Raw genomic sequence first — 72,089 nt, 5'->3', positions numbered from 1 at the left:
AGAAATATATAAACATTTACAAATAAATATATATATATATTTACATACACTTATAACATAAAACCTAATAAATAAAACATTTAGGTGCCGATTCTGATCCGGGTCAGAAGGGCACCGAACGTGATCCGGCTGGAAAAACTACGAGTCGTATGCGTGTTTTCCGGCCGACTCGTACAGCTGTACGAGCGAGCAAGTACGATGCGAGCTACATGAAATTCACCGACCGAGTCGTTTCCTGGTCCGAACCACTCCGTACGTCTCGGTCGTAATCTAACCGTGGCGTGCAATGGATGCAATTCACAACCGAGCCAGTACGATGCATGCGTCGGACAGCCTGTGCGAGCCGGAGCATCCGGCTCGCAAATTGTCCGGGTGGTTGCCTTTGGGGGTCCGCGTGAGACCCCTGTCACCTGCAGCCCTACGACTCGGACACAGGGGGAGACCCATGGGTCTCCCCAGCACAGGCATTTATGGTGCAGATGGCACCAACGCGTACCCACTGTAGGGGGTGCACTTGTCCTCGACGTACCCATTCAGTCAATGGGAGCCCATGTACGTGTCGTACGATCGGCTCCCATTGACTTCTATGGGAGTCCGACCTAACCGAGTCCGGCAGCATACAGCCGCATCGTACTCGCTCGGTCGGACTGTAGGACTCCAGCTCAGTTGGAGGGCTTTCCGACCCTATCGGAATCGGCCCCTATATATTATGTAGGAAAGTGTTGGATAGCGGTGGGGGTAAAAACTACTATTTCTCACTCCAGTGGGTGCAACAGTAGGGAAAGTGTTGAATAGCGGAGGGGGTAAGACTTACTATTCCCACTCCAGTGAGCGCAACTGTAGGGAAAGGGTTAGATAGGTGAGGGTTAAAAATTACTATTCCCACTCCATTGAGTGCAACCGTAGGGAAAGTGTTGGATAGCGGAGGGGTAAAAAATACTTTTCCCACTCCAGTTTGTGCAACACTATGCAAAGTGTTGGATAGCAGAGGGGTAAAAATTAATATTTCCACTGGAGTCAGTTCAAAATTAAAAACAAACAAATTAACAACAACACAAAACATTATAAAATACAAAAATAAAACATACATAAACGTTTTAAATATTACAAAATATAGAAACAGATTAGAATGTTAAAAAGATCAAACAAATACCTAGAAAGATTATTAAAAAAAGGAAAAATAATTTAAAAACAAAAAACTATTTTTTAATAGGAATTTTCAATAAACAAAAACATTATTTATTACATAAATGCAATATGTTTTTATTTCCTACCCTATAACATAATTGACAACAGAATTAATTTTTAAATGTACCTCCATAATTAACATAATTAATTATAAATTAAACAAATATATATATTTTTTAAACAAATAAAAATTAATTTACTTCCCAAACGTTACCCCTATAAAAACAAAACACACACACAAAATAACAATAAACACTTACCATAAATATTTATCAATTGATAAATTAATATTAATAATCAACGTATTATTAATTAAACATAAATTACTTTCCACCCTCTACCCCCATAAACACCACAACCCACACATAAAAATCAAAACACAATTTCCATAACTAATTTTACATTAATAAATTATTATCAATTAACAACAACTTATTTATTAATTTAAAGAATTTACTTCCCACTCTTTACAACTATAAACCCTACAACTTACATCACAAATGATTTACACAATTAACATATTATAATTGTAATTAATTAGCATTAATTAACAAACAATTATTAATTCATTATAAATAAATTACTTCTCGCCCTATTCTCCTATAAACCCCACCACCCACTCCTAAAGAAATGACATAATGAACATAATTAATTACAGATTACTTCATTAATAATAATTAACAACAAATTAATCAAGATCTAATAATAATATAACTTCCACAATTAACACTATAAAATATAAATCAAATAAATATTAATAAATGAAAAATATTCATACATTTATTATAAATAAATTACTTCCCACCCTATTCCACTATAAACCCACAATCTGCTCCTAAAAAAATGACACAATTAATATAATTGCCAATTAACTAATTAAAAATAATTAATAACTAATTAATACATAATTTATGATACATTTATTCCCACAATGAACACTTTAAAATCTAAATTAAATAATATTAATACATAAAAAATCATAAACCCACATCCTGCTACAGAACCTAAAACGCAAAATTTAATTAAGATAAAATTATTAACTACTAAAAATGTATATTAAAAAATAAAACAAATTCCTACACAAAAAATAGATCACATACTTTGAAAATACATAACACTTATTAAAACATCGATATTTTAAATAACCATATTTTTGCAAATGCTATTAACAACTTCGAGATTTCCAAAAATTATATTTCTTACCTGCAAGTTGATACTCTTGACCATAATACTCTTTCTGTCGATATATTTGTATCACAATATTTAAAACTCGATATTTGTGTATGTCGACATTTTAAACTCGATATTCTGTCTGTGCACCAGCCTAAGTGCCAGGGTATAGTGGTCCACGGTTTCAAAAGCCGTACTTAGATCTAAAAGCAGGATTTCAAAAGCCGTACTTAGATCTAAAAGCAGGATTTCAGTTGACACCCTGATCTACTATCCCTTTACAATCCTCGATGATCATCAAAAGGGCTGATTCTGTGCTGTGTTGTTGTCAGAATCCCATCTGAGTCTTATGCAGGAAGTTATTCTCTTCCAGAAACTGTGAGCGGATGTGATTGACGTGTTTCTCCAGTAACTTTCCCAAGATGGGTAGCAACTAGATAGGGTGAAATTTCCCCAATACTGCTGGATCCAGGGGGATTCTTCGACAAGGGCCTCAAAATTGCCTGCTTCCACTTCTTTGGGACTATCCTGGTTTCGAGGGATAAAGTGAGGAGCTCTACTGTGATGGAGAGAACAGAGTCAACGCCCTTAAGTAAAACGTGGGGGTGTGCTGGATCTTGGGTGGAGCCTGATCTAATTTTGCCCAAGAGGAGCATAATATTTTTCTTATACAGGGCTGTAAAATGATCGAAAACAGGTGTGGCTGCCAACCCTGTGTGTTCAGCTACTTGACTCAGGTCTGACCCGGGTGAGTTACCCTTCCGTGATTTGTATCTACCAGGGGTGTTCCTTTGAAGTGAGTTATTGATATTGTCTATTTTGTTTTTAAAAAATGCAGTTAACTGGTTACATCTCTACTTAGGGGATTGAAGTGGGGAGTTACCCTGCTCCATTGTCGTGAGACATTGTGACGATCTTGAATTGTTCCCAGGGGGAGTTGGCTGCCGTATTGATTCTTTCCTTAAAGTGCTTGGCCTGGGCTTGTTTAATTTATTTATGATAGTGTCAAATGACACTCTTGTACTGGATTTTTTGTGTGGGCATAAGACTTCCTCCAATTCCTTTCAAGTTTTTTACAGTCCATTTTCAGGGAGGCTAGGATGACTATTAAATCAGAGGGCTCTTTTGGTATTACGTTGAGACCTTGGTCTGGGTTTCTGAATACATTGGTCAGACGCATGTTTGAGCCAATGTTCTCAAAGAGTGTGTGCTTCATCTGGATTATCTGTTAAGATAGGAGTGGAGGACTCTAGGGCCTTGACCCATCTTGAAGGAGTGAGCTTGGCACAGCTCCTGCCTGGATTCAGGGTAGAGTTAGAGGACACTCGTACAAAAGGGATAAAATAATGGTCTGACATGGAACTGATAGGTGTATTCACCTGTATCTTTGGGTCATATGAAAAAACGGTATTGAGAATATGTCCTTTCTCATGGGTGGCGGAGCTCACTGTTGGATGAGTTGCATAGCTTCTAGATTTTGTAGAAGTCTCTTGTTAGATGGATTATTTGGTTTGTTTATATGTATCTTAAAATCGGCGAGCGTGGTGATGAATCCTTTTTGCACAATTAGGCTGGCTAGGGAGTCAGGGAGAACGTCTATAAACCATTAAAGAGAGTTTATATTACAATTAATATAAGACCAAACTTGATATCCCTACTTGGCCCCAATAAAAAGTTGTCACTTATTAAATGTAATAAGCTAACGCAGTGTTATCCAAAAAGGAGTTTTTCACTATCAGGACATGTAAAACTTAAATGTGCATGTCCAACTTTTTCAATACACTACACTTTGCCCTATGGACTGTTTAGTGCCTACCTCAGGGGTGATATTTGTATTTAAAAGGAAGATTGAGGCCTGGCAAAACGGTTATTTTCCCAAGTGAAAGTGGTGGGTCAAAACTGCACACTGGATCTGAGATATGTTAAAAAGGCTGCTTAAGTGGGTGGCACAAAGAGTGCTGCAGGCCCACCAGTAGGATTTGATTTACAGGCCCTGGGTACATGTAGTACCACTTTACTAGGGACTTACTGGGAAATGAAAATAGCAATTGGGTTTAAGTCAATTTTACCATGTTTAGAGGACTGAGCACAAGCAATATAAAACTGGCTAGCAGTGGTAAAGTGCACAGAGTCCTAAGGCAACAAAAATGAAATCAGCAAAACAGGAGCTGTGAAGGCAAAAGGTTTGGGGGGCCACTAGCCAAGGGCATCAGGTCTAACACTTTGCAAGCCAAAGACTCCCAGTGGTCTTCTCCAGCCTAAATGAAATCTGATGCTTCCATTTTCTCTCTCCTTCCCTCTGTGACATGACACAGTCCATTGAACTACAGTGGTGAGAATACTCCTCATTACCCCCATTTAAGACCTCTCCAAATTAAGCAGATGTCCCCTATTATACGAAAGGCTCCAGGCATGCCACCATAATTGGCTGATTGTCAAGACAGCTATATACTGAGATCAGGAATTGTGAACTGGTGCCAAATCATCAGAATGAATGCATGGCAGTATTTGAGAAATGTGTTTAGTCCCTGCTCATGCCTGTTAGGCTAGTGTGTAATTACTAGAATGCTTTTGTTTTGCACATGATCACTTGTTGTTTGGGAATGGTGAAAATGTTTTGAATAAGTGCATTCCTTCTGGTATTAGCAGGTATTCAAATATAATCAAGCATGTGATGTAATCCTAACATCATTTATCCTATAATCTTCTTTTCTGTAAGGCCTTTTTCAATATTTGTTTTATTCTACACCCTTTCAGAAAAAGAGTCCTTCAATGTAGTTGCTTAGGTTTCACCTTTGCCGACCTTAAAATTATGTTATTTCTCTGACAATTATAACATTTGCATTTCTCTTTTTTGTAAGCAATGAATAAAACAAATGTATTATTTCTCTAATTCCATCTGGCTCTAATATCATTTGAAAAGAGTGTAATTCATGCCATAAACGTGCTAGGATATAGCTCAGTAAAGTTCTACCTAAAGGTATTCCATGTTTCATGTCTGTGTAGCTGTAGAAAGCTTTATTTATCTGTGGCTGAGCTACAGAGAGAGGTGGAGAGAAAGTAGTGAGGATAGGTCATGTCTGTAGAAGACCACTGCAGCAGACAATATTTCATGTACAGAAGCGCGGGCAGTACAGTAAGCCACCTTGCTATGCTGCATGAAAGTGATAGAGCAGGAATGTGCCGTATTTACCAATATGCAGTGCATTCCTGTCTGTCCTTCTGCTGGTGCACAATGTGCTGCCTAACGCTAACTCAGGCACTCATGTGCCGGGGTGCAAGGATGCAAGGTGCAAGGGTGCCTGTGTCGCAGACAGAATAGTTTTTGTGGAGGAAGGGGCACCTACCTGCACAAAAACAATAGTCTGAGGCATTTTCGTCTTTCTATGAGTACTGCAGCACACCTAGAAAGAGGACAAAATAAGGACAAGAAAAGGAGAAATAAAGATATTTCACCTCATTATGTCTCACCTATCATTTGTACACATTCCCAGTAATGGTAAATCTGGGAATGCACCAAATACATGGGTGGATGTATGGGAACACCCATGGCACCCATGGAACGCCTCCCTGGGGAAGAGTAACTCAACTCAGCGATTTGTGCTGTGTTGCGTTATTCTACATTTATAAAGCCACACAGGGCCACACAAGGTGGCCTTGCGTGGCTTGATAAATCTGATTTAGTAGCTACGTCACCATTGTGCCCCTTTGTATGGCGCAAGGGCGATGTAACTCATTGAAAAATCAGCACCTTACTATAAAATATAATTTTACTGATAGGGAGTAGTGAACATCAGGGACGTTTTTAACAGAGGAGCTCTGAATGACATCAAATAGACAACAAAAGTAAAGCTCTTGTTGCTTATGATATTACTTACAACACCATCTTTAATTTTAGGTTACACATGTTCATCTCCCACTGCTGTCATCAACTGGAGGAGTAAGAGCCAAGGGGGAGCAATGATAAATATGGCTTCATCTGTGGCTGCCCTGTAAAAAACAAAAAAGGTGGTGTCTTCCAACCACCCCTACCTCCCTCTGGCCATCTCTTTCCTTCACCACCCGCATTTTAAAAACATTAACTGAAATCCTGTCACCCCCCCAGAACACCTTTCGGCTTACCCTTCAACCCCTCCCCAAAACAGCATACCTGATATGCTGTCACCCATGCACACTACACCCTGCATTTACCTTCCAATCCCCCACCTAAATTAAAAAAAGTTGGTATCCTGCCCCTGCCCATACCACCCACTCCCCAGTCGCCTGCCAAATGTTACTAAAATAATACCTGGACTTCTGCCACCCACTCTCAACACACTGCATTTACCTGCCACCCAAATCTGATTCAGAGCCCTGTGTCCTACATTTACCACTTTACATGGTGCAAAAGTGATGCACGGCTCCCATAAATAATAAATTGCGATCAGCAATATTTATTTTATTAAGAGGTGACTGACTTTTTGTGTTTACCTGCATTCGGTCTTTACATTGACAAGTATGCTTTGTGACATTATGTAAACTTGTAATTCAGCGTTATCACTCTTTGGGGCCTATGCATCAACAATGCCATTTGCGATTCCTTATTAGCGAAAAATAAGGAATCGCTAATAAGGAATAGCAAAAGGCTATGCATGTAGGAATCGCTATTCAAATAGCGATTCCTTAATATTCCTTATTACCGAATCGGTATTTTACCGACTGGATTTTGGGTTGATGCATGAGGCTGTTGGTGTTTTTAACTTGTCACGTTTAAAAAACATTTTTTAATGATTTTAATAAATTGTCATATGATAATTTCACTACCATTTGTGTGTTGGCATACTGCTTTTACATTAGGAACTGTGTCGGATTGATAGATTTGCTTTTTGAGTGAATACGATTTTCAATATTGGTGGTTCAAAGGGCATATTGTTTTTTACTTCTTGACAACATCTGAAGCCAAGAGTTGAAGGACGCTGGTCAAAAAAGCCAATGGTTAAAAGGTGCGGTACAAAAGGCTACACTATGTTTACTTTAATCATTGCGTCTGTTTAACAATTGTGCTGTCAAAACGCACATATAACAAGCATTGGCAAAGCCAATAGGTCTCACCTTAGAGAACTTTTGACGTTGTCAGGTTCTCTTGGAAGTGCTGTACAGCAGTGGTTCCTAACCTGGGGTTCAGGGAGGGTCCACAAAGCCTACTGTTTAGAAAATAAAATAATATTAGCAGACTGATAAAGTGTGAGTGTGTGTATATATATACATATATATATACATTAGGGTCCACAGTTGTCCACAAACAAGCGCACTCCACGCTGGGAAAATTACAGCCTAGCACTTCAAGGCGGCAAGTTTCTTTCTTCAATCACACAGCCCAACGCGTTTCGGAATACATTTCCTTGGTCACGGGCCAGCAGCGATAGTAACAAGGTTTCACGAAACTGCCAGCACTGCTTGAATCTCTTTAATAACACTCAGGTGAGTATGACATCAACAAGCGGTGCATGCTGGTATTCACAGTCCCAAAATCCATTTTACTTAAATTGCTGCTGTAAATATTAAATAATTAATTGTCATTACCCTTGATAAGGTTGAAATGAAAAAATGCTCTCTTGAAATGAAAGTATCGGCTCCCAGTGTTCCGCCTGGCCTCGACATCACGAAGCCGCAGACCCGCCTTACATAACAGGCAGTGGTGCGCTAAAACGGCTGGACGGCCGTATTTATTAGGGTCCACAGTTGTCCACAAACAAGCGCACTCCACGCTGGGAAAATTACAGCCTAGCACTTCAAGGCGGCAAGTTTCTTTCTATAATCACACAGCCCAACGCGTTTCGGAATACATTTCCTTGGTCACGGGCCAGCAGCGATAGTAACAAGGTTTCACGAAACTGCCAGCACTGCTTGAATCTCTTTAATAACACTCAGGTGAGTATGACATCAACAAGCGGTGCATGCTGGTATTCACAGTCCCAAAATCCATTTTACTTAAATTGCTGCTGTAAATATTAAATAATTAATTGTCATTACCCTTGATAAGGTTGAAATGAAAAAATGCTCTCTTGAAATGAAAGTATCGGCTCCCAGTGTTCCGCCTGGCCTCGACATCACAAAGCCGCAGACCCGCCTTACATAACAGGCAGTGGTGCGCTAAAACGGCTGGACGGCCGTATTTATTAGGGTCCACAGTTGTCCACAAACAAGCGCACTCCACGCTGGGAAAATTACAGCCTAGCACTTCAAGGCGGCAAGTTTCTTTCTTCAATCACACAGCCCAACGTGTTTCGGAATACATTTCCTTGGTCACGGGCCAGCAGCGATAGTAACAAGGTTTCACGAAACTGCCAGCACTGCTTGAATCTCTTTAATAACACTCAGGTGAGTATGACATCAACAAGCGGTGCATGCTGGTATTCACAGTCCCAAAATCCATTTTACTTAAATTGCTGCTGTAAATATTAAATAATTAATTGTCATTACCCTTGATAAGGTTGAAATGAAAAAATGCTCTCTTGAAATGAAAGTATCGGCTCCCAGTGTTCCGCCTGGCCTCGACATCACGAAGCCGCAGACCCGCCTTACATAACAGGCAGTGGTGCGCTAAAACGGCTGGACGGCCGTATTTATTAGGGTCCACAGTTGTCCACAAACAAGCGCACTCCACGCTGGGAAAATTACAGCCTAGCACTTCAAGGCGGCAAGTTTCTTTCTTCAATCACACAGCCCAACGCGTTTCGGAATGCATTTCCTTGGTCACGGGCCAGCAGCGATAGTAACAAGGTTTCACGAAACTGCCAGCACTGCTTGAATCTCTTTAATAACACTCAGGTGAGTATGACATCAACAAGCGGTGCATGCTGGTATTCACAGTCCCAAAATCCATTTTACTTAAATTGCTGCTGTAAATATTAAATAATTAATTGTCATTACCCTTGATAAGGTTGAAATGAAAAAATGCTCTCTTGAAATGAAAGTATCGGCTCCCAGTGTTCCGCCTGGCCTCGACATCACAAATCCGCAGACCCGCCTTACATAACAGGCAGTGGTGCGCTAAAACGGCTGGACGGCCGTATTTATTAGGGTCCACAGTTGTCCACAAACAAGCGCACTCCACGCTGGGAAAATTACAGCCTAGCACTTCAAGGCGGCAAGTTTCTTTCTTCAATCACACAGCCCAACGCGTTTCGGAATACATTTCCTTGGTCACGGGCCAGCAGCGATAGTAACAAGGTTTCACGAAACTGCCAGCACTGCTTGAATCTCTTTAATAACACTCAGGTGAGTATGACATCAACAAGCGGTGCATGCTGGTATTCACAGTCCCAAAATCCATTTTACTTAAATTGCTGCTGTAAATATTAAATAATTAATTGTCATTACCCTTGATAAGGTTGAAATGAAAAAATGCTCTCTTGAAATGAAAGTATCGGCTCCCAGTGTTCCGCCTGGCCTCGACATCACGAAGCCGCAGACCCGCCTTACATAACAGGCAGTGGTGCGCTAAAACGGCTGGACGGCCGTATTTATTAGGGTCCACAGTTGTCCACAAACAAGCGCACTCCACGCTGGGAAAATTACAGCCTAGCACTTCAAGGCGGCAAGTTTCTTTCTTCAATCACACAGCCCAACGCGTTTCGGAATACATTTCCTTGGTCACGGGCCAGCAGCGATAGTAACAAGGTTTCACGAAACTGCCAGCACTGCTTGAATCTCTTTAATAACACTCAGGTGAGTATAACATCAACAAGCGGTGCATGCTGGTATTCACAGTCCCAAAATCCATTTTATTTAAATTGCTGCTGTAAATATTAAATAATTAATTGTCATTACCCTTGATAAGGTTGAAATGAAAAAATGCTCTCTTGAAATGAAAGTATCGGCTCCCAGTGTTCCGCCTGGCCTCGACATCACGAAGCCGCAGACCCGCCTTACATAACAGGCAGTGGTGCGCTAAAACGGCTGGACGGCCGTATTTATTAGGGTCCACAGTTGTCCACAAACAAGCGCACTCCACGCTGGGAAAATTACAGCCTAGCACTTCAAGGCGGCAAGTTTCTTTCTTCAATCACACAGCCCAACGCGTTTCGGAATACATTTCCTTGGTCACGGGCCAGCAGCGATAGTAACAAGGTTTCACGAAACTGCCAGCACTGCTTGAATCTCTTTAATAACACTCAGGTGAGTATGACATCAACAAGCGGTGCATGCTGGTATTCACAGTCCCAAAATCCATTTTACTTAAATTGCTGCTGTAAATATTAAATAATTAATTGTCATTACCCTTGATAAGGTTGAAATGAAAAAATGCTCTCTTGAAATGAAAGTATCGGCTCCCAGTGTTCCGCCTGGCCTCGACATCACGAAGCCGCAGACCCGCCTTACATAACAGGCAGTGGTGCGCTAAAACGGCTGGACGGCCGTATTTATTAGGGTCCACAGTTGTCCACAAACAAGCGCACTCCACGCTGGGAAAATTACAGCCTAGCACTTCAAGGCGGCAAGTTTCTTTCTTCAATCACACAGCCCAACGCGTTTCGGAATACATTTCCTTGGTCACGGGCCAGCAGCGATAGTAACAAGGTTTCACGAAACTGCCAGCACTGCTTGAATCTCTTTAATAACACTCAGGTGAGTATGACATCAACAAGCGGTGCATGCTGGTATTCACAGTCCCAAAATCCATTTTACTTAAATTGCTGCTGTAAATATTAAATAACTAATTGTCATTACCCTTGATAAGGTTGAAATGAAAAAATGCTCTCTTGAAATGAAAGTATCGGCTCCCAGTGTTCCGCCTGGCCTCGACATCACGAAGCCGCAGACCCGCCTTACATAACAGGCAGTGGTGCGCTAAAACGGCTGGACGGCCGTATTTATTAGGGTCCACAGTTGTCCACAAACAAGCGCACTCCACGCTGGGAAAATTACAGCCTAGCACTTCAAGGCGGCAAGTTTCTTTCTTCAATCACACAGCCCAACGCGTTTCGGAATACATTTCCTTGGTCACGGGCCAGCAGCGATAGTAACAAGGTTTCACGAAACTGCCAGCACTGCTTGAATCTCTTTAATAACACTCAGGTGAGTATAACATCAACAAGCGGTGCATGCTGGTATTCACAGTCCCAAAATCCATTTTATTTAAATTGCTGCTGTAAATATTAAATAATTAATTGTCATTACCCTTGATAAGGTTGAAATGAAAAAATGCTCTCTTGAAATGAAAGTATCGGCTCCCAGTGTTCCGCCTGGCCTCGACATCACGAAGCCGCAGACCCGCCTTACATAACAGGCAGTGGTGCGCTAAAACGGCTGGACGGCCGTATTTATTAGGGTCCACAGTTGTCCACAAACAAGCGCACTCCACGCTGGGAAAATTACAGCCTAGCACTTCAAGGTGGCAAGTTTCTTTCTTCAATCACACAGCCCAACGCGTTTCGGAATACATTTCCTTGGTCACGGGCCAGCAGCGATAGTAACAAGGTTTCACGAAACTGCCAGCACTGCTTGAATCTCTTTAATAACACTCAGGTGAGTATGACATCAACAAGCGGTGCATGCTGGTATTCACAGTCCCAAAATCCATTTTACTTAAATTGCTGCTGTAAATATTAAATAATTAATTGTCAGTACCCTTGATAAGGTTGAAATGAAAAAATGCTCTCTTGAAATGAAAGTATCGGCTCCCAGTGTTCCGCCTGGCCTCGACATCACGAAGCCGCAGACCCGCCTTACATAACAGGCAGTGGTGCGCTAAAACGGCTGGACGGCCGTATTTATTAGGGTCCACAGTTGTCCACAAACAAGCGCACTCCACGCTGGGAAAATTACAGCCTAGCACTTCAAGGCGGCAAGTTTCTTTCTTCAATCACACAGCCCAACGCGTTTCGGAATACATTTCCTTGGTCAAGGGCCAGCAGCGATAGTAACAAGGTTTCACGAAACTGCCAGCACTGCTTGAATCTCTTTAATAACACTCAGGTGAGTATGACATCAACAAGCGGTGCATGCTGGTATTCACAGTCCCAAAATCCATTTTACTTAAATTGCTGCTGTAAATATTAAATAATTAATTGTCATTACCCTTGATAAGGTTGAAATGAAAAAATGCTCTCTTGAAATGAAAGTATCGGCTCCCAGTGTTCCGCCTGGCCTCGACATCACGAAGCCGCAGACCCGCCTTACATAACAGGCAGTGGTGCGCTAAAACGGCTGGACGGCCGTATTTATTAGGGTCCACAGTTGTCCACAAACAAGCGCACTCCACGCTGGGAAAATTACAGCCTAGCACTTCAAGGCGGCAAGTTTCTTTCTTCAATCACACAGCCCAACGCGTTTCGGAATACATTTCCTTGGTCACGGGCCAGCAGCGATAGTAACAAGGTTTCACGAAACTGCCAGCACTGCTTGAATCTCTTTAATAACACTCAGGTGAGTATGACATCAACAAGCGGTGCATGCTGGTATTCACAGTCCCAAAATCCATTTTACTTAAATTGCTGCTGTAAATATTAAATAATTAATTGTCATTACCCTTGATAAGGTTGAAATGAAAAAATGCTCTCTTGAAATGAAAGTATCGGCTCCCAGTGTTCCGCCTGGCCTCGACATCACGAAGCCGCAGACCCGCCTTACATAACAGGCAGTGGTGCGCTAACACGGCTGGACGGCCGTATTTATTAGGGTCCACAGTTGTCCACAAACAAGCGCACTCCACGCTGGGAAAATTACAGCCTAGCACTTCAAGGCGGCAAGTTTCTTTCTTCAATCACACAGCCCAACGCGTTTCGGAATACATTTCCTTGGTCACGGGCCAGCAGCGATAGTAACAAGGTTTCACGAAACTGCCAGCACTGCTTGAATCTCTTTAATAACACTCAGGTGAGTATGACATCAACAAGCGGTGCATGCTGGTATTCACAGTCCCAAAATCCATTTTACTTAAATTGCTGCTGTAAATATTAAATAATTAATTGTCATTACCCTTGATAAGGTTGAAATGAAAAAATGCTCTCTTGAAATGAAAGTATCGGCTCCCAGTGTTCCGCCTGGCCTCGACATCACGAAGCCGCAGACCCGCCTTACATAGCAGGCAGTGGTGCGCTAAAACGGCTGGACGGCCGTATTTATTAGGGTCCACAGTTGTCCACAAACAAGCGCACTCCACGCTGGGAAAATTACAGACTAGCACTTCAAGGCGGCAAGTTTCTTTCTTCAATCACACAGCCCAACGCGTTTCGGAATACATTTCCTTGGTCACGGGCCAGCAGCGATAGTAACAAGGTTTCACGAAACTGCCAGCACTGCTTGAATCTCTTTAATAACACTCAGGTGAGTATGACATCAACAAGCGGTGCATGCTGGTATTCACAGTCCCAAAATCCATTTTACTTAAATTGCTGCTGTAAATATTAAATAATTAATTGTCATTACCCTTGATAAGGTTGAAATGAAAAAATGCTCTCTTGAAATGAAAGTATCGGCTCCCAGTGTTCCGCCTGGCCTCGACATCACGAAGCCGCAGACCCGACTTACATAACAGGCAGTGGTGCGCTAAAACGGCTGGACGGCCGTATTTATTAGGGTCCACAGTTGTCCACAAACAAGCGCACTCCACGCTGGGAAAATTACAGCCTAGCACTTCAAGGCGGCAAGTTTCTTTCTTCAATCACACAGCCCAACGCGTTTCGGAATACATTTCCTTGGTCACGGGCCAGCAGCGATAGTAACAAGGTTTCACGAAACTGCCAGCACTGCTTGAATCTCTTTAATAACACTCAGGTGAGTATGACATCAACAAGCGGTGCATGCTGGTATTCACAGTCCCAAAATCCATTTTACTTAAATTGCTGCTGTAAATATTAAATAATTAATTGTCATTACCCTTGATAAGGTTGAAATGAAAAAATGCTCTCTTGAAATGAAAGTATCGGCTCCCAGTGTTCCGCCTGGCCTCGACATCACGAAGCCGCAGACCCGCCTTACATAGCAGGCAGTGGTGCGCTAAAACGGCTGGACGGCCGTATTTATTAGGGTCCACAGTTGTCCACAAACAAGCGCACTCCACGCTGGGAAAATTACAGCCTAGCACTTCAAGGCGGCAAGTTTCTTTCTTCAATCACACAGCCCAACGCGTTTCGGAATACATTTCCTTGGTCACGGGCCAGCAGCGATAGTAACAAGGTTTCACGAAACTGCCAGCACTGCTTGAATCTCTTTAATAACACTCAGGTGAGTATGACATCAACAAGCGGTGCATGCTGGTATTCACAGTCCCAAAATCCATTTTACTTAAATTGCTGCTGTAAATATTAAATAATTAATTGTCATTACCCTTGATAAGGTTGAAATGAAAAAATGCTCTCTTGAAATGAAAGTATCGGCTCCCAGTGTTCCGCCTGGCCTCGACATCACGAAGCCGCAGACCCGCCTTACATAACAGGCAGTGGTGCGCTAAACCGGCTGGACGGCCGTATTTATTAGGGTCCACAGTTGTCCACAAACAAGCGCACTCCACGCTGGGAAAATTACAGCCTAGCACTTCAAGGCGGCAAGTTTCTTTCTTCAATCACACAGCCCAACGCATTTCGGAATGCATTTCCTTGGTAACGGGCCAGCAGCGATAGTAACAAGGTTTCACGAAACTGCCAGCACTGCTTGAATCTCTTTAATAACACTCAGGTGAGTATGACATCAACAAGCGGTGCATGCTGGTATTCACAGTCCCAAAATCCATTTTACTTAAATTGCTGCTGTAAATATTAAATAATTAATTGTCATTACCCTTGATAAGGTTGAAATGAAAAAATGCTCTCTTGAAATGAAAGTATCGGCTCCCAGTGTTCCGCCTGGCCTCGACATCACGAAGCCGCAGACCCGCCTTACATAACAGGCAGTGGTGCGCTAAAACGGCTGGACGGCCGTATTTATTAGGGTCCACAGTTGTCCACAAACAAGCGCACTCCACGCTGGGAAAATTACAGCCTAGCACTTCAAGGCGGCAAGTTTCTTTCTTCAATCACACAGCCCAACGCGTTTCGGAATACATTTCCTTGGTCACGGGCCAGCAGCGATAGTAACAAGGTTTCACGAAACTGCCAGCACTGCTTGAATCTCTTTAATAACACTCAGGTGAGTATGACATCAACAAGCGGTGCATGCTGGTATTCACAGTCCCAAAATCCATTTTACTTAAATTGCTGCTGTAAATATTAAATAATTAATTGTCATTACCCTTGATAAGGTTGAAATGAAAAAATGCTCTCTTGAAATGAAAGTATCGGCTCCCAGTGTTCCGCCTGGCCTCGACATCACGAAGCCGCAGACCCGCCTTACATAACAGGCAGTGGTGCGCTAACACGGCTGGACGGCCGTATTTATTAGGGTCCACAGTTGTCCACAAACAAGCGCACTCCACGCTGGGAAAATTACAGCCTAGCACTTCAAGGCGGCAAGTTTCTTTCTTCAATCACACAGCCCAACGCGTTTCGGAATACATTTCCTTGGTCACGGGCCAGCAGCGATAGTAACAAGGTTTCACGAAACTGCCAGCACTGCTTGAATCTCTTTAATAACACTCAGGTGAGTATGACATCAACAAGCGGTGCATGCTGGTATTCACAGTCCCAAAATCCATTTTACTTAAATTGCTGCTGTAAATATTAAATAATTAATTGTCATTACCCTTGATAAGGTTGAAATGAAAAAATGCTCTCTTGAAATGAAAGTATCGGCTCCCAGTGTTCCGCCTGGCCTCGACATCACGAAGCCGCAGACCCGCCTTACATAGCAGGCAGTGGTGCGCTAAAACGGCTGGACGGCCGTATTTATTAGGGTCCACAGTTGTCCACAAACAAGCGCACTCCACGCTGGGAAAATTACAGACTAGCACTTCAAGGCGGCAAGTTTCTTTCTTCAATCACACAGCCCAACGCGTTTCGGAATACATTTCCTTGGTCACGGGCCAGCAGCGATAGTAACAAGGTTTCACGAAACTGCCAGCACTGCTTGAATCTCTTTAATAACACTCAGGTGAGTATGACATCAACAAGCGGTGCATGCTGGTATTCACAGTCCCAAAATCCATTTTACTTAAATTGCTGCTGTAAATATTAAATAATTAATTGTCATTACCCTTGATAAGGTTGAAATGAAAAAATGCTCTCTTGAAATGAAAGTATCGGCTCCCAGTGTTCCGCCTGGCCTCGACATCACGAAGCCGCAGACCCGACTTACATAACAGGCAGTGGTGCGCTAAAACGGCTGGACGGCCGTATTTATTAGGGTCCACAGTTGTCCACAAACAAGCGCACTCCACGCTGGGAAAATTACAGCCTAGCACTTCAAGGCGGCAAGTTTCTTTCTTCAATCACACAGCCCAACGCGTTTCGGAATACATTTCCTTGGTCACGGGCCAGCAGCGATAGTAACAAGGTTTCACGAAACTGCCAGCACTGCTTGAATCTCTTTAATAACACTCAGGTGAGTATGACATCAACAAGCGGTGCATGCTGGTATTCACAGTCCCAAAATCCATTTTACTTAAATTGCTGCTGTAAATATTAAATAATTAATTGTCATTACCCTTGATAAGGTTGAAATGAAAAAATGCTCTCTTGAAATGAAAGTATCGGCTCCCAGTGTTCCGCCTGGCCTCGACATCACGAAGCCGCAGACCCGCCTTACATAGCAGGCAGTGGTGCGCTAAAACGGCTGGACGGCCGTATTTATTAGGGTCCACAGTTGTCCACAAACAAGCGCACTCCACGCTGGGAAAATTACAGCCTAGCACTTCAAGGCGGCAAGTTTCTTTCTTCAATCACACAGCCCAACGCGTTTCGGAATACATTTCCTTGGTCACGGGCCAGCAGCGATAGTAACAAGGTTTCACGAAACTGCCAGCACTGCTTGAATCTCTTTAATAACACTCAGGTGAGTATGACATCAACAAGCGGTGCATGCTGGTATTCACAGTCCCAAAATCCATTTTACTTAAATTGCTGCTGTAAATATTAAATAATTAATTGTCATTACCCTTGATAAGGTTGAAATGAAAAAATGCTCTCTTGAAATGAAAGTATCGGCTCCCAGTGTTCCGCCTGGCCTCGACATCACGAAGCCGCAGACCCGCCTTACATAACAGGCAGTGGTGCGCTAAACCGGCTGGACGGCCGTATTTATTAGGGTCCACAGTTGTCCACAAACAAGCGCACTCCACGCTGGGAAAATTACAGCCTAGCACTTCAAGGCGGCAAGTTTCTTTCTTCAATCACACAGCCCAACGCATTTCGGAATGCATTTCCTTGGTAACGGGCCAGCAGCGATAGTAACAAGGTTTCACGAAACTGCCAGCACTGCTTGAATCTCTTTAATAACACTCAGGTGAGTATGACATCAACAAGCGGTGCATGCTGGTATTCACAGTCCCAAAATCCATTTTACTTAAATTGCTGCTGTAAATATTAAATAATTAATTGTCATTACCCTTGATAAGGTTGAAATGAAAAAATGCTCTCTTGAAATGAAAGTATCGGCTCCCAGTGTTCCGCCTGGCCTCGACATCACGAAGCCGCAGACCCGCCTTACATAACAGGCAGTGGTGCGCTAAAACGGCTGGACGGCCGTATTTATTAGGGTCCACAGTTGTCCACAAACAAGCGCACTCCACGCTGGGAAAATTACAGCCTAGCACTTCAAGGCGGCAAGTTTCTTTCTTCAATCACACAGCCCAACGCGTTTCGGAATACATTTCCTTGGTCACGGGCCAGCAGCGATAGTAACAAGGTTTCACGAAACTGCCAGCACTGCTTGAATCTCTTTAATAACACTCAGGTGAGTATGACATCAACAAGCGGTGCATGCTGGTATTCACAGTCCCAAAATCCATTTTACTTAAATTGCTGCTGTAAATATTAAATAATTAATTGTCATTACCCTTGATAAGGTTGAAATGAAAAAATGCTCTCTTGAAATGAAAGTATCGGCTCCCAGTGTTCCGCCTGGCCTCGACATCACGAAGCCGCAGACCCGCCTTACATAGCAGGCAGTGGTGCGCTAAAACGGCTGGACGGCCGTATTTATTAGGGTCCACAGTTGTCCACAAACAAGCGCACTCCACGCTGGGAAAATTACAGCCTAGCACTTCAAGGCGGCAAGTTTCTTTCTTCAATCACACAGCCCAACGCGTTTCGGAATACATTTCCTTGGTCACGGGCCAGCAGCGATAGTAACAAGGTTTCACGAAACTGCCAGCACTGCTTGAATCTCTTTAATAACACTCAGGTGAGTATGACATCAAGAAGCGGTGCATGCTGGTATTCACAGTCCCAAAATCCATTTTACTTAAATTGCTGCTGTAAATATTAAATAATTAATTGTCATTACCCTTGATAAGGTTGAAATGAAAAAATGCTCTCTTGAAATGAAAGTATCGGCTCCCAGTGTTCCGCCTGGCCTCGACATCACGAAGCCGCAGACCCGCCTTACATAACAGGCAGTGGTGCGCTAAACCGGCTGGACGGCCGTATTTATTAGGGTCCACAGTTGTCCACAAACAAGCGCACTCCACGCTGGGAAAATTACAGCCTAGCACTTCAAGGCGGCAAGTTTCTTTCTTCAATCACACAGCCCAACGCATTTCGGAATGCATTTCCTTGGTAACGGGCCAGCAGCGATAGTAACAAGGTTTCACGAAACTGCCAGCACTGCTTGAATCTCTTTAATAACACTCAGGTGAGTATGACATCAACAAGCGGTGCATGCTGGTATTCACAGTCCCAAAATCCATTTTACTTAAATTACTGCTGTAAATATTAAATAATTAATTGTCATTACCCTTGATAAGGTTGAAATGAAAAAATGCTCTCTTGAAATGAAAGTATCGGCTCCCAGTGTTCCGCCTGGCCTCGACATCACGAAGCCGCAGACCCGCCTTACATAACAGGCAGTGGTGCGCTAAAACGGCTGGACGGCCGTATTTATTAGGGTCCACAGTTGTCCACAAACAAGCGCACTCCACGCTGGGAAAATTACAGCCTAGCACTTCAAGGCGGCAAGTTTCTTTCTTCAATCACACAGCCCAACGCGTTTCGGAATACATTTCCTTGGTCACGGGCCAGCAGCGATAGTAACAAGGTTTCACGAAACTGCCAGCACTGCTTGAATCTCTTTAATAACACTCAGGTGAGTATAACATCAACAAGCGGTGCATGCTGGTATTCACAGTCCCAAAATCCATGTTACTTAAATTGCTGCTGTAAATATTAAATAATTAATTGTCATTACCCTTGATAAGGTTGAAATGAAAAAATGCTCTCTTGAAATGAAAGTATCGGCTCCCAGTGTTCCGCCTGGCCTCGACATCACGAAGCCGCAGACCCGCCTTACATAACAGGCAGTGGTGCGCTAAAACGGCTGGACGGCCGTATTTATTAGGGTCCACAGTTGTTCACAAACAAGCGCACTCCACGCTGGGAAAATTACAGCCTAGCACTTCAAGGCGGCAAGTTTCTTTCTTCAATCACACAGCCCAACGCGTTTCGGAATACATTTCCTTGGTCACAGGCCAGCAGCGATAGTAACAAGGTTTCACGAAACTGCCAGCACTGCTTGAATCTCTTTAATAACACTCAGGTGAGTATGACATAAACAAGCGGTGCATGCTGGTATTCACAGTCCCAAAATCCATTTTACTTAAATTGCTGCTGTAAATATTAAATAATTAATTGTCATTACCCTTGATAAGGTTGAAATGAAAAAATGCTCTCTTGAAATGAAAGTATCGGCTCCCAGTGTTCCGCCTGGCCTCGACATCACGAAGCCGCAGACCCGCCTTACATAACAGGCAGTGGTGCGCTAAAACGGCTGGACGGCCGTATTTATTAGGGTCCACAGTTGTCCACAAACAAGCGCCCTCCACGCTGGGAAAATTACAGCCTAGCACTTCAAGGCGGCAGGTTTCTTTCTTCAATCACACAGCCCAACGCGTTTCGGAATACATTTCCTTGGTCACGGGCCAGCAGCGATAGTAACAAGGTTTCACGAAACTGCCAGCACTGCTTGAATCTCTTTAATAACACTCAGGTGAGTATGACATCAACAAGCGGTGCATGCTGGTATTCACAGTCCCAAAATCCATTTTACTTAAATTGCTGCTGTAAATATTAAATAATTAATTGTCATTACCCTTGATAAGGTTGAAATGAAAAAATGCTCTCTTGAAATGAAAGTATCGGCTCCCAGTGTTCCGCCTGGCCTCGACATCACGAAGCCGCAGACCCGCCTTACATAACAGGCAGTGGTGCGCTAAAATGGCTGGACGGCCGTATTTATTAGGGTCCACAGTTGTCCACAAACAAGCGCACTCCACGCTGGGAAAATTACAGCCTAGCACTTCAAGGCGGCAAGTTTCTTTCTTCAATCACACAGCCCAACGCGTTTCGGAATACATTTCCTTGGTCACGGGCCAGCAGCGATAGTAACAAGGTTTCACGAAACTGCCAGCACTGCTTGAATCTCTTTAATAACACTCAGGTGAGTATGACATCAACAAGCGGTGCATGCTGGTATTCACAGTCCCAAAATCCATTTTACTTAAATTGCTGCTGTAAATATTAAATAATTAATTGTCATTACCCTTGATAAGGTTGAAATGAAAAAATGCTCTCTTGAAATGAAAGTATCGGCTCCCAGTGTTCCGCCTATCCCCGACATCACGAAGCCGCAGACCCGCCTTACATAACAGGCAGTGGTGCGCTAAAACGGCTGGACGGCCGTATTTATTAGGGTCCACAGTTGTCCACAAACAAGCGCACTCCACGCTGGGAAAATTACAGCCTAGCACTTCAAGGCGGCAAGTTTCTTTCTTCAATCACACAGCCCAACGCGTTTCGGAATACATTTCCTTGGTCACGGGCCAGCAGCGATAGTAACAAGGTTTCACGAAACTGCCAGCACTGCTTGAATCTCTTTAATAACACTCAGGTGAGTATGACATCAACAAGCGGTGCATGCTGGTATTCACAGTCCCAAAATCCATTTTACTTAAATTGCTGCTGTAAATATTAAATAATTAATTGTCATTACCCTTGATAAGGTTGAAATGAAAAAATGCTCTCTTGAAATGAAAGTATCGGCTCCCAGTGTTCCGCCTGGCCTCGACATCACGAAGCCGCAGACCCGCCTTACATAACAGGCAGTGGTGCGCTAAAACGGCTGGACGGCCGTATTTATTAGGGTCCACAGTTGTCCACAAACAAGCGCACTCCACTCTGGGAAAATTACAGCCTAGCACTTCAAGGCGGCAAGTTTCTTTCTTCAATCACACAGCCCAACGCGTTTCGGAATACATTTCCTTGGTCACGGGCCAGCAGAGATAGTAACAAGGTTTCACGAAACTGCCAGCACTGCTTGAATCTCTTTAATAACACTCAGGTGAGTATGACATCAACAAGCGGTGCATGCTGGTATTCACAGTCCCAAAATCCATTTTACTTAAATTGCTGCTGTAAATATTAAATAATTAATTGTCATTACCCTTGATAAGGTTGAAATGAAAAAATGCTCTCTTGAAATGAAAGTATCGGCTCCCAGTGTTCCGCCTGGCCTCGACATCACGAAGCCGCAGACCCGCCTTACATAACAGGCAGTGGTGCGCTAAAATGGCTGGACGGACGTATTTATTAGGGTCCACAGTTGTCCACAAACAAGCGCACTCCACGCTGGGAAAATTACAGCCTAGCACTTCAAGGCGGCAAGTTTCTTTCTTCAATCACACAGCCCAACGCGTTTCGGAATACATTTCCTTGGTCACGGGCCAGCAGCGATAGTAACAAGGTTTCACGAAACTGCCAGCACTGCTTGAATCTCTTTAATAACACTCAGGTGAGTATGACATCAACAAGCGGTGCATGCTGGTATTCACAGTCCCAAAATCCATTTTACTTAAATTGCTGCTGTAAATATTAAATAATTAATTGTCATTACCCTTGATAAGGTTGAAATGAAAAAATGCTCTCTTGAAATGAAAGTATCGGCTACCAGTGTTCCGCCTATCCCCGACATCACGAAGCCGCAGACCCGCCTTACATAACAGGCAGTGGTGCGCTAAAACGGCTGGACGGCCGTATTTATTAGGGTCCACAGTTGTCCACAAACAAGCGCACTCCACGCTGGGAAAATTACAGCCTAGCACTTCAAGGCGGCAAGTTTCTTTCTTCAATCACACAGCCCAAAGCGTTTCGGAATACATTTCCTTGGTCACGGGCCAGCAGCGATAGTAACAAGGTTTCACGAAACTGCCAGCACTGCTTGAATCTCTTTAATAACACTCAGGTGAGTATGACATCAACAAGCGGTGCATACTGGTATTCACAGTCCCAAAATCCATTTTAATTAAATTGCTGCTGTAAATATTAAATAATTAATTGTCATTACCCTTGATAAGGTTGAAATGAAAAAATGCTCTCTTGAAATGAAAGTATCGGCTCCCAGTGTTCCGCCTGGCCTCGACATCACGAAGCCGCAGACCCGCCTTACATAACAGGCAGTGGTGCGCTAAAACGGCTGGACGGCCGTATTTATTAGGGTCCACAGTTGTCCACAAACAAGCGCACTCCACTCTGGGAAAATTACAGCCTAGCACTTCAAGGCGGCAAGTTTCTTTCTTCAATCACACAGCCCAACGCGTTTCGGAATACATTTCCTTGGTCACGGGCCAGCAGAGATAGTAACAAGGTTTCACGAAACTGCCAGCACTGCTTGAATCTCTTTAATAACACTCAGGTGAGTATGACATCAACAAGCGGTGCATGCTGGTATTCACAGTCCCAAAATCCATTTTACTTAAATTGCTGCTGTAAATATTAAATAATTAATTGTCATTACCCTTGATAAGGTTGAAATGAAAAAATGCTCTCTTGAAATGAAAGTATCGGCTCCCAGTGTTCCGCCTATCCTCGACATCACGAAGCCGCAGACCCGCCTTACATAACAGGCAGTGGTGGGCTAAAACGGCTGGACGGCCGTATTTATTAGGGTCCACAGTTGTCCACAAACAAGCGCACTCCACGCTGGGAAAATTACAGCCTAGCACTTCAAGGCGGCAAGTTTCTTTCTTCAATCACACAGCCCAACGCGTTTCGGAATACATTTCCTTGGTCACGGGCCAGCAGCGATAGTAACAAGGTTTCACGAAACTGCCAGCACTGCTTGAATCTCTTTAATAACACTCAGGTGAGTATGACATCAACAAGCGGTGCATGCTGGTATTCACAGTCCCAAAATCCATTTTACTTAAATTGCTGCTGTAAATATTAAATAATTAATTGTCATTACCCTTGATAAGGTTGAAATGAAAAAATGCTCTCTTGAAATGAAAGTATCGGCTCCCAGTGTTCCGCCTGGCCTCGACATCACGAAGCCGCAGACCCGCCTTACATAACAGGCAGTGGTGCGCTAAACCGGCTGGACGGCCGTATTTATTAGGGTCCACAGTTGTCCACAAACAAGCGCACTCCACGCTGGAAAAATTACAGCCTAGCACTTCAAGGCGGCAAGTTTCTTTCTTCAATCACACAGCCCAACGCGTTTCGGAATACATTTCCTTGGTCACGGGCCAGCAGCGATAGTAACAAGGTTTCACGAAACTGCCAGCACTGCTTGAATCTCTTTAATAACACTCAGGTGAGTATGACATCAACAAGCGGTGCATGCTGGTATTCACAGTCCCAAAATCCATTTTACTTAAATTGCTGCTGTAAATATTAAATAATTAATTGTCATTACCCTTGATAAGTTGAAATGAAAAAATGCTCTCTTGAAATGAAAGTATCGGCTCCCAGTGTTCCGCCTGGCCTCGACATCACGAAGCCGCAGACCCGCCTTACATAACAGGCAGTGGTGCGCTAAAACGGCTGGACGGCCGTATTTATTAGGGTCCACAGTTGTCCACAAACAAGCGCACTCCACGCTGGGAAAATTACAGCCTAGCACTTCAAGGCGGCAAGTTTCTTTCTTCAATCACACAGCCCAACGCGTTTCGGAAGACATTTCCTTGGTCACGGGCCAGCAGCGATAGTAACAAGGTTTCACGAAACTGCCAGCACTGCTTGAATCTCTTTAATAACACTCAGGTGAGTATGACATCAACAAGCGGTGCATGCTGGTATTCACAGTCCCAAAATCCATTTTACTTAAATTGCTGCTGTAAATATTAAATAATTAATTGTCATTACCCTTGATAAGGTTGAAATGAAAAAATGCTCTCTTGAAATGAAAGTATCGGCTCCCAGTGTTCCGCCTGGCCTCGACATCACGAAGCCGCAGACCCGCCTTACATAACAGGCAGTGGTGCGCTAAAACGGCTGGACGGACGTATTTATTAGGGTCCACAGTTGTCCACAAACAAGCGCACTCCACGCTGGGAAAATTACAGCCTAGCACTTCAAGGCGGCAAGTTTCTTTCTTCAATCACACAGCCCAACGCGTTTCGGAATACATTTCCTTGGTCACGGGCCAGCAGCGATAGTAACAAGGTTTCACGAAACTGCCAGCACTGCTTGAATCTCTTTAATAACACTCAGGTGAGTATGACATCAACAAGCGGTGCATGCTGGTATTCACAGTCCCAAAATCAATTTTACTTAAATTGCTGCTGTAAATATTAAATAATTAATTGTCATTACCCTTGATAAGGTTGAAATGAAAAAATGCTCTCTTGAAATGAAAGTATCGGCTCCCAGTGTTCCGCCTGGCCTCGACATCACGAAGCCGCAGACCCGCCTTACATAACAGGCAGTGGTGCGCTAAAACGGCTGGACGGCCGTATTTATTAGGGTCCACAGTTGTCCACAAACAAGCGCACTCCACGCTGGGAAAATTACAGCCTAGCACTTCAAGGCGGCAAGTTCCTTCCTTCAATCACACAGCCCAACGCGTTTCGGAATACATTTCCTTGGTCACGGGCCAGCAGCGATAGTAACAAGGTTTCACGAAACTGCCAGCACTGTTTGAATCTCTTTAATAACACTCAGGTGAGTATAACATCAACAAGCGGTGCATGCTGGTATTCACAGTCCCAAAATCCATTTTACTTAAATTGCTGCTGTAAATATTAAATAATTAATTGTCATTACCCCTGATAAGGTTGAAATGAAAAAATGCTCTCTTGAAATGAAAGTATCGGCTCCCAGTGTTCCGCCTGGCCTCGACATCACGAAGCCGCAGACCCGCCTTACATAACAGGCAGTGGTGCGCTAAAACGGCTGGACGGCCGTATTTATTAGGGTCCACAGTTGTCCACAAACAAGCGCACTCCACGCTGGGAAAATTACAGCCTAGCACTTCAAGGCGGCAAGTTTCTTTCTTCAATCACACAGCCCAAAGCGTTTCGGAATACATTTCCTTGGTCACGGGCCAGCAGCGATAGTAACAAGGTTTCACGAAACTGCCAGCACTGCTTGAATCTCTTTAATAACACTCAGGTGAGTATGACATCAACAAGCGGTGCATGCTGGTATTCACAGTCCCAAAATCCATTTTACTTAAATTGCTGCTGTAAATATTAAATAATTAATTGTCATTACCCTTGATAAGGTTGAAATGAAAAAATGCTCTCTTGAAATGAAAGTATCGGCTCCCAGTGTTCCGCCTGGCCTCGACATCACGAAGCCGCAGACCCGCCTTACATAACAGGCAGTGGTGCGCTAAAACGGCTGGACGGCCGTATTTATTAGGGTCCACAGTTGTCCACAAACAAGCGCACTCCACTCTGGGAAAATTACAGCCTAGCACTTCAAGGCGGCAAGTTTCTTTCTTCAATCACACAGCCCAACGCGTTTCGGAATACATTTCCTTGGTCACGGGCCAGCAGAGATAGTAACAAGGTTTCACGAAACTGCCAGCACTGCTTGAATCTCTTTAATAACACTCAGGTGAGTATGACATCAACAAGCGGTGCATGCTGGTATTCACAGTCCCAAAATCCATTTTACTTAAATTGCTGCTGTAAATATTAAATAATTAATTGTCATTACCCTTGATAAGGTTGAAATGAAAAAATGCTCTCTTGAAATGAAAGTATCGGCTCCCAGTGTTCCGCCTATCCTCGACATCACGAAGCCGCAGACCCGCCTTACATAACAGGCAGTGGTGGGCTAAAACGGCTGGACGGCCGTATTTATTAGGGTCCACAGTTGTCCACAAACAAGCGCACTCCACGCTGGGAAAATTACAGCCTAGCACTTCAAGGCGGCAAGTTTCTTTCTTCAATCACACAGCCCAACGCGTTTCGGAATACATTTCCTTGGTCACGGGCCAGCAGCGATAGTAACAAGGTTTCACGAAACTGCCAGCACTGCTTGAATCTCTTTAATAACACTCAGGTGAGTATGACATCAACAAGCGGTGCATGCTGGTATTCACAGTCCCAAAATCCATTTTACTTAAATTGCTGCTGTAAATATTAAATAATTAATTGTCATTACCCTTGATAAGGTTGAAATGAAAAAATGCTCTCTTGAAATGAAAGTATCGGCTCCCAGTGTTCCGCCTGGCCTCGACATCACGAAGCCGCAGACCCGACTTACATAACAGGCAGTGGTGCGCTAAAACGGCTGGACGGCCGTATTTATTAGGGTCCACAGTTGTCCACAAACAAGCGCACTCCACGCTGGAAAAATTACAGCCTAGCACTTCAAGGCGGCAAGTTTCTTTCTTCAATCACACAGCCCAACGCGTTTCGGAATACATTTCCTTGGTCACGGGCCAGCAGAGATAGTAACAAGGTTTCACGAAACTGCCAGCACTGCTTGAATCTCTTTAATAACACTCAGGTGAGTATGACATCAACAAGCGGTGCATGCTGGTATTCACAGTCCCAAAATCCATTTTACTTAAATTGCTGCTGTAAATATTAAATAATTAATTGTCATTACCCTTGATAAGGTTGAAATGAAAAAATGCTCTCTTGAAATGAAAGTATCGGCTCCCAGTGTTCCGCCTATCCTCGACATCACGAAGCCGCAGACCCGCCTTACATAACAGGCAGTGGTGGGCTAAAACGGCTGGACGGCCGTATTTATTAGGGTCCACAGTTGTCCACAAACAAGCGCACTCCACGCTGGGAAAATTACAGCCTAGCACTTCAAGGCGGCAAGTTTCTTTCTTCAATCACACAGCCCAACGCGTTTCGGAATACATTTCCTTGGTCACGGGCCAGCAGCGATAGTAACAAGGTTTCACGAAACTGCCAGCACTGCTTGAATCTCTTTAATAACACTCAGGTGAGTATGACATCAACAAGCGGTGCATGCTGGTATTCACAGTCCCAAAATCCATTTTACTTAAATTGCTGCTGTAAATATTAAATAATTAATTGTCATTACCCTTGATAAGGTTGAAATGAAAAAATGCTCTCTTGAAATGAAAGTATCGGCTCCCAGTGTTCCGCCTGGCCTCGACATCACGAAGCCGCAGACCCGCCTTACATAACAGGCAGTGGTGCGCTAAACCGGCTGGACGGCCGTATTTATTAGGGTCCACAGTTGTCCACAAACAAGCGCACTCCACGCTGGAAAAATTACAGCCTAGCACTTCAAGGCGGCAAGTTTCTTTCTTCAATCACACAGCCCAACGCGTTTCGGAATACATTTCCTTGGTCACGGGCCAGCAGCGATAGTAACAAGGTTTCACGAAACTGCCAGCACTGCTTGAATCTCTTTAATAACACTCAGGTGAGTATGACATCAACAAGCGGTGCATGCTGGTATTCACAGTCCCAAAATCCATTTTACTTAAATTGCTGCTGTAAATATTAAATAATTAATTGTCATTACCCTTGATAAGGTTGAAATGAAAAAATGCTCTCTTGAAATGAAAGTATCGGCTCCCAGTGTTCCGCCTGGCCTCGACATCACGAAGCCGCAGACCCGCCTTACATAACAGGCAGTGGTGCGCTAAAACGGCTGGACGGCCGTATTTATTAGGGTCCACAGTTGTCCACAAACAAGCGCACTCCACGCTGGGAAAATTACAGCCTAGCACTTCAAGGCGGCAAGTTTCTTTCTTCAATCACACAGCCCAACGCGTTTCGGAAGACATTTCCTTGGTCACGGGCCAGCAGCGATAGTAACAAGGTTTCACGAAACTGCCAGCACTGCTTGAATCTCTTTAATAACACTCAGGTGAGTATGACATCAACAAGCGGTGCATGCTGGTATTCACAGTCCCAAAATCCATTTTACTTAAATTGCTGCTGTAAATATTAAATAATTAATTGTCATTACCCTTGATAAGGTTGAAATGAAAAAATGCTCTCTTGAAATGAAAGTATCGGCTCCCAGTGTTCCGCCTGGCCTCGACATCACGAAGCCGCAGACCCGCCTTACATAACAGGCAGTGGTGCGCTAAAACGGCTGGACGGACGTATTTATTAGGGTCCACAGTTGTCCACAAACAAGCGCACTCCACGCTGGGAAAATTACAGCCTAGCACTTCAAGGCGGCAAGTTTCTTTCTTCAATCACACAGCCCAACGCGTTTCGGAATACATTTCCTTGGTCACGGGCCAGCAGCGATAGTAACAAGGTTTCACGAAACTGCCAGCACTGCTTGAATCTCTTTAATAACACTCAGGTGAGTATGACATCAACAAGCGGTGCATGCTGGTATTCACAGTCCCAAAATCAATTTTACTTAAATTGCTGCTGTAAATATTAAATAATTAATTGTCATTACCCTTGATAAGGTTGAAATGAAAAAATGCTCTCTTGAAATGAAAGTATCGGCTCCCAGTGTTCCGCCTGGCCTCGACATCACGAAGCCGCAGACCCGCCTTACATAACAGGCAGTGGTGCGCTAAAACGGCTGGACGGCCGTATTTATTAGGGTCCACAGTTGTCCACAAACAAGCGCACTCCACGCTGGGAAAATTACAGCCTAGCACTTCAAGGCGGCAAGTTCCTTCCTTCAATCACACAGCCCAACGCGTTTCGGAATACATTTCCTTGGTCACGGGCCAGCAGCGATAGTAACAAGGTTTCACGAAACTGCCAGCACTGCTTGAATCTCTTTAATAACACTCAGGTGAGTATAACATCAACAAGCGGTGCATGCTGGTATTCACAGTCCCAAAATCCATTTTACTTAAATTGCTGCTGTAAATATTAAATAATTAATTGTCATTACCCCTGATAAGGTTGAAATGAAAAAATGCTCTCTTGAAATGAAAGTATCGGCTCCCAGTGTTCCGCCTGGCCTCGACATCACGAAGCCGCAGACCCGCCTTACATAACAGGCAGTGGTGCGCTAAAACGGCTGGACGGCCGTATTTATTAGGGTCCACAGTTGTCCACAAACAAGCGCACTCCACGCTGGGAAAATTACAGCCTAGCACTTCAAGGCGGCAAGTTTCTTTCTTCAATCACACAGCCCAACGCGTTTCGGAATACATTTCCTTGGTCACGGGCCAGCAGCGATAGTAACAAGGTTTCACGAAACTGCCAGCACTGCTTGAATCTCTTTAATAACACTCAGGTGAGTATGACATCAACAAGCGGTGCATGCTGGTATTCACAGTCCCAAAATCCATTTTACTTAAATTGCTGCTGTAAATATTAAATAATTAATTGTCATTACCCTTGATAAGGTTGAAATGAAAAAATGCTCTCTTGAAATGAAAGTATCGGCTCCCAGTGTTCCGCCTGGCCTCGACATCACGAAGCCGCAGACCCGCCTTACATAACAGGCAGTGGTGCGCTAAAACGGCTTGACGGCCGTATTTATTAGGGTCCACAGTTGTCCACAAACAAGCGCACTCCACTCTGGGAAAATTACAGCCTAGCACTTCAAGGCGGCAAGTTTCTTTCTTCAATCACACAGCCCAACGCGTTTCGGAATACATTTCCTTGGTCACGGGCCAGCAGAGATAGTAACAAGGTTTCACGAAACTGCCAGCACTGCTTGAATCTCTTTAATAACACTCAGGTGAGTATGACATCAACAAGCGGTGCATGCTGGTATTCACAGTCCCAAAATCCATTTTACTTAAATTGCTGCTGTAAATATTAAATAATTAATTGTCATTACCCTTGATAAGGTTGAAATGAAAAAATGCTCTCTTGAAATGAAAGTATCGGCTCCCAGTGTTCCGCCTGGCCTCGACATCACGAAGCCGCAGACCCGCCTTACATAACAGGCAGTGGTGCGCTAAAACGGCTGGACGGCCGTATTTATTAGGGTCCACAGTTGTCCACAAACAAGCGCACTCCACGCTGGGAAAATTACAGCCTAGCACTTCAAGGCGGCAAGATTCTTTCTTCAATCACACAGCCCAACGCGTTTCGGAATACATTTCCTTGGTCACGGGCCAGCAGCGATAGTAACAAGGTTTCACGAAACTGCCAGCACTGCTTGAATCTCTTTAATAACACTCAGGTGAGTATGACATCAACAAGCGGTGCATGCTGGTATTCACAGTCCCAAAATCCATTTTACTTAAATTGCTGCTGTAAATATTAAATAATTAATTGTCATTACCCTTGATAAGGTTGAAATGAAAAAATGCTCTCTTGAAATGAGAGTATCGGCTCCCAGTGTTCCGCCTATCCTCGACATCACGAAGCCGCAGACCCGCCTTACATAACAGGCAGTGGTGCGCTAAAACGGCTGGACGGCCGTATTTATTAGGGTCCACAGTTGTCCACAAACAAGCGCACTCCACGCTGGGAAAATTACAGCCTAGCACTTCAAGGCGGCAAGTTTCTTTCTGCAATCACACAGCACAACGCGTTTCGGAATACATTTCCTTGGTCACGGGCCAGCAGCGATAGTAACAAGGTTTCACGAAACTGCCAGCACTGCTTGAATCTCTTTAATAACACTCAGGTGAGTATGACATCAACAAGCGGTGCATGCTGGTATTCACAGTCCCAAAATCCATTTTACTTAAATTGCTGCTGTAAATATTAAATAATTAATTGTCATTACCCTTGATAAGGTTGAAATGAAAAAATGCTCTCTTGAAATGAAAGTATCGGCTCCCAGTGTTCCGCCTGGCCTCGACATCACGAAGCCGGTGACCCGCCTTACATAACAGGCAGTGGTGCGCTAAAACGGCTGGACGGCCGTATTTATTAGGGTCCACAGTTGTCCACAAACAAGCGCACTCCACGCTGGGAAAATTACAGCCTAGCACTTCAAGGCGGCAAGTTTCTTTCTTCAATCACACAGCCCAACGCGTTTCGGAATACATTTCCTTGGTCACGGGCCAGCAGCGATAGTAACAAGGTTTCACGAAACTGCCAGCACTGCTTGAATCTCTTTAATAACACTCAGGTGAGTATGACATCAACAAGCGGTGCATGCTGGTATTCACAGTCCCAAAATCCATTTTACTTAAATTGCTGCTGTAAATATTAAATCATTCATTGTCATTACCCTTGATAAGTGCTGGCAGGTTCGTGAAACCTTGTTACTATCGCTGCTGGCCCGTGACCAAGGAAATGTATTCCGAAACGCGTTGGGCTGTGTGATTGAAGAAAGAAACTTGCCGCCTTGAAGTGCTAGGCTGTAATTTTCCCAGCGTGGAGTGCGCTTGTTTGTGGACAACTGTGGACCCTAATAAATACGGCCGTCCAGCCGGTTTAGCGCACCACTGCCTGTTATGTAAGGCGGGTCTGCGGCTTCGTGATGTCGAGGCCAGGCGGAACACTGGGAGCCGATACTTTCATTTCAAGAGAGCATTTTTTCATTTCAACCTTATCAAGGGTAATGACAATTAATTATTTAATATTTACAGCAGCAATTTAAGTAAAATGGATTTTGGGACTGTGAATACCAGCATGCACCGCTTGTTGATGTCATACTCACCTGAGTGTTATTAAAGAGATTCAAGCAGTGCTGGCAGTTTCGTGAAACCTTGTTACTATCGCTGCTGGCCCGTGACCAAGGAAATGTATTCCGAAACGCGTTGGGCTGTGTGATTGAAGAAAGAAACTTGCCGCCTTGAAGTGCTAGGCTGTAATTTTCCAAGCGTGGAGTGCGCTTGTTTGTGGACAACTGTGGACCCTAATAAATACGGCCGTCCAGCCGGTTTAGCGCACCACTGCCTGTTATGTAAGGCGGGTCTGCGGCTTCGTGATGTCGAGGCCAGACGGAACACTGGGAGCCGATACTTTCATTTCAAGAGAGCATTTTTTCATTTCAACCTTATCAAGGGTAATGACAATTAATTATTTAATATTTACAGCAGCAATTTAAGTAAAATGGATTTTGGGACTGTGGATACCAGCATGCACCGCTTGTTGATGTCATACTCACCAGAGTTTTATTAAAGAGATTCAAGCAGTGCTGGCAGTTTCGTGAAACCTTGTTACTATCGCTGCTGGCCCGTGACCAAGGAAATGTATTCCGAAACGCGTTGGGCTGTGTGATTGACGAAAGAAACTTGCCGCCTTGAAGTGCTAGGCTGTAATTTTCTCAGCGTGGAGTGCGCTTGTTTGTGGACAACTGTGGACCCTAATAAATACGGCCGTCCAGCCGGTTTAGCGCACCACTGCCTGTTATGTAAGGCGGGTCTGCGGCTTCGTGATGTCGAGGCCAGGCGGAACACTGGGAGCCGATACTTTCATTTCAAGAGAGCATTTTTTCATTTCAACCTTATCAAGGGTAATGACAATTAATTATTTAATATTTACAGCAGCAATTTAAGTAAAATGGATTTTGGGACTGTGAATACCAGCATGCACCGCTTGTTGATGTCATACTCACCTGAGTGTTATTAAAGAGATTCAAGCAGTGCTGGGAGTTTCGTGAAACCTTGTTACTATCGCTGCTGGCCCGTGACCAAGGAAATGCATTCCGAACCGCGTTGGGCTGTGTGATTGAAGAAAGAAACTTGCCGCCTTAAAGTGCCAGGCTGTAATTTTCCCAGCGTGGAGTGCGCTTGTTTGTGGACAACTGTGGACCCTAATAAATACGGCCGTCCAGCCGGTTTAGCGCACCACTGCCTGTTATGTAAGGCGGGTCTGCGGCTTCGTGATGTCGAGGCCAGGCGGAACACTGGGAGCCGATACTTTCATTTCAAGAGAGCATTTTTTCATTTCAACCTTATCAAGGGTAATGACAATTAATTATTTAATATTTACAGCAGCAATTTAAGTAAAATGGATTTTGGGACTGTGAATACCAGCATGCACCGCTTGTTGATGTCATACTCACCTGAGTGTTATTAAAGAGATTCAAGCAGTGCTGGCAGTTCGTGAAACCTTGTTACTATCGCTGCTGGCCCGTGACCAAGGAAATGTATTCCGAAACGCGTTGGGCTGTGTGATTGAAGAAAGAAACTTGCCGCCTTGAAGTGCTAGGCTGTAATTTTCCCAGCGTGGAGTGCGCTTGTTTGTGGACAACTGTGGACCCTAATAAATACGGCCGTCCAGCCGGTTTAGCGGACCACTGCCTGTTATGTAAGGCGGGTCTGCGGCTTCGTGATGTCGAGGCCAGGCGGAACACTGGGAGCCGATACTTTCATTTCAAGAGAGCATTTTTTCATTTCAACCTTATCAAGGGTAATGACAATTAATTATTTAATATTTACAGCAGCAATTTAAGTAAAATGGATTTTGGGACTGTGAATACCAGCATGCACCGCTTGTTGATGTCATACTCACCTGAGTGTTATTAAAGAGATTCAAGCAGTGCTGGCAGTTTCGTGAAACCTTGTTACTATCGCTGCTGGCCCGTGACCAAGGAAATGTATTCCGAAACGCGTTGGGCTGTGTGATTGAAGAAAGAAACTTGCCGCCTTGAAGTGCTAGGCTGTAATTTTCCCAGCATGGAGTGCGCTTGTTTGTGGACAACTGTGGACCCTAATAAATACGGCCGTCCAGCCGGTTTAGCGCACCACTGCCTGTTATGTAAGGCGGGTCTGCTGCTTCGTGATGTCGAGGCCAGGCGGAACACTGGGAGCCGATACTTTCATTTCAAGAGAGCATTTTTTCATTTCAACCTTATCAAGGGTAATGACAATTAATTATTTAAGATTTACAGCAGCAATTTAAGTAAAATGGATTTTGGGACTGTGAATACCAGCATGCACCGCTTGTTGATGTCATACTCACCTGAGTGTTATTAAAGAGATTCAAGCAGTGCTGGCAGTTTCGTGAAACCTTGTTACTATCGCTGCTGGCCCGTGACCAAGGAAATGTATTCCGAAACGCGTTGGGCTGTGTGATTGAAGAAAGAAACTTGCCGCCTTGAAGTGCTAGGCTGTAATTTTCCCAGCATGGAGTGCGCTTGTTTGTGGACAACTGTGGACCCTAATAAATACGGCCGTCCAGCCGTTTTAGCGCACCACTGCCTGTTATGTAAGGCGGGTCTGCGGCTTCGTGATGTCGAGGCCAGGCGGAACACTGGGAGCCGATACTTTCATTTCAAGAGAGCATTTTTTCATTTCAACCTTATCAAGGGTAATGACAATTAATTATTTAATATTTACAGCAGCAATTTAAGTAAAATGGATTTTGGGACTGTGAATACCAGCATGCACCGCTTGTTGATGTCATACTCACCTGAGTGTTATTAAAGAGATTCAAGCAGTGCTGGCAGGTTCGTGAAACCTTGTTACTATCGCTGCTGGCCCGTGACCAAGGAAATGTATTCCGAAACGCGTTGGGCTGTGTGATTGAAGAAAGAAACTTGCCGCCTTGAAGTGCTAGGCTGTAATTTTCCCAGCGTGGAGTGCGCTTGTTTGTGGACAACTGTGGACCCTAATAAATACGGCCGTCCAGCCGGTTTAGCGCACCACTGCCTGTTATGTAAGGCGGGTCTGCGGCTTCGTGATGTCGAGGCCAGGCGGAACACTGGGAGCCGATACTTTCATTTCAAGAGAGCATTTTTTCATTTCAACCTTATCAAGGGTAATGACAATTAATTATTTAATATTTACAGCAGCAATTTAAGTAAAATGGATTTTGGGACTGTGAATACCAGCATGCACCGCTTGTTGATGTCATACTCACCTGAGTGTTATTAAAGAGATTCAAGCAGTGCTGGCAGTTTCGTGAAACCTTGTTACTATCGCTGCTGGCCCGTGACCAAGGAAATGTATTCCGAAACGCGTTGGGCTGTGTGATTGAAGAAAGAAACTTGCCGCCTTGAAGTGCTAGGCTGTAATTTTCCAAGCGTGGAGTGCGCTTGTTTGTGGACAACTGTGGACCCTAATAAATACGGCCGTCCAGCCGTTTTAGCGCACCACTGCCTGTTATGTAAGGCGGGTCTGCGGCTTCGTGATGTCGAGGCCAGACGGAACACTGGGAGCCGATACTTTCATTTCAAGAGAGCATTTTTTCATTTCAACCTTATCAAGGGTAATGACAATTAATTATTTAATATTTACAGCAGCAATTTAAGTAAAATGGATTTTGGGACTGTGGATACCAGCATGCACCGCTTGTTGATGTCATACTCACCAGAGTTTTATTAAAGAGATTCAAGCAGTGCTGGCAGTTTCGTGAAACCTTGTTACTATCGCTGCTGGCCCGTGACCAAGGAAATGTATTCCGAAACGTGTTGGGCTGTGTGATTGAAGAAAGAAACTTGCCGCCTTGAAGTGCTAGGCTGTAATTTTCCCAGCGTGGAGTGCGCTTGTTTGTGGACAACTGTGGACCCTAATAAATACGGCCGTCCAGCCGGTTTAGCGCACCACTGCCTGTTATGTAAGGCGGGTCTGCGGCTTCGTGATGTCGAGGCCAGGCGGAACACTGGGAGCCGATACTTTCATTTCAAGAGAGCATTTTTTCATTTCAACCTTATCAAGGGTAATGACAATTAATTATTTAATATTTACAGCAGCAATTTAAGTAAAATGGATTTTGGGACTGTGAATACCAGCATGCACCGCTTGTTGATGTCATACTCACCTGAGTGTTATTAAAGAGATTCAAGCAGTGCTGGCAGTTTCGTGAAACCTTGTTACTATCGCTGCTGGCCCGTGACCAAGGAAATGTATTCCGAAACGCGTTGGGCTGTGTGATTGAAGAAAGAAACTTGCCGCCTTGAAGTGCTAGGCTGTAATTTTCCCAGCGTGGAGTGCGCTTGTTTGTGGACAACTGTGGACCCTAATAAATACGGCCGTCCAGCCGGTTTAGCGCACCACTGCCTGTTATGTAAGGCGGGTCTGCGGCTTCGTGATGTCGAGGCCAGGCGGAACACTGGGAGCCGATACTTTCATTTCAAGAGAGCATTTTTTCATTTCAACCTTATCAAGGGTAATGACAATTAATTATTTAATATTTACAGCAGCAATTTAAGTAAAATGGATTTTGGGACTGTGAATACCAGCATGCACCGCTTGTTGATGTCATACTCACCTGAGTGTTATTAAAGAGATTCAAGCAGTGCTGGCAGTTTCGTGAAACCTTGTTACTATCGCTGCTGGCCCGTGACCAAGGAAATGTATTCCGAAACGCGTTGGGCTGTGTGATTGAAGAAAGAAACTTGCCGCCTTGAAGTGCTAGGCTGTAATTTTCCCAGCGTGGAGTGCGCTTGTTTGTGGGCAACTCTGGACCCTAATAAATACGGCCGTCCAGCCGGTTTAGCGCACCACTGCCTGTTATGTAAGGCGGGTCTGCGGCTTCGTGATGTCGAGGCCAGGCGGAACACTGGGAGCCGATACTTTCATTTCAAGAGAGCATTTTTTCATTTCAACCTTATCAAGGGTAATGACAATTAATTATTTAATATTTACAGCAGCAATTTAAGTAAAATGGATTTTGGGACTGTGGATACCAGCATGCACCGCTTGTTGATGTCATACTCACCTGAGTGTTATTAAAGAGATTCAAGCAGTGCTGGCAGTTTCGTGAAACCTTGTTACTATCGCTGCTGGCCCGTGACCAAGGAAATGTATTCCGAAACGCGTTGGGCTGTGTGATTGAAGAAAGAAACTTGCCGCCTTGAAGTGCTAGGCTGTAATTTTCCCAGCGTGGAGTGCGCTTGTTTGTGGACAACTGTGGACCCTAATAAATACGGCTGTCCAGCCGGTTTAGCGCACCACTGCCTGTTATGTAAGGCGGGTCTGCGGCTTCGTGATGTCGAGGCCAGGCGGAACACTGGGAGCCGATACTTTCATTTCAAGAGAGCATTTTTTCATTTCAACCTTATCAAGGGTAATGACAATTAATTATTTAATATTTACAGCAGCAATTTAAGTAAAATGGATTTTGGGACTGTGAATACCAGCATGCACCGCTTGTTGATGTCATACTCACCTGAGTGTTATTAAAGAGATTCAAGCAGTGCTGGCAGTTACGTGAAACCTTGTTACTATCGCTGCTGGCCCGTGACCAAGGAAATGCATTCCGAAACGCGTTGGGCTGTGTGATTGAAGAAAGAAACTTGCCGCCTTGAAGTGCTAGGCTGTAATTTTCCCAGCGTGGAGTGCGCTTGTTTGTGGACAACTGTGGACCCTAATAAATACGGCCGTCCAGCCGGTTTAGCGCACCACTGCCTGTTATGTAAGGCGGGTCTGCGGCTTCGTGATGTCGAGGCCAGGCGGAACACTGGGAGCCGATACTTTCATTTCAAGAGAGCATTTTTTCATTTCAACCTTATCAAGGGTAATGACAATTAATTATTTAATATTTACAGCAGCAATTTAAGTAAAATGGATTTTGGGACTGTGAATACCAGCATGCACCGCTCGTTGATGTCATACTCACCTGAGTGTTATTAAAGAGATTCAAGCAGTGCTGGCAGTTTCGTGAAACCTTGTTACTATCGCTGCTGGCCCGTGACCAAGGAAATGTATTCCGAAACGCGTTGGGCTGTGTGATTGAAGAAAGAAACTTGCCGCCTTGAAGTGCTAGGCTGTAATTTTCCCAGCGCGGAGTGCGCTTGTTTGTGGACAACTGTGGACCCAAATAAATACGGCCGTCCAGCCGGTTTAGCGCACCACTGCCTGTTATGTAAGGCGGGTCTGCGGCTTCGTGATGTCGAGGCCAGGCGGAACACTGGGAGCCGATACTTTCATTTCAAGAGAGCATTATTTCATTTCAACCTTATCAAGGGTAATGACAATTAATTATTTAATATTTACAGCAGCAATTTAAGTAAAATGGATTTTGGGACTGTGAATACCAGCATGCACCGCTTGTTGATGTCATACTCACCTGAGTGTTATTAAAGAGATTCAAGCAGTGCTGGCAGTTTCGTGAAACCTTGTTACTATCGCTGCTGGCCCGTGACCAAGGAAATGTATCCTGAAACGCGTTGGGCTGTGTGATTGAAGAAAGAAACTTGCCGCCTTGAAGTGCTAGGCTGTAATTTTCCCAGCGTGGAGTGCGCTTGTTTGTGGACAACTGTGGACCCTAATAAATACGGCCGTCCAGCCGGTTTAGCGCACCACTGCCTGTTATGTAAGGCGGGTCTGCGGCTTCGTGATGTCGAGGCCAGGCGGAACACTGGGAGCCGATACTTTCATTTCAAGAGAGCATTTTTTCATTTCAACCTTATCAAGGGTAATGACAATTAATTATTTAATATTTACAGCAGCAATTTAAGTAAAATTGATTTTGGGACTGTGAATACCAGCATGCACCGCTTGTTGATGTCATACTCAGCTGAGTGTTATTAAAGAGATTCAAGCAGTGCTGGCAGTTTCGTGAAACCTTGTTACTATCGCTGCTGGCCCGTGACCAAGGAAATGTATTCCGAAACGCGTTGGGCTGTGTGATTGAAGAAAGAAACTTGCCGCCTTGAAGTGCTAGGCTGTAATTTTCCCAGCGTGGAGTGCGCTTGTTTGTGGACAACTGTGGACCCTAATAAATACGGCCGTCCAGCCGGTTTAGCGCACCACTGCCTGTTATGTAAGGCGGGTCTGCGGCTTCGTGATGTCGAGGCCAGGCGGAACACTGGGAGCCGATACTTTCATTTCAAGAGAGCATTTTTTCATTTCAACCTTATCAAGGGTAATAACAATTAATTATTTAATATTTACAGCAGCAATTTAAGTAAAATGGATTTTGGGACTGTGAATACCAGCATGCACCGCTTGTTGATGTCATACTCACCTGAGTGTTATTAAAGAGATTCAAGCAGTGCTGGCAGTTTCGTGAAACCTTGTTACTATCGCTGCTGGCCCGTGACCAAGGAAATGTATTCCGAAACGCGTTGGGCTGTGTGATTGAAGAAAGAAACTTGCCGCCTTGAAGTGCTAGGCTGTAATTTTCCCAGCATGGAGTGCGCTTGTTTGTGGACAACTGTGGACCCTAATAAATACGGCCGTCCAGCCGGTTTTGCGCACCACTGCCTGTTATGTAAGGCGGGTCTGCGGCTTCGTGATGTCGAGGCCAGGCGGAACACTGGGAGCCGATACTTTCATTTCAAGAGAGCATTTTTTCATTTCAACCTTATCAAGGGTAATGACAATTAATTATTTAAGATTTACAGCAGCAATTTAAGTAAAATGGATTTTGGGACTGTGAATACCAGCATGCACCGCTTGTTGATGTCATACTCACCTGAGTGTTATTAAAGAGATTCAAGCAGTGCTGGCAGTTTCGTGAAACCTTGTTACTATCGCTGCTGGCCCGTGACCAAGGAAATGTAGTCCGAAACGCGTTGGGCTGTGTGATTGAAGAAAGAAACTTGCCGCCTTGAAGTGCTAGGCTGTAATTTTCCCAGCATGGAGTGCGCTTGTTTGTGGACAACTGTGGACCCTAATAAATACGGCCGTCCAGCCGTTTTAGCGCACCACTGCCTGTTATGTAAGGCGGGTCTGCGGCTTCGTGATGTCGAGGCCAGGCGGAACACTGGGAGCCGATACTTTCATTTCAAGAGAGCATTTTTTCATTTCAACCTTATCAAGGGTAATGACAATTAATTATTTAATATTTACAGCAGCAATTTAAGTAAAATGGATTTTGGGACTGTGAATACCAGCATGCACCGCTTGTTGATGTCATACTCACCTGAGTGTTATTAAAGAGATTCAAGCAGTGCTGGCAGGTTCGTGAAACCTTGTTACTATCGCTGCTGGCCCGTGACCAAGGAAATGTATTCCGAAACGCGTTGGGCTGTGTGATTGAAGAAAGAAACTTGCCGCCTTGAAGTGCTAGGCTGTAATTTTCCCAGCGTGGAGTGCGCTTGTTTGTGGACAACTGTGGACCCTAATAAATACGGCCGTCCAGCCGGTTTAGCGCACCACTGCCTGTTATGTAAGGCGGGTCTGCGGCTTCGTGATGTCGAGGCCAGGCGGAACACTGGGAGCCGATACTTTCATTTCAAGAGAGCATTTTTTCATTTCAACCTTATCAAGGGTAATGACAATTAATTATTTAATATTTACAGCAGCAATTTAAGTAAAATGGATTTTGGGACTGTGAATACCAGCATGCACCGCTTGTTGATGTCATACTCACCTGAGTGTTATTAAAGAGATTCAAGCAGTGCTGGCAGTTTCGTGAAACCTTGTTACTATCGCTGCTGGCCCGTGACCAAGGAAATGTATTCCGAAACGCGTTGGGCTGTGTGATTGAAGAAAGAAACTTGCCGCCTTGAAGTGCTAGGCTGTAATTTTCCAAGCGTGGAGTGCGCTTGTTTGTGGACAACTGTGGACCCTAATAAATACGGCCGTCCAGCCGTTTTAGCGCACCACTGCCTGTTATGTAAGGCGGGTCTGCGGCTTCGTGATGTCGAGGCCAGACGGAACACTGGGAGCCGATACTTTCATTTCAAGAGAGCATTTTTTCATTTCAACCTTATCAAGGGTAATGACAATTAATTATTTAATATTTACAGCAGCAATTTAAGTAAAATGGATTTTGGGACTGTGGATACCAGCATGCACCGCTTGTTGATGTCATACTCACCAGAGTTTTATTAAAGAGATTCAAGCAGTGCTGGCAGTTTCGTGAAACCTTGTTACTATCGCTGCTGGCCCGTGACCAAGGAAATGTATTCCGAAACGTGTTGGGCTGTGTGATTGAAGAAAGAAACTTGCCGCCTTGAAGTGCTAGGCTGTAATTTTCCCAGCGTGGAGTGCGCTTGTTTGTGGACAACTGTGGACCCTAATAAATACGGCCGTCCAGCCGGTTTAGCGCACCACTGCCTGTTATGTAAGGCGGGTCTGCGGCTTCGTGATGTCGAGGCCAGGCGGAACACTGGGAGCCGATACTTTCATTTCAAGAGAGCATTTTTTCATTTCAACCTTATCAAGGGTAATGACAATTAATTATTTAATATTTACAGCAGCAATTTAAGTAAAATGGATTTTGGGACTGTGAATACCAGCATGCACCGCTTGTTGATGTCATACTCACCTGAGTGTTATTAAAGAGATTCAAGCAGTGCTGGCAGTTTCGTGAAACCTTGTTACTATCGCTGCTGGCCCGTGACCAAGGAAATGTATTCCGAAACGCGTTGGGCTGTGTGATTGAAGAAAGAAACTTGCCGCCTTGAAGTGCTAGGCTGTAATTTTCCCAGCGTGGAGTGCGCTTGTTTGTGGACAACTGTGGACCCTAATAAATACGGCCGTCCAGCCGGTTTAGCGCACCACTGCCTGTTATGTAAGGCGGGTCTGCGGCTTCGTGATGTCGAGGCCAGGCGGAACACTGGGAGCCGATACTTTCATTTCAAGAGAGCATTTTTTCATTTCAACCTTATCAAGGGTAATGACAATTAATTATTTAATATTTACAGCAGCAATTTAAGTAAAATGGATTTTGGGACTGTGAATACCAGCATGCACCGCTTGTTGATGTCATACTCACCTGAGTGTTATTAAAGAGATTCAAGCAGTGCTGGCAGTTTCGTGAAACCTTGTTACTATCGCTGCTGGCCCGTGACCAAGGAAATGTATTCCGAAACGCGTTGGGCTGTGTGATTGAAGAAAGAAACTTGCCGCCTTGAAGTGCTAGGCTGTAATTTTCCCAGCGTGGAGTGCGCTTGTTTGTGGGCAACTCTGGACCCTAATAAATACGGCCGTCCAGCCGGTTTAGCGCACCACTGCCTGTTATGTAAGGCGGGTCTGCGGCTTCGTGATGTCGAGGCCAGGCGGAACACTGGGAGCCGATACTTTCATTTCAAGAGAGCATTTTTTCATTTCAACCTTATCAAGGGTAATGACAATTAATTATTTAATATTTACAGCAGCAATTTAAGTAAAATGGATTTTGGGACTGTGAATACCAGCATGCACCGCTTGTTGATGTCATACTCACCTGAGTGTTATTAAAGAGATTCAAGCAGTGCTGGCAGTTTCGTGAAACCTTGTTACTATCGCTGCTGGCCCGTGACCAAGGAAATGCATTCCGAAACGCGTTGGGCTGTGTGATTGAAGAAAGAAACTTGCCGCCTTGAAGTGCTAGGCTGTAATTTTCCCAGCGTGGAGTGCGCTTGTTTGTGGACAACTGTGGACCCTAATAAATACGGCCGTCCAGCCGGTTTAGCGCACCACTGCCTGTTATGTAAGGCGGGTCTGCGGCTTCGTGATGTCGAGGCCAGGCGGAACACTGGGAGCCGATACTTTCATTTCAAGAGAGCATTTTTTCATTTCAACCTTATCAAGGGTAATGACAATTAATTATTTAATATTTACAGCAGCAATTTAAGTAAAATGGATTTTGGGACTGTGAATACCAGCATGCACCGCTCGTTGATGTCATACTCACCTGAGTGTTATTAAAGAGATTCAAGCAGTGCTGGCAGTTTCGTGAAACCTTGTTACTATCGCTGCTGGCCCGTGACCAAGGAAATGTATTCCGAAACGCGTTGGGCTGTGTGATTGAAGAAAGAAACTTGCCGCCTTGAAGTGCTAGGCTGTAATTTTCCCAGCGTGGAGTGCGCTTGTTTGTGGACAACTGTGGACCCAAATAAATACGGCCGTCCAGCCGGTTTAGCGCACCACTGCCTGTTATGTAAGGCGGGTCTGCGGCTTCGTGATGTCGAGGCCAGGCGGAACACTGGGAGCCGATACTTTCATTTCAAGAGAGCATTATTTCATTTCAACCTTATCAAGGGTAATGACAATTAATTATTTAATATTTACAGCAGCAATTTAAGTAAAATGGATTTTGGGACTGTGAATACCAGCATGCACCGCTTGTTGATGTCATACTCACCTGAGTGTTATTAAAGAGATTCAAGCAGTGCTGGCAGTTTCGTGAAACCTTGTTACTATCGCTGCTGGCCCGTGACCAAGGAAATGTATCCTGAAACGCGTTGGGCTGTGTGATTGAAGAAAGAAACTTGCCGCCTTGAAGTGCTAGGCTGTAATTTTCCCAGCGTGGAGTGCGCTTGTTTGTGGACAACTGTGGACCCTAATAAATACGGCCGTCCAGCCGGTTTAGCGCACCACTGCCTGTTATGTAAGGCGGGTCTGCGGCTTCGTGATGTCGAGGCCAGGCGGAACACTGGGAGCCGATACTTTCATTTCAAGAGAGCATTTTTTCATTTCAACCTTATCAAGGGTAATGACAATTAATTATTTAATATTTACAGCAGCAATTTAAGTAAAATTGATTTTGGGACTGTGAATACCAGCATGCACCGCTTGTTGATGTCATACTCACCTGAGTGTTATTAAAGAGATTCAAGCAGTGCTGGCAGTTTCGTGAAACCTTGTTACTATCGCTGCTGGCCCGTGACCAAGGAAATGTATTCCGAAACGCGTTGGGCTGTGTGATTGAAGAAAGAAACTTGCCGCCTTGAAGTGCTAGGCTGTAATTTTCCCAGCGTGGAGTGCGCTTGTTTGTGGACAACTGTGGACCCTAATAAATACGGCCGTCCAGCCGGTTTAGCGCACCACTGCCTGTTATGTAAGGCGGGTCTGCGGCTTCGTGATGTCGAGGCCAGGCGGAACACTGGGAGCCGATACTTTCATTTCAAGAGAGCATTTTTTCATTTCAACCTTATCAAGGGTAATGACAATTAATTATTTAATATTTACAACAGCAATTTAAGTAAAATGGATTTTGGGACTGTGAATACCAGCATGCACCGCTTGTTGATGTCATAGGGGCATATGTATCAACCGATTTTGTATTCGCAAATGCTGCGAATCGCAAAAAAACAGCGTTTGCGAATACAAAATCGCAAAAGGAGATGTATGAGGCATTTCAGCCTCGCAATCTTAAGGAATCGCTAAATTTGCGATTTCTTAAGTTTGCGTAAGCATTTAAGAAATCGCAAATTGCGATTTCTTAAATGCAATGTAACACGCACCCAAGTTGTGCGATTTCTGCTTAAGAAATCGCAAATTACCACCAACTTCAAGTTGGTGGTAAATTGCGATTTCTTTTAAATATGCACTTTTTTGCGTATTTCAAAGTGCCATGTGGTGCACATATATGCCCTTAGGGCATGTATGTGCGCTATATGTGCACAGATGCTGATGTCAGGGGTGCATCAGGGTGTCATCATGACACCCTTGCACCTTTGAAATTATTCTCAATTTGCGATTAGCAAATAGCGAATCGCAAATTGAGAAGGAGTTCCCATTCATTGCTATGGGCCTCCTGGCCCATAGGAATGAATGGGAAGGTATTCCTTAATTGCGATTTCGCAATTTGCTAATCGCAATTAAGGAATTTTAAGAAATCGCAAGAGTTTTGCAATTTTTTAAATACATCCCGTTTTGCAATTCTCAAATAGCGATTCTCAAAAAATCGCTATTTGAGAATCGCAAATGGAGATGTTGATACATATGCCCCATACTCACCTGAGTGTTATTAAAGAGATTCAAGCAGTGCTGGCAGTTTCGTGAAACCTTGTTACTATCGCTGCTGGCCCGTGACCAAGGAAATGTATTCCGAAACGCGTTGGGCTGTGTGATTGAAGAAAGAAACTTGCCGCCTTGAAGTGCTAGGCTGTAATTTTCCCAGCGTGGAGTGCGCTTGTTTGTGGACAACTGTGGACCCTAATAAATACGGCCGTCCAGCCGGTTTAGCGCACCACTGCCTGTTATGTAAGGCGGGTCTGCGGCTTCGTGATGTCGAGGCCAGGCGGAACACTGGGAGCCGATACTTTCATTTCAAGAGAGCATTTTTTCATTTCAACCTTATCAAGGGTAATGACAATTAATTATTTAATATTTACAGCAGCAATTTAAGTAAAATGGATTTTGGGACTGTGAATACCAGCATGCACCGCTTGTTGATGTCATACTCACCTGAGTGTTATTAAAGAGATTCAAGCAGTGCTGGCAGTTTCGTGAAACCTTGTTACTATCGCTGCTGGCCCGTGACCAAGGAAATGTATTCCGAAACGCGTTGGGCTGTGTGATTGAAGAAAGAAACTTGCCGCCTTGAAGTGCTAGGCTGTAATTTTCCCAGCGTGGAGTGCGCTTGTTTGTGGACAACTGTGGACCCTAATAAATACGGCCGTCCAGCCGGTTTAGCGCACCACTGCCTGTTATGTAAGGCGGGTCTGCGGCTTCGTGATGTCGAGGCCAGGCGGAACACTGGGAGCCGATACTTTCATTTCAAGAGAGCATTTTTTCATTTCAACCTTATCAAGGGTAATGACAATTAATTATTTAATATTTACAGCAGCAATTTAAGTAAAATGGATTTTGGGACTGTGAATACCAGCATGCACCGCTTGTTGATGTCATACTCACCTGAGTGTTATTAAAGAGATTCAAGCAGTGCTGGCAGTTACGTGAAACCTTGTTACTATCGCTGCTGGCCCGTGACCAAGGAAATGCATTCCGAAACGCGTTGGGCTGTGTGATTGAAGAAAGAAACTTGCCGCCTTGAAGTGCTAGGCTGTAATTTTCCCAGCGTGGAGTGCGCTTGTTTGTGGACAACTGTGGACCCTAATAAATACGGCCGTCCAGCCGGTTTAGCGCACCACTGCCTGTTATGTAAGGCGGGTCTGCGGCTTCGTGATGTCGAGGCCAGGCGGAACACTGGGAGCCGATACTTTCATTTCAAGAGAGCATTTTTTCATTTCAACCTTATCAAGGGTAATGACAATTAATTATTTAATATTTACAGCAGCAATTTAAGTAAAATGGATTTTGGGACTGTGAATACCAGCATGCACCGCTCGTTGATGTCATACTCACCTGAGTGTTATTAAAGAGATTCAAGCAGTGCTGGCAGTTTTGTGAAACCTTGTTACTATCGCTGCTGGCCCGTGACCAAGGAAATGTATTCCGAAACGCGTTGGGCTGTGTGATTGAAGAAAGAAACTTGCCGCCTTGAAGTGCTAGGCTGTAATTTTCCCAGCGTGGAGTGCGCTTGTTTGTGGACAACTGTGGACCCTAATAAATACGGCCGTCCAGCCGGTTTAGCGCACCACTGCCTGTTATGTAAGGCGGGTCTGCGGCTTCGTGATGTCGAGGCCAGGCGGAACACTGGGAGCCGATACTTTCATTTCAAGAGAGCATTTTTTCATTTCAACCTTATCAAGGGTAATGACAATTAATTATTTAATATTTACAGCAGCAATTTAAGTAAAATGGATTTTGGGACTGTGAATACCAGCATGCACCGCTTGTTGATGTCATACTCACCTGAGTGTTATTAAAGAGATTCAAGCAGTGCTGGCAGTTTCGTGAAACCTTGTTACTATCGCTGCTGGCCCGTGACCAAGGAAATGCATTCCGAAACGCGTTGGGCTGTGCGATTGAAGAAAGAAACTTGCCGCCTTGAAGTGCTAGGCTGTAATTTTCCCAGCGTGGAGTGCGCTTGTTTGTGGACAACTGTGGACCCTAATAAATACGGCCGTCAAGCCGTTTTAGCGCACCACTGCCTGTTATGTAAGGCGGGTCTGCGGCTTCGTGATGTCGAGGCCAGGCGGAACACTGGGAGCCGATACTTTCATTTCAAGAGAGCATTTTTTTATTTCAACCTTATCAAGGGTAATGACAATTAATTATTTAATATTTACAGCAGCAATTTAAGTAAAATGGATTTTGGGACTGTGAATACCAGCATGCACCGCTTGTTGATGTCATACTCACCTGAGTGTTATTAAAGAGATTCAAGCAGTGCTGGCAGTTTCGTGAAACCTTGTTACTATCGCTGCTGGCCCGTGACCAAGGAAATGTATTCCGAAACGCGTTGGGCTGTGTGATTGAAGAAAGAAACTTGCCGCCTTGAAGTGCTAGGCTGTAATTTTCCCAGCGTGGAGTGCGCTTGTTTGTGGGCAACTGTGGACCCTAATAAATACGGCCGTCCAGCCGGTTTAGCGCACCACTGCCTGTTATGTAAGGCGGGTCTGCGGCTTCGTGATGTCGAGGCCAGGCGGAACACTGGGAGCCGATACTTTCATTTCAAGAGAGCATTTTTTCATTTCAACCTTATCAAGGGTAATGACAATTAATTATTTAATATTTACAGCAGCAATTTAAGTAAAATGGATTTTGGGACTGTGAATACCAGCATGCACCGCTTGTTGATGTCATACTCACCTGAGTGTTATTAAAGAGATTCAAGCAGTGCTGGCAGTTTCGTGAAACCTTGTTACTATCGCTGCTGGCCCGTGACCAAGGAAATGCATTCCGAAACGCGTTGGGCTGTGCGATTGAAGAAAGAAACTTGCCGCCTTGAAGTGCTAGGCTGTAATTTTCCCAGCGTGGAGTGCGCTTGTTTGTGGACAACTGTGGACCCTAATAAATACGGCCGTCAAGCCGTTTTAGCGCACCACTGCCTGTTATGTAAGGCGGGTCTGCGGCTTCGTGATGTCGAGGCCAGGCGGAACACTGGGAGCCGATACTTTCATTTCAAGAGAGCATTTTTTTATTTCAACCTTATCAAGGGTAATGACAATTAATTATTTAATATTTACAGCAGCAATTTAAGTAAAATGGATTTTGGGACTGTGAATACCAGCATGCACCGCTTGTTGATGTCATACTCACCTGAGTGTTATTAAAGAGATTCAAGCAGTGCTGGCAGTTTCGTGAAACCTTGTTACTATCGCTGCTGGCCCGTGACCAAGGAAATGTATTCCGAAACGCGTTGGGCTGTGTGATTGAAGAAAGAAACTTGCCGCCTTGAAGTGCTAGGCTGTAATTTTCCCAGCGTGGAGTGCGCTTGTTTGTGGACAACTGTGGACCCTAATATATATATACATATATACATATATTATCTACTGGCGGTCGCCAGTAGATAGTTATAGTTAGGACCGAGTTTCCATAGGAAATCTGAAAATTCTATTTTGAATAACTTTGGCGCCCGTTGACGAATCCTCGCAAAATTTTTAAAACTAATGGGGCGCTCCGCTCAGCTCCTACCCTGAAAGTCTCGGGGTGATTCGTCAAGCGGGGGCCGAGAAAAAGGGGGGTCCCTAAACGCATTTTCCCCATGCATTTTTCCATAGGGACTTTAGTCGCAGCTACAGCCCGAACGGCTGAACAGAATTACTTGAAATTTGGCAGAGAGGTAGCCCTCAGGTCAGGGATGTGCCTTTTGAAGGTCTCGTGTAAATCTGTTCAGTATTTCCTGAGAAAATAGCATTTAAATCAATATATATATCTATGGGCGCGCTCCGAGCGCGTACCGTAAGCTTACCGTACGCGCACGGTGCCGTGCGCGAGCGCGATTCTGATTGGTTGGTAGATCTCAGTAAACATTCGAATCGGTCGAAACCAGGAAGTGTCGGCCGCCATTTTGTCTCTCGCAGTCTGAGGGGGTGAAAAACAAAGGTGGATAACGTGAAAAGGGGGCAGGGTGGACAGTTCCTGACCCCCTAGCCTTTGTCAGGGGGTCCCAGAAGGACCCTCAAGGGCAAAAAATTAATTTTATTTATTTTTTTTAAAAATCGCCGAATGCGCGCAGCGTACGCGCACGGCGTAAACGGAGAAATTCCGCGAGGAAAATTCCGCGAACTTCGCGTAATTACGCGTACCGTATGCGCACGGCAAAAAAAATGTTTCAAAAAGGAAAGCTTAAAAAAAAATAAAAAAAATTGTGAGGTGAGGTTGGCTCTTAAAAGAGCCGTTGGGTTAATACAGGGATGGAGGAAAGAAAGAATGGGAATATTATGAGCGTCTACAAACGTGCTGGTCTATCTTATTGTTAATAAGGGAAACACTGGTCTCCCCAAAAACAATAAGACCACAACAAGTTGTACACCTCATTGCAACCCTCCCAAATCGAGGGTTAACGTCCAGAGGAGCAGAAGAAGGTGATGCTCCCACCTCAGAGGAAGGGCTCAGCTGAGCTGCCGATGATGTACTCGGCTGAGCTTCTGAGGTTGGGCTCTGGTGACTTACTGAAGAGTTTTCTCCAGTATGTCGAGCAAAGGTCCTGGGATGTTTATCCCTAAGATGTCTCATCATAGAGTGATTTCCAAAGGAATACTTCTTCCTTGGATTTCCTCTAGATAAAACACGGTCACAAAGTGTGCAAGTGACCAATGGAGCATTGACCTTTTTCTCCCCCTCTGGAAAAGTAAAATACTCCCATACAAAATATTTCTTTTGTTTCCTCCTTCTCTGGATGATGGTGGTGCTGCTAGCCTCACTCTCAGAAGAGGTCTGCTGTTCTGCCATTGTATCTCAATGTCAATTCAGCTCCTTCTCCTAGGGGATCTCAAGCAGTAATGAGGGGAATGGGTGTGGTGTGGGAAGTTTCTGGAACTGAAAGTAGTTTCAACCAATGAAAAGTGTTCTTTGTGGATCACATGACCTACCGTGCGCGCTCCGTAAGCTTACGGTACGCGCTCGTAAACAAGTACGCATGCGCAAACATGACGCTTACGGAGCGCGTACGTAAGACGCACTCGCGTATGCGCATTACACGCCCCTGCGTAACCGCGACGTTGCTTCCGCGTGTACGCGTACGTCACGTACGTATCACGTAAGCGCGCTGTACTTATGACGTGCGGAGCGCGTAGCGTCAGCTTACCGTACGCGCATTGTATCACGTAAGCGCACCGTACTTATGACGTACGGAGCGCGTAGCACGGAAAAAAATGCATAAAAAAAAAAATTAGTTAGCCCATCGCAGGATAGAGGTGGAAGATTCATTTTCATATATTTGCATACTTTCTGATGGGAAATTTGTATAGAAAGATATGGTTTTGAACAGAGTCCAAAAATAATCCACTTGTTTGAATATGACCGTCCTATTGTTGTAATCCTTGATGTTTCAGGGAAAATGATGATTTTTTTAAAAATAACCCTCACCCACCAAAGTGACCCATGGTGGCATGCTTCATCATCGGGTTCTTCCCGCCCTGCTGCGGGACGGGGCGTTCTAAAACCGACGGAGACGTGGGAGCACTTTGTTGGGTGTAAGACTATGAGGGAAGGGAGTGGGAGGGTCAAGAAAAATAGTAACGTTAAAAAGTACCTGGCTATCTGGAGTGAACTATTTATTAAGTTTTCTAGCTGGTACTAGTAAAAAAGGGGTGTGTGAGACTTACACTAAAAGGGGTGCTTGTCTCCTGGTCAACATGTTTCAAGCCTTCCTCTGAGGCTTTTCATCAGGTCCAACAGATATGATCCTGTATACCACTCCTATCATTACTAGATGGTCTCTATATGTGTTATAGTTATGAAACTGTTATGAATAAGAAATACTGATTCATGCACTTATGGTACCTACTAGGTATGTATTCTCTTACTAGAGACCTACTTGGTGCATACTTTCTGTTAATACCTATAACGATAGAATATCATAAAATCATGTCGTATTAGCAACTATAACTCACGCGACCGCAATCCTCTGCTGATGATGTCAGATATTACATCACTGATGACATATGTGTGTTTATGAAAAATAAATATTTGTAATATATGTATAGCTAAAGATTAATGGAAGAAGACATGGGTAAATAAGTGTCTAAATACAGTGATGTAATATCTGACATCATCAGCAGAGGATTGCGGTCGCGTGAGTTATAGTTGCCTGCACTAACTATAACGGGGGAATTTCATTGTTTTTTTATGAGTGAAATGTCCAGCTAACTATAACATGTGTGAAACCTATGGTTTTTTCAGTGATATATATATATATATATACATTTATATTACCTACTGGCGGTCGCCAGTAGGTAGTTATAGTTAGGACCACGTTTCCATAGGAAATCCGCAACATTCTATTTTGAATAACTTTGGCGCCGGTCGACGAATCCTCGCGAATTTTTCAAAATAGGTGGGGCGCTACGCTCCGCTCCTACCCTGAAAGTCTCGGGGGGATTCGTCAAGCAGGGGCTGAGATAAAAGGGGGGTCCCAAAACGCGTTTTTCCCATGCATTTTTCCATAGGACCTTTAGACAGGGCTACAGCCCGAACGGCTGAACAGAATTACTAGAAATTCGGCAGAGAGGTAGTCCTCAGGTCAAGGAAGTGCCTTTTGTAGGTTTGGTGTAAATCTGTTCAGTAGATTCTGAGAAAATAGCCTTTAAAGCAATATATATATCTGAGCCAGCTTACGGTGCGCTTACGGTACGCTTACCGTACGCGTACGGTGGCGTGCGCGAGCGCGATTCTGATTGGCTCTTAGATCTTAGTAAACATTCGAATCGGCCGAAACCAGGAAGCGGCGGCCGCCATTTTCTCTCTCGCACTGAGAGTGATGTTTAAAATATAAAGCACAAAAACATGTAAAGGGGCTGTTTAGACAGCTCCCACACACATAGCCATGTTGAGGGAGTCCCCAAAGATCCCCCAAGGCCAAAAACGGAATTTTTATTTTTTCGCTAATTTCGCCGATTACGCTTACCGTACGCGTACGGTAAAAAATTATAAAAAAAAAAAAATTATCCACACTCTCCCCACCCCGTTTGCAATTGGTGCCCGAAGGGCACCATTTGTGCATGGCTTATTAAAGATGAGATAAACTAAAATATTAAAAAAAAAAATAATAAAAAAAAAAATTATCCACACTCTCTCCACCCCGTGTGCAAATGGTGCCCGAAGGGCACCATTTGTGCATGGCTTATAACATATACGAAAAATTAAAATATTACCTTTCAAAACGAAGTGCATCATATGTCCTCCATGTGCGCACGGTGCGCGAAGCGCATCGTGCGTACATGGCCCATCTAGCGTAACGTGCACCGCGTGCCCACCGTGCGCGCACGGAACGAACTGCGTTAAGTGGGCGCGCACGCCACGAATGGCGTAAAGTAACTTAGCATTTAAAAAAACGTACAAATTCACTGAAAAAACCATAGGTTTCACACACGTTATAGTTAGGAATTAGCATTTAAAAACCTTGCAAATTCACTGAAAAAACCATAGGTTTCACACATGTTATAGTTAGCGGAAATTTTACTGATAAAAAACCAATGAAATTCCCCCGTTATAGTTAGTGCAGGCAACTATAACTCACGCGACCGCAATCTTCTGCTGATGACATATGTGTCTTTATGAAAAAAAAATATTTGTAATATATGTATAGCTAAAAATGTATGGAAGAAGACATGGGCAAATAAGTGTCTAAATACAGTATTAGCATCAGCAGAGGATTGCGGTCGCGTGAGTTATAGTTGCCTGCACTAACTATAACGGGGGAATTTCATTGGTTTTTTATCAGTAAAATTTCCGCTAACTATAACATGTGTGAAACCTATGGTTTTTTCAGTGAATATATATATACATATATATATATATATATATATATATATATATATATATATATATATATATATATATATAATCTACTGGCGGTCGCCAGTAGATAGTTATAGTTAGGACCGTGTTTCCATAGGAAATCCGCAACATTCTATTTGGAATAACTTTGGCGCCGGTTGACGAATCCTCGCAAAATTTTCAAAATAGGTGGGGCGCTCCGCTCCGCTCCTACCCTGAAAGTCTCGGGGTGATTCGTCAAGTGGGGGCTGAGAAAAAAGGGGGGTCCCAAAACGCGTTTTCCCCATGCATTTTTCCATAGGACCTTTAGTCGAAGGTACAGCCCGAACGGCTGAACAGAATTACTTGAAATTTGGCAGAGAGGTAGTCCTCAGGTCAGGGAAGTGCCTTTTGCAGGTCTGGTGTCAATCTGTTCAGTAGTTCCTGAGAAAATCAAAAGTAAAATCATATATATATATGTGGGCGGAGCCTAACCACACATCTCATCCTGAGATCTGATTGGCTGTCAGCACTTCATCCAAGAAGTGTTGGCAGCCATCTTGGGACCAATATACATGATAGCACCTCATTAAAAAGCATTGCAGTTAATAGAAGGTTTTAAGACTTTAGTTACATTATAAATCATTTGTTGATGGTACCATACTCATTTTAGGAATTGTGGTATGTTCTAAGGTGATTTCACCATGTGAAAAAGCCTTCCGCTGGGATATCATGATTGAGAGAAAAATATTTTCTCATACTTTTCCCACAGAGGTTTGGAAGGTGATCTATAAGCTAAACTGAGAGCTTATTTTCTGTAAATTCACATTATCTTTCTCAGTCATGTGAGAATGAAGTCTGACATTCTCAGTAAAACATGTACATCCAACAAGGGCAGAGACTGTCAGTTGATTCCTTTGTGTTCTACTGCAGCTTCCTAGAGTGTTCCAAAGAACAACTAGAGCACTAACAGTCCTACTTATGATAAACGTATGGCACACCTGAAGCTATCTTGCTTGGATTAAGTGGTAACTCTTAAAACATTTAATTTAAAAAGGAACAAAATGAGGGGGTTCATTTTTCCATAAAAAGTATGATTAGTGCTGCAGAAAGAAAAATTATGGCACATTTTGAGTGACTTCTCAAATCCTCTTCTATTTCATTAAAAAATTCTGACATGCAGACTGAAACATGCACTTTCAATACCAGCAGCAGTTTTCCCTGGTGAGCAGTAGCTTTACTACAGTGATCTAATGAGCAAAAAGAGTGCTAACATTCTGAATTTATGGCAAATGTGTGACACATCTGAATGCCTTCTTGATGGAATCAAAGTAAAAAACTGAAAGTATTTCCTACTGAGGAGACTGCAGTAAATGAGGAAATTAGAAAACTTCATAACAAATAAGTCTCCCAAGATGGCCACCATTGACAAAAGAGCCCAAATGTAGCCCAAATATCACCAAGATGTAGCCCAAGTATAGCCCAATGACAGAATGTCCCAGAGTGTTCTAACGAACAACTAGAGCGCTAACAGTCTTACTTATGACAAAAGTATGCTACACCTGAAGCCATCTTGATTGGAATAAACTGGTAACACTTAAAACATTTAATTTAAAAAGGAACACAATGAGGGGGTTCATTTTGCCATAGAAATTATGATTAATGCTGAAGAAAGAAAATGAGGGCACATTTTGAGTGACTTCTCAAATCCTCTTCTATTTCATTAAAAAATTCTGACATGCAGACTGAAACATGCACTTTTAATACCAGAAGCAGACTTCCATGGTGAACAGTAGTTTTACTACAGTGATCTAATGAGCAACTAGAGTGCTGACATTCAGAATTTATGGCAAATGTGTGACATATCTGAATACCTTCATGATGGAATCAAAGTAAAAAACTGAAAGCATTTCCTACTGAGGAGACTGCAGTACCTGAGGAAATTAGGAAACTTCATAACAAATAAATCTCCCAAGATGGCCACCGGAGACAAAAGAGCCCAAATGTAGCCCAAAATCACCCAGATGTAGCCCAAATATAGCCCAATGGCAGAAGTGTGCAAAACACTTATTATTTTGTGTTTTTGCAGTGTTATATAGTGCAGACTTGTCAGGTATTGGAGTGCTCTACATGAGCATTGGTTACATCACACAAGAACAAATTCCTTTTTGTTGTAGACATGGGGAGACTAAGGGGCATATGTATCAAACGATTTTTTAATCGCAAACGCTGCGATTCGCAAAATAACAGCGTTTGCGATTAAAAAATCGGTAATCGGGATGTATGAGCCAAATCCCATCGCAAAATTAAGGAATTGCTAATTTAGCGATTTCTTAATTTTGCGTAATCATTTAAGAAATCGCAAATTGCGATTTCTTAAATGATATGTAAAACGCACCCAAGTTGTGCGAATTATCCTTAAGAAATCGCAAATTACCACCAACTTCCAGTTGGTGGTAATTTGCGATTTCCTTTCAAAAAGCACTTTTTTGAATTTTACAAAGTGCCACGTGGCGCTCATACATGCCCTTAGGGCATGTATGTGCGTCATATGCACACACATGCTAATTTCAGGGGTGCATCAGGGTGTCATCATGACACCCTTGCACCTTTGAAATTATTCTCAAATCGCGATTAGCAAATTGCGATTCGCTATTTGAGAATTACTTCCCATTCATTCCTATGGGTCTCCTGGCCCATAGAAATGAATGGGCAGGTATTCCTTAATTGCGATTTCGCAATTTGCTAATCGCAATTAAGGAATTTTAAGAAATCGCAAAAAGTTTGCAATTTTTTAAATACATCCCGTTTTGCAATTCTCAAATAGCGATTCTTTAAAAATCGCTATTTGAGAATCGCAAATGGTGATGTTGATACATATGCCCCCAGGTGATTTGACCAGAATCACAGAATGTCGAGCTGAAGCAGAAACTCCAACCTGGTTCCCCAGTTGCAAAGCCTGCAGTTCTGGAAGTAACATCACATCCTCTCCCCTAAGTGCAACATTTAATCAAGTGGTCAACTGGATAAAAAAACATAAAGATAACAAATAATTTAAAAGTGCTTTGTCGCTATTTGAAAACTCAGAAAATTTGTCCTTATTTTAGTCTTTTAGAGCTCTAACCATAATTTTGATGCCAATAAGACGCTCTCATATATGTAATTTCTAAGGATATGCTCTAGGTATTACAGTTTTGATTACATCAAGATGACGTCAGGCGTTCCACACTTTTGTAATAAATATAGAATGTTAGCAATCTAGTTGTTCATTAGGATACTGTTGAGAGGCAGAGGCCAGGGGCACGGACTCTGAAAATTGAAGGCAGGTAGGAGGGTGCAAAGGCAACAATTTAACCACACTGAGCAGGCTGGAAGGGCCGTGGCAGCACAACAGACTATGGAGGGCATGGAAAGGGGGGCAGGGGCAACAAACCAACAATACAGGACTTGCAAGAGAGGCTGTGGCAATGTAATAGACCATTGTGGGCAGAAGGAAGAGGCAATGGTAGTACAACCATACATGCCAACAGACCCGATTCAGCCAGGAAACGTCCAATGTTTTTAAGCTCAAATGGGCTTTGTTTGATCTGTCTCCTGTCTACAATCTCCTCTTTTTCAATGTAACTCAAAGGGGAAAATCAATACCCCAGTTTTTTGTTCAAAATCTCCCTCTTACCAAGTTCAAAATGTTCGCAAGTATGGTACATTGGATCATGGAAGGAAATGGGGTAGGGACATGGACTTGGATAACAGAGGACAGGAGGGACATGGAGAGGTGCACCAAACTGACCCTGCAGGGCAGGCATCAGGGTTTGCAGCAGCACAATACACCACACAGGGCATGCGGGACGGGAGTGCAGCACAACAATCCATAGAAAGCAAGAGGGAGGGGACAGGACCATGCACATGGACAACAGAGACCAGTGGGGCAAGAGGCAGGACCATAATGGACACAGGAGAGAAAGCTGCAGCATAACAGACCATAAAGGGCAGGAGGGATGGATCAGGGGCATTACAATGGAACAGACAAGCCAGGAGGGAGGGAGTAGGGGTCTGCACATGTAAACAGAGGGCTGGGGGCAAGGGGGCAGGGCAGGAGCAGCAAGATAGCCATGGAGGTCAGGCAGGATGGGCACTAGAAGCAAGACACACCATGAAGAGCAACAGTGAGACTGTGATGGCATACACACAGACCATGGAGGGAAGGTGGGAGGGGTTCAGGGGCAGCTAACTGACCACACAGGATGGTGGGAGGGGCCATGGCAGCACAGAAGACCATGCATGGCAAGTGGGTGGGCTAGTGGTAGCACAATGGCTATGATGGGCAAGAAGGAGGGTGCAGGGGCAGGCACAAAGGACGATGGAGGATAGAAGGGAGGGTCAGGACATGTGCACAGACAAGAAAGTTCAGGGGAAGGGGCCTCACAACAGACCGCACGGGGCAGACAGGAGGAGCAGTTGCAGCACAACAGACCAGGGTGGGCCGAAGGGTGTGGCAGTACAATGGACCATGTAGGACAGGAGGAGGAGGATAGGGGCATGGTATGTGGACAGGCAGGGTGGAGGTGGCAGGGACACGTTACAGTCATCTGACAATGCTAGGCAGGTGGGAGGGGAGTGGCCGCTCAACAGAACACTCCGAGTAGATAGGAGTGGCAGGTCCATGGAACATGGTGGGCAAAAAGGATGGAGCAGGGGCATACACAAAGACATCGGAGGGCAGGGGGAAGGAGAATAGGGGCAGCAAGCTAAGCACAGAGTTTAAGCAGGAGGTCAATGATGGGGCATAGAATTGGGCAATGGAGGGCAGGAGGAGTGGACTGGTACATCATACTAAATGGAGGGCAGTGGCAGCACATCAGACCATGCATGGCAGGAGGGAGGAGGCTAGTCCATGGATTCACACAACTGAGGATAGGGAAGAGGGGGATGGGGCAGCAAGCTAACTGTTCAGAGAAGGCGGGTATTAGGAACTTTATTGTTTTTAAAACGTGTGTCTGTGCGAACTACTTAAAATATGAACAAGTATGCAGCATAATCTCACTTTTATTCAGGAAGAAGAGGACGTTTGTGACTGTAACTCCGGGCTCACTTGGCAGAAACACCCCCTGACCCTCCACCCCCTATCGCAAAATGTAATGCCCGTGAAAAGGGTAGGTGAACACAGTGTTATATAGAACATAGTCCTGAGAGCACGATTGAAAATGAAAACTAGATATAGTGTATGGTATAAACTATGCACCAAAAAGTGTGATATAAGATGAACCGGGCGTGAAATATAATATGCAATACATTGTGCGCAATTACAGATTCATTGGAGAGCGCGAGATAGCACAGGCACTAGCGCGTGCTATGCGATATGCGCCTTGGAGTGTAATATGCACAGGGCAGTGTTGTGTAACCTAACTAGTCTCTAAAGTTGTAATATAAAATATGTGCTGGGGAGTGTAACGTTGCATATGCACTGTGACAAAGATATGGATCCCAGATTGTAATATGTATGGCATAGCACTGTGCGTTATAACATAGGCATCGGGAAGGCACGTTAGATGGGGCAATATAACCCGTGCGAAGACAAGTGTGGCATGACATATTCACGGGGTGGTGTTACAGTGCACATGGGCTAGAGAGTGTCATAGCATATGCACTAGCTAGTGGAATACAACACAGAGGTGTGTGGCACTCAGCAGGCAATGGTGCGTGTAACACAGCATTGGGCTCTGCCAGGAGAGCGCTGTGACTCTCAAGTGATGTTCGTCCCCATTCCAGAGAGTAAAATAAAAAGTATTACACATCCGGCAGTGGATGTGTGTTTTATTAACCGTGAGGGGGGTTTCTTGCATAGTTTTGGTCGAATTTTTGTCGAATCCCCTTTGAATGGCTTGGTGTGCATGTGTATTAAATGTGCCCGTCAATAGCTACCCATGTTTGTATAAATAAACGACAAGGGTGTCTACCGGGATTAGGCACGGTAGGGCATCAGACATGTCAGAGCTTCCCTAGTGGTGTAAATAAATTCCACGTGGATTCATTGTATGCATAGTCGCCTTTTAATAAATATCACGCAAATCGTCATGGTGATAGGTACGTATGGTTTGTCCAGCATGTCCTAGGTGTGTCTATAAATATATATTTTTTAAGCATAATAAAAACAGTGGCCGGCCCTGGGGATTGGGGTCAAAAAAATATAATTAGGAGACAGGCCCTGGGGGATGGGGTCATCAGGGCCAATAAATTAGAATAAGAAGGGGAACCACACAGCCCCCCTTCTTAAAAAATTAAAATAAATAAAAGACTGGCATCGTGCTGGAGGCCACGCCCCCTCCTTGCAGCACTCTGCAAACACGCCCCCTGGCGAGTTGTAAGTTGGGGAATTAATTCCTCTTCAATACTGAGGGTCCCTGAGGGCCAACTAGCCCAACAGGCATCTCCAGTATGCACCAGGGAGCTGCGCTGCAGACAGGTGTTCTGAGGCCAAGCCCCTTTTTGCACCTCTCTGCAACGCAGCTCTGTGGCGCTTACTGGAGGTACCTAGTGGTCTAGTTTGACCCTAGGGACTCTTAGGATTCAAGGGGACTTAATCTCTCAACTTCGAACAGCCACAGGACGCGTTTACACAGTGGTGAAGGGAGGGGACGGGGCCTGAGGTGACGTGTGCAAACACGCACTATGGCACGTTTTAAATTGGGGATATAATTTTCCTTCAATACTGAGGGCCCCTGGGGGCTAACTAGCCCACCAAGTGCTTCCAGTAAGCGCCACTGAGCTGCATTGCAGAGAGGTGGTCCAGGCCGTGCCACTTTTTACACCCCTCTGCAACGCAGCTCTATGGCACTTACTGGAGGTACCTAGTGGGCTAGTTGGACCCTAGGGACCCTCAGGATTCAAATGAACTTAATCTCCCAACTAAAAACGGACACAGGGCGTGTTTACACAGTGGTGAAGGGAGGGGACGGGGCCTGAGTTAACGTGTGCAAAAACGCCCTGTGGCCTGTTTTAAGAGGTAGTTTTAATCCCCCTGCCCTATTATATACTAGGGGCTTACAGAAGAGGTCATGCTAATCACAGGGGGACCCCAACGCATAATGTTCCCTAGTGTATGTAGGTGTTTTCACTGTATTCTAAGTGTCTTTTAACATAGCACTGGTTAGTCAGACTCAGCTACCACCAGTATCCGTCTGAAAAAGTTGAGGGTACAGGATGATTTTGCAACAAGGCTTCTTTCTGCTCTTCTTTTTGTTCTTTCTGCACGTTATCCTTCTTCCTGCACTTTTCTTCGTCTTTGAGGACTTCTATTGCTTCTTTCTGCACTTCTTTTTTTTCCTTTCTGTGCATTTTTTCTTCTTTCTTCACATGTCCTATCTCTGTAGGCATAGTTAGAAATTAGCATTTAAAAAACCTTTGAAATTCACAGAAAAAACAATAGGTTTCAGGCACGTTATAGTTAGGAATTAGCATTTAAAAAACCTCAGAAATTCACTGAAAAAACCATAGGTTTCAGGGGTGTTATAGTTAGCTGGACTTTTCACTTGTACAAAACCATTGAAATTCCCTCGTTATAGTTAGTTCAGCTAACTATAACTCGCGCGCCCGCAATGCACTGCTGATGACGTCACATATTACATCACTCATGACATGGTCAGTGACATCACTCATGCTATCACTGATGACATCTCAAATGACATCACTGATGACATCATCCTTGTGATAGAGTGGCAGACCTCCTCTCACCCTAATATAACCTTTGATACACACATTCAAAAATAGAGACTAAACTTTTCAAAACAATGGACATACCAATACCAGTTACAACAACCTCTTCAGTAATTCTAAGATCCACATACACATCCACTCATTCACCAACAGTCCTATACAGTCACTCATACATGTATTCACTCATCATATGTACTCATACACCTATACATCCTGTTACACAATGCCACTCATCCATAGAGTTACTCACACACATAGTCACTCATGCTAATAAAGAATCAAACATACATTTATTTGCATATACAGTTATACACACACCACCACACTTACTTCTACGGAAACTTACACATACTTAGTCTTTTAAACAATCATTTATAGAAACACATACTTATTCATACAGGAACTCTTTCAATCTCTCACTCTCACATATACTCACTTATATACACCAATAGTCACATATACTAGTTTAAAACATATGTAGTTACTCATAAAGACACGATTGAGACAGTCATTCACTCACTAACACACCCATACACACACTCATCCACCCATACAGTCCTGCACACATGCTGTCTTCAACACATACAAAGAGTGAGTCACTCATTCATGCACCTATGCACTACGTAATCCTCCCCACCGATCCATGCAGACACTCAGACTGATACTCAAAAAAACAACTAATAACCTATATAGACACCCATGTAGCTACTCACCAACCCATGTAGCCACTTATATACAAAGTGAGAGACTGATACAGATATTTACATATTTAAACATTACTCACTAAGCCATGTATTCACTATGATACACTTAATCAGTCAGTTACACAATCAATTTTTCAAAAACAAATCATCCATTTAGACACTTATATACCCATTTATTCTTCCATCGACCTTGAGATATACATATATAAAACATATTTAATTTTCAGAAAAACACACATTCACTGGATGATGTCATCAGTGATGTCATTTGAGATGTCATCAGTGATATCATGAGTGATGTCACTGACCATGTCATGAGTGATGTAATATGTGACGTCATCAGCAGTGCATTGCGGGCGCGCGAGTTATAGTTAGCTGAACTAACTATAACGGGGGAATTTCAATAGTTTTGTACAAGTGAAAAGTCCAGCTAACTATAGCACCCCTGAAACCTATAGTTTTTTCAGTGAATATATATATATATATATATTATCTACTGGCGGTCGCCAGTAGAGAGTTATAGTTACAACCTAGTTTCCATAGGAAATCTCAAAATTCTATTTTGAATAACTTTGGCGCCGGTTGACGAGTCCTCGCGAAATTTTCAAAACTAATGGGGCGCTCCGCTCAGCTCCTACCCTGAAAGTCTCGGGGTGATTCGTCAAGCAGGGGCCAAGAAAAAAGGGGGGTCGCAAAACGCGTTTTCCCCATGCATTTTTCCATAGGACCTTTAGACACAGCTACAGCCCGAACGGCTGAACAGAATTACTTGAAATTTGGCAGAGAGGTAGCCATAAGGTCAAGGAAGTGCCTTTTGCAGGTCTGATGTAAATCTGTTCAGTATTTCCTGAGAAAATAGCATTTAAAATCATATCAATATCTATACGCGCGCACCGTGCGCAAGCGCAATTCTGATTGGTTGTTAGATGTCGGTAAATATTCGAATCGGTCGAAACCAGGAAGTGTCGGCCACCATTTTGTCTCTCGCAGTCTGAGGGGGTGAAAAACAAAGGTGGAGAACGTGAAAAGGGGGCAAAGTGGACAGTTCCTGACCCCCTAGCCTTGGTCAGGGGGTCACAGGAGGACCCCCAAGGGAGAAAAAACCAAATTTTAATTTTTTTTAAAATCGCGAGGTGCGCGCACCCTGCGCGCACTACGAACCGTGGGCACTCGGTGCGCGAAGCGCACGGTGCGCGCACGGTGCGCACACGGTGTAAAACCTGAAAAAGCATTTAAAAAACCGTACAAATTCACTGAAAAAACCATAGGTTTCACACACGTTATAGTTACGGATTAGCATTTAAAAAACCTTGCAAATTCACTTAAAAAACCATAGGTTTCACACATGTTATAGTTAGCTGGACATTTCACTCGTAAAAAACCAATGAAATTCCCCCGTTATAGTTACTGCAGGCAACTATAACTCACGCGACCGCAATCCTCTGCTGATGACGTCAGATATTACATCACTGATGACATATGTGTCTTTCTGAAAAATAAATATTTGTAATATATGTATAGCTAAAGATTAATGGAAGAAGACATGGGTAAATAAGTGTCTAAATACAGTGATGTAATATCTGACGTCATCAGCAGAGGATTGCGGTCGCGTGAGTTATAGTTGCCTGCAGTAACTATAACGGGGGAATTTCATTGGTTTTTTACAAGTGAAATGTCCAGCTAACTATAACATGTGTGAAACCTATGGTTTTTTAAGTGAATTTGCAAGGTTTTTTAAATGCTAATCCGTAACTATAACGTGTGTGAAACCTATGGTTTTTTCAGTGAATATATATATATATATATATATATATATATATATATATATATATATTCACTGAAAAAACCATAGGTTTCACACATGTTATAGTTAGCTGGACATTTTACTGATAAAAAACCAATGAAATTCCCCCGTTATAGTTACTGTAGGCAACTATAACTCACGCGACCGTAATCCTCTGCTGATGACATATGTGTCTTTATGAAAAAAAAATATTTGTAATATATGTATAGCTAAAATTTAATGGAAGAAGATATGGGCAAATAAGTGTCTAAATACAGTATTAGCATCAGCAGAGGATTGCGGTCGCGTGAGTTATAGTTGCCTACAGTAACTATAACGGGGGAATTTCATTGGTTTTTTATCAGTAAAATGTCCAGCTAACTATAACATGTGTGAAACCTATGGTTTTTTCAGTGAATTAGCAAGGTTTTTTAAATGCTATTTCCTAACTATAACGTGTGTGAAACCTATGGTTTTTTCAGTGAATTTGTACGTTTTTTTAAATGCTAAGTTACTTTACGCCATTTGTGGCGTGCGCGCCCACTTAACGCAGTTCGTTCCGTGCACGGTTTTTATCAACTTTAATAAGCCCTGTACATTTGGTGGCCTTCGGCCACCAAAAGCACAGGGGGTGAGGTCAATGTGGATAGTGTTTTTTTTATTTCGATTTTATAATTTCATGTTGCCAAAATTACGTTTTTTTTCTCTATTAATAAGCCCTGCACATTTGGTGGCCTGCGGCCACCAAAAGCACAGGGGGTGGGGTAAGTGTGGATAGTGTTTTTTTTATTTTTATTTTTTTACCGTAAGCGTACGGTAAGCTTACGGTAAGCGTACGGTAAGCGTACGGTAAGCGTACCCCGCGAAATTGCCGAAAAAAAAATAAAACCGTTTTTGCTCTTGGGGGATGTTTGGGGACTCCCTCAACATGACTATGTTGGAGGGAGTTGTCAAAACAGCCCCGTAACATGTTTTTGGCCATCATGTTTGATAAACAACACTCAGTGCGAGAGACAAAATGGCGGACGCCGCTTCCTGGTTTCGGCCGATTCGAATGTTTACTAAGATCTAAGAGCCAATCAGAATCGCGCTCGCGCACGCCACCGTAAGCTTACGGTAAGCGTACGGTAAGCGTACGGTAAGCGTACCGTAAGCGGGCTCAGATATATATATTGATTTAAAGGCTATTTTCTCAGAATCTACTGAACAGATTTACACCAAACCTACAAAAGGCACTTCCTTGACCTAGGGACTACCTCTCTGCCAAATTTCTAGTAATTCTGTTCAGCCGTTCGGGCTGTAGCTCGTTCTAAAGGTCCTATGGAAAAATGCATGGGAAAAACGCGTTTTGGGACCCCCCTTTTATCTCAGCCCCCGCTTGACGAATCCCCCCGAGACTTTCAGGGTAGGAGCGGAGCGTAGCGCCCCACCTATTTTGAGAAATTCGCGAGGATTCGTCGACCGGCGCCAAAGTTATTCAAAATAGAATGTTGAGGTTTTCCTATGGAAACGTGGTCCTAACTATAACTACCTACTGGCAACCGCCAGTAGGTAATATATATATATATATATATATATATATCAACAAATCGCCCTGAAGCAGCGAGACATTGGAGTAAATAAAGTCAGTAATTTGAATGCGATTCAGCTGTTCAGTTCTTGGCAGCCCAGGAAGAAGAGGCCGATGGCCTCGAAACGCGTCGGCATTTAAAGGATGCATGGAGTGAAATGGCAGACTGCATTTTACAGAGCCGGAGGGTGGAAGGTTGCTGTGTGCCCTCTCGCTGCTTCAGGGCGATTTGTTGATCAATTTTACACGCGGTTCCCTCGCCGCGGAGAGGAGCACCGCCGTCAGCTGGGGAAGAATCACATCACCAGCTGAGAGAGGCTGGATTTCCAAACTGTTTGGGACATTATCAGCGCAACTTTCGATATGCGTTTCAAGTCTGCATTTTCCTCCATGGGCATTGTGTTATCGTACTCCTGGCTACTACCAATATGGAATTTTGTTGTATGCCTTTTTAGCCGCTTGGACTGTTTCTAGTCCTTCCATGTCTTAGAATTTTGCTGTTAAACAATCATTTCATTTTGCTGTATGTTTTTATAAAGATGTATTAATGTTATATGTTTCCCTATGTGGTTGTTGGTATGAATGTTTGTTTTGTCTGAAGGAGCACCCTTGGGACTATTAGCAACTGCCTGTATAGAAACAGTATTATTTTGATATTTTGTCTCACTATTCCTTTTGATTTAGTCTGTTTAATTCCCCACTATATGTACTAAAAATGAATCCCTTATCTACAATAATCACAATTATGAAATAAAATAAAAAATATTTTTTCAAAAAACATTCTTATTTACTTAGACCTTATTTGTTTGTTTTCTCGATCTTGAACTGGTTTGCCTTTTGGTCGTTGTCTCTGAAGCATCTGGACCCTTCTTTAGGGCCTCTTTGTGATTTATTCTTGGCAGGTACTCTCTTTTCTTTTTGAAGTCTGATGATTCCCCTGGTAGTCCTGCCTATATCAGTTTTCAGGGGTCCCCCTTCTTAGTGGATATTGGAGTAAATAAAGTCAGTAATTTGAATGCGATTCAGCTGTTCAGTTCTTGGCAGCCCAGGAAGAAGAGGCCGATGGCCTCGAAACGCGTCGGCATTTAAAGGATGCATGGAGTGAAGTGGCAGACTGCATTTTACAGAGCCGGAGGGTGGAAGGTTGCTGTGTGCCCTCTCGCTGCTTCAGGGCGATTTGTTGATCAATTTTACACGCGGTTCCCTCGCCGCGGAGAGGAGCACCGCCGTCAGCTGGGGAAGAATCACATCACCAGCTGAGAGAGGCTGGGTTTCCAAACTGTTTGGGACATTATCAGCGCAACTTTCGATATGCGTTTCAAGTCTGCATTTTCCTCCATGACCTACTAAAGGAAAAAGTGAGCCATATTTAGAACTGTACGATTGAACTTTCTGCAAGTTGTTAATAATTATCGCATTGGAGACTTCATGCCCCACAATGCATCAGGGATGCTGCACTAGGCACACGCCCCTTGAGAGAGACATTGGAGTAAATAAAGTCAGTAATTTGAATGCGATTCAGCTGTGCAGTTCTTGGCAGCCCAGGAAGAAGAGGCCGATGGCCTCGAAACGCGTCGGCATTTAAAGGATGCATGGAGTGAAATGGCAGACTGCATTTTACAGAGCCGGAGGGTGGAAGGTTGCTGTGTGCCCTCTATAAATATATATGAAAATAACTTTTAACTAAAAAAGATACCAGCACAGTTGATAATAAGACAAAAGGCAATGAGGCTAGCAAATTCCGTATGATTACTACTTTCTCGGATGATGCTAATGTCCTCAGGAGAATGTTGCAAAGAAATTGGCATATTCTCCAGACTGATTCTGTGATAGGTAAGGATATCCCAGCGGTGCCACTGATAACTTTTCGCAAATCAAGGTCACTTACAGATAAATTGGTCCGGAGTCATTTGTCATCTAACACACCGACAAGTGGCACACTCAAAGATATGAAAGGCTTTTTTCCATGCGGAAAATGTAGGGCCTGTAGAAACAGCACAAGAACTTTGAGTTACAACATTGAGGGAGTGAAAAGACCCAAAAAGATAGAGAAATTCATAACATGCTCTACCACTCATGTTGTTTACTGTTTGTTATGCCCTTGTGGGCTGAGATATATCGGAAGTACCATCAACAATGTTAAAATGCGCATCCTTGAACAATGGCTCGACATTTTGCCCTTAAGCATCAGAGTAACAGGGAGTTGCTACAATACTTTGGGCTGGACCATGTACCTATAAACCCCAGGGGTGGAGACAGAGTGCAAAGATTACGGCGACTAGAATCTCGTTATATCACAGATTTACATACTAAAGCGCCGCATGGTCTTAATAGTGGAGAAGAATTAGTTGTGAATCTGGGAAGATGAATCAGGATTCGTCTAATTCGTTCTCCCTGCATCACTGAGCTATTAACCACTTTTTACCCACTTTTTTATGTCGGTCATTTTTTGAGTTTTTTGAGTTTTGCGGGAATTTTGACCTTTATTCTGACAGCGATAAATTGCCTCAGAACATGCATCTATAGCAGCACATCACTGAAGCATTAAGTCAAATACATGTTGTGACGAGGGTAATTGAATGCCGATACACGGCATAATGTGAGAGTATCCTCTGCCTGTGTGCAGATAAACAGCAATTAATCCCCTCATATTAAATATTTATGAGAACATAGTAAACGTGAATGATGCCAATAGTTGGCGAGATTTTGGACTACCAACTGCCGATATACGGCAGAATTTGCTGGGATTTATATACTACAATCAGTAGGGCTGTCATGCAATTCAAGGAACACGTGTCAATTGACATGTATATACCTATAGAAGGTGATGTGGATAGATTGCTATACAGACGTATTGGTTTTATATTTGCTGTTCTGATGAGCTTTATATCATTGAGGGAAATACGCTGTCTGAATATCGATGAATGTAATATTGGGTTAAAATGTAAGCAGCTCACATGTTATTTACACCGTTATAAGATGGCCGCCGTAGAAACAGTATTTTACTGAGGCATGCATGCCCGTTATTTGTTTTGTTACGGTGGAAATGAAGTCAATGAATTTGACCATTAAAAATGTCCGCGCACGGCACCTGTAATTAGACACTGAAGAAGGAATTTCCGAAACGCGTCTGTTTGCTGTTTGCTGTTTGGTCTATCTGCTGATTAAAGACAAACTGATACGGAACCTCCCCGTGAGTGCTGAACTTTGTTGCATAATAAGGACCTTGTTGGGAAGCGCTGATATATAAATATAAATATATATATATATATATATATATATTACCTACTGGCGGTTGCCAGTAGGTAGTTATAGTTAGGACCCCTTTCCATAGGAAATCCACAACATTCTATTTTGAATACCTTTGGCGCCGGTCGACGAATCCTCGCAAATTTCTCAAAATAGGTGGGGCGCTACGCTCCGCTCCTACCCTGAAAGTCTCGGGGGGATTCGTCAAGCGGGGGCTGAGGTAAATGGGGGGTCCCAAAACGCGTTTTTCCCATGCATTTTTCCATAGGACCTTTAGACAGGGCTACAGCCCGAACGGCTGAACAGAATTACTAGAAATTTGGCAGAGAGGTAGTCCTCAGGTCAAGGAAGTGCCTTTTGTAGGTTTGGTGTAAATCTGTTCAGTAGATTCTGAGAAAATAGCCTTTAAATCAATATATATATCTGAGCCAGCTTACGGTACGCTTACCGTAAGCTTACCGTACGCGTACGGTGGCGTGCGCGAGCGCGATTCTGATTGGCTCTTAGATCTTAGTAAACATTTGAAACAGCCGAAACCAGGAAGCGGCGGCCGCCATTTTCTCTCTCGCACTGAGAGCTAGGTTGTTAAATAAAACCAATAAACATATAAAGGGGCTGTTTAGACAGCTCCCACACACATAGCCATGTTGAGGGAGTCCCCAAAGACCCCCCAAGGTCAAAAATGCAATTTTTATTTTTTCGCTAATTTCGCCGATTACGCTTACCGTACGCGTACGGTAAAAAATGTAAAAAAAAAAAACACTATCCACACTCTCCCCACCCCCTGTGCTTTTTGTGGCCGCAGGCCACCAAATGCGCAGGGCTTATCTGAGGTATGAAAAAACACAATAGTTTAAACAAAAATAATAAAAGAAAAAATTAACAACACTCTCTCCACCCCGTGTGCAAATGGTGCCCGAAGGGCACCATTTGTGCATGGCTTATAAAAATTACGAAAAATTAAAATATTACCTTTCAAAACGAAGTGCATCATATGTCCTCCATGTGCGCACGGTGCGCGAAGCGCATCGTGCGTACATGGCCCATGTAGCGTAACGTGGGCACGCGGTGCGCGTAGCGCACCGCGTGCCCACCGTGCGTGCATGGCACTAACTGCGTAAAGTGGGCGCGCGGTGCACGAAGCGCACCGCGTGCTTACTGTGCGCGCACGGAACGAACTGCGTTAAGTGGGCGCGCACGCCACGAATGGCGTAAAGTAACTTAGCATTTAAAAAACCGTACAAATTCACTGAAAAAACCATAGGTTTCACACACGTTATAGTTAGGAATTAGCATTTAAAAAACCTTGCAAATTCACTGAAAAAACCATAGGTTTCACACATGTTATAGTTAGCGGAAATTTTACTGATAAAAAACCAGTGTAATTCCCCCGTTATAGTTAGTGTAGGCAACTATAACTCACGCGACCGCAATCTTCTGCTGATGACATATGTGTCTTTATGAAAAAAAAATATTTGAAATATATGTATAGCTAAAAATGTATGGAAGAAGACATGGGCAAATAAGTGTCTAAATACAGTATTAGCATCAGCAGAGGATTGCGGTCGCGTGAGTTATAGTTGCCTACACTAACTATAACGGGGGAATTTCACTGTTTTTTTATCAGTAAAATTTCCGCTAACTATAACATGTGTGAAACCTATGGTTTTTTCAGTGAATATATATATATATTCACTTAAAAAACTATAGGTTTCACACATGTTATAGTTAGGTGGATATTTCACTCGTAAAAAACCAATGAAATTCCCCCGTTATAGTTAGTTCAGATAACTATAACTCGTGCGCCCGCAATCCACTGCTCATGACGTCACATATTACATCACTCATGACATGGTCAGTGGCATCACTCATGACATCACTCATGACATCATCCTTGTGATAGAGTGGCGGTCGCGCGAGTTATAGTTATCTGAACTAACTATAATGGGGGAATTTCATTGGTTTTTTACGAGTGAAATATCCACGTAACTATAACATGTGTGAAACCTATGGTTTTTCAAGTGAATATATATATATATATATATATATATATATATATATATATATATATATATATATATATTCACTTAAAAAACCATAGGTTTCACACAAGTTATAGTTAGCTGTACATTTTACTCGTAAAAAACCAATGAAATTCCACGTTATAGTTAGATCAGGTAACTATAACTTGCGCGACCGCAATCCACAATGTGTCGTTTGAGATGTCATCATTGATGTGATGAGTGATGTCACTGACCATGTCATGAGTGATGTAATATGTGACATCATCAGCAGTGGATTGCGGTCGCGCAAGTTATAGTTACCTGATCTAACTATAACGTGGAATTTCATTGGTTTTTTACGAGTAAAATGTACAGCTAACTATAACTTGTGTGAAACCTATGGTTTTTTAAGTGAATTTGCAAGGTTTTTTAAATGCTAATTCCTAACTATAACGTGTGTGAAACCTATGGTTTTTTCAGTGAATTTGTACGGTTTTTTAAATGCTAAGTTATCTATTTATTGTTAATTTTTGCGCGCACGGTGCACTTCGCGCACCGTGCGCGCGCTGTGGGCACTCGGTGCGCTTCGCGGACCGAGCGCCCACCTTGCGCATTTCGTACCGTGCACGGCACGCCATTTTTTTACAAAATATCAATTGTTTTTTTCTCCCTTGGGGGTCCTTAGATTTATATATTAAATGTGATTGTTAATTTTTTTTTATTTTTATTTTTTTTACCGTACGCGTACGGTAAGCTTACCGTACGCGCAATCCCCGATTTTTAAAAAAAATTATTAAATTTATTTTTCATACTTTTTGATCCTTTGTGAACCCCCTGACGAACGCTAAGGGGTCTGCAACTCTCTTCGTTGCCCCCTTTTCATGTTATCAACCTTTGTTTTTCAGTGCAAGAGACAGAAAATGGCGGCCGATACTTCCTGGTTTTGACCGATTCGAATGTTTACTTTGATCTAACAACCAATCAGAATCGCGCTCGTGCACGTCACCGTACGCGTACGGTAAGCTTACCGTAAGCGCACGGAGCGCGCTTACAGATATATATATTGATTTAAATGCTATTTTCTCAGAAACTACTGAACAGATTTACACCAGACCTACAAAAGGCACTTCCTTGACCTGCGGACTACCTCTCTGCCAAATTACAAGTAATTTTGTTCAGCCGTTCGGGCTGTAGCTGTGTCTAAAGGTCCTATGGAAAAATGCATGGGGAAAACGCGTTTTGGGACCCCCCTTTTTTCTCACCCCCCGCTTGACGAATCACCCCGAGACTTTCAGGGTAGGAGCGGAGCGTAGCGCCCCATTAGTTTTGAAAATTTCGCGAGGATTCGTCGACCGGCGCCAAAGTTATTCCAAATAGAATGTTGCGGATTTCCTATGGAAACAGGGTCCTAACTATAACTATCTACTGGCGACCGCCAGTAGATAATATATATATATATATATATATATATATATTATCTACTGGCGGTCGCCAGTAGATAGTTATAGTTAGGACCCTGTTTCCATAGGAAATCTCATAATTCTATTTTGAATAACTTTGGCGCCGGTTGACAAATCTTCGCGAAATTTTCAAAACTAATTGGGCGCTCCGCTCAGCTCCTACCCTGAAAGTCTCGGGGGGATTCATCAAGCGGGGGCCGAGAAAAAAGGGGGGTCCCAAAACGCGTTTTCCCCATGCATTTTCCCATAGGACTTTTAGTCGAAGGTACAGCCCGAACGGCTGAACAGAATTACTTGAAATTTGGCAGAGAGGTAGTCCTCAGGTGAGGGATGTGCCTTTTGCATATATGGAGTCAATCTGTTCAGCAGTTCCAGAGAAAATTTGCATTAAAAAGCACATACATATCTATAGCCGCGCACCGTGCGCGCACCCTAACGTGGCGAGCGTAATTCTGATTGGTTGTTACATGTCAGTCAACGTTCGAATTGGTCGAAATCAGGAAGTGTCGGCCGCCATTTTGTTTGTTTTCAGTGCAAGAGTGGAAAAGGAAGGTGGCGAACGTGAAAAGGGGGTAGGGTAGAGAGTACCTGACCCCCTAGCCTTGGTCAGGGGGTCCCTGAAGGACCCCGAAGGCAGAAAAAAAATTACTTTTTTTTTTTTTAAATCGCGGGGGTGCGCGCACAGTGAAAAACCATTAAAAAAAAAAAATGTAATACGTAGTTTATTGAAAAATAAATATATTAAAA

Source organism: Triturus cristatus, chromosome 8, assembly GCF_964204655.1.
Source record: "Triturus cristatus chromosome 8, aTriCri1.1, whole genome shotgun sequence".
Lineage (NCBI taxonomy): Eukaryota > Metazoa > Chordata > Amphibia > Caudata > Salamandridae > Triturus > Triturus cristatus.
The sequence above is the reverse complement of the archived record's forward strand: the minus strand, read 5'-3'. Positions refer to the sequence as shown.